General features: G+C 46.7%; 1 protein-coding gene across 1 annotated transcript; it reads left to right on the top strand.

The window, feature by feature from the left end:
• Window positions 1–42,293: 42,293 nt before the first annotated feature.
• On the top strand, window positions 42,294–57,966 carry GPR20 (G protein-coupled receptor 20). Its single transcript, XM_069006057.1, has 3 exons — window positions 42,294–42,448; window positions 47,157–47,253; window positions 56,671–57,966. Exon 3 carries the CDS (start codon window positions 56,691–56,693, stop codon window positions 57,792–57,794), a length of 1,104 nt encoding a protein of 367 aa, XP_068862158.1. The 5' UTR covers window positions 42,294–42,448; window positions 47,157–47,253; window positions 56,671–56,690; the 3' UTR covers window positions 57,795–57,966.
• Window positions 57,967–72,089: the final 14,123 nt, after the last annotated feature.

The following is a 72,089-nucleotide window of genomic DNA, read 5'->3' as shown; positions in this document are numbered from 1 at the left end:
AACTCAGTACATGGTTAATCTTCATCACTGCAAAGACTCTCTGCTGTCAGGTCTGCGTTGCTCCATTTTCTAAAAGCTGATCTTCACAGCAGCAGGGATTTCAACCACTGTGATCCTTGTGCTGTGGGGTTTCCACATACTCCGGCTCAGATAAAATAGCACACAATCTCCTTGCCTTTCTGGTTTTGGCCCCAAATTCAGACCGGGACCTGAGAAACTTTTCTCAGCTGAGGTTTCATTGAAATGGGTATGTTCCCATGGAAAGTTTCGGTTTCAGTTATATCAGCATTTTTTATGGGAAGAAAAAATTAATCGGAAAACATTCCAGTCAGATCTAGACAAATTTGCTAATATTTACTCAAAACAGACTCTCATGGCAGACTTGTGTTTCATGATCAAGATGTTTGGGCTTTCAAGTTATACCCAGAAATCTTTCTGATGTAGAAACAAGGCATGAAAGGCTGCTTTGGATTGATGACTTTAATATGTCTGTCTTTCCTTGATTAGGAGTGTTAGTGTTGGCCTGCCTTTGTTCTGCTGAAAAGCCTTTTCTGGATTCAAAGGCATATTTATTGCAATCTCTAAATTCTTCAACTGAACAGGGAAAGGAGGATGAATCCTTAATAAAGACTTCCTTCCTCCCAGTGTTATTTATCCACTGGATAAAGATTGGCTAAAATAAACGTCAATTACTTGTAGACTTAAAAGCTTCAGTGATTAAAACATCATTCTTCTGTGAACACTCCACATAAATTGCTTGATTTCTAGGACACTATTTCTCAGTTTCTCCCATTCAGCCAAAATTATCTCAGATGGCAGACAAAGCCAATCTTTATCATGAAATGAGGGTTACAGATTTTTGGAAATAAAGCACTGTATGCTTTGTGCCTTCTGAGGTGGAATTCCTTAAATTGGGAAGCAGTTAGGGCAAAATATGGCAAAAAGAGAGAAATGTTTTCTGACTGCTGGAACACAACCAGTATCCAGAGTCAGGCAGGCAAAGAGTTTGATACCAGCAAATGCAAAGGGCTTTCCTTCTACACAATGCTTGTAATTAATTTGTGGGACTCATTGCCAAAGGAGGTCATGAAGGCCAACATTATACATGAAGACACAAAGGATTTATTAAAAATTGTGGAGGATTTCACTGGGATAACACAGGGATCTGGCCACGACTTCTACATCAGGAAATCCATAAAATACCGAAAAACAAAGGCAGGGTCTGCTTTGCTCTGGGCATCTGTGTTTCAGATCTACTGACAGGGCAGCAGACTGAGGTGCACTAGCAGAGTTTACCAGTTATTTATTGACCAGGGTGGCAAGGAAAGATTGGGGATTAAGGATATAATTCTATATTTAATCAGATGTGGAGAACAGGTTTTGAAGCACTGTAAATCAGTTTGTGTTCCCAGTTTTCCATGAGGCTCTGGAGATTTTCCTTTCCCAGGGATCTGGTGCTCTTTGTCTTTTCCTGACTGCCAGGACATCAATTTCCAACATGCCCTCAGGAGCATTGCAAAGGGTCCTGGCAAAGCTCTCAAGACCTGCTGGAGGTTCCCTGCAATCTCTGGATGTTCACAGGACCCTGACTGAAGTCCTGTGCCCACACAGCCCATGCAGGTGTCACATGGAGTTCAGACACTTCAGCACCATCCAAATGCAGGGGAGCAAGCCAAGGAGCCTTTCTCCTGTGCCAAGCTGTGCACCTTCCTCTCTTCTCCCTTGGTCTTGAGGCTTTTTCTCTCCCTTCAGAACTGCCCTCAGCAGGGAGGGGAGGATTTCTTGGGCGAAGTGCCCCAAGAAGAGCTAGTAGCTGGTTTGGGAGGTTTTTGATACAGTATGGACGTCACTTAGCAATGAGCAACATGCACCTCTTGGGATCCACCAGCCACTTGGACTTTGAGTAGCTGAAGAAAGGTACAAATCAAGTCCTCTAAACTAACCACGATAAGAAAAGCCAGTCCTCAGAAATAAAGACAGAAACCCTCTGATGCCAGCAGAAGGATACTGTGCATACTAAGCATAGAGTGGGCACTGGCTTGGCAGCCCCCGCCCCTTCCCACAGGACAACTTTATCTCTTACTATAGGATTTGCCCCCGTCTCAAAACATCTTGAGGTTTCTTTCCCTGTCATTCCCTAAATAAACTTTTCTAATGTCCGTAATGTGAACTGACCCCAGGTTCTCCAAAGACAGATGGCTCTATCACAGATCAGTATCAGATACTGATGTAACACTCCAGAATTTTGCCTTCTTCACTTCCCACCCCTTGTGATACCCTATTTCACTAAAACAATTCCCAGCCAGCAGCCCAGCAGCTGAAAATGATATGTAGAGAGGAGATCTGCCCCTGCTCTGAAGGATTTGTGCCAGCTGACTCAGTTTCTGGAGGCAACTAGGGAGAAAGGTTGCATCCAAACAAGAGCAATTCATCTGGCAAGTTTTGTGGTTCCTGCTGGTTGACGCAGATTCAGCCTGGTATGGTGGCAGCCCATGGAAAACAGGTGATTCCAGACCTTTCTCTGCTGGTTTGAACAGCATAGATCCCCTGCAGAACTGACATCATATGCCAAGCTATTTGGGATGAGAGGCAACATCCACCTCCAAGCCAGTGGCTTTCCCAGTGTGAGTCAGTGGGGTTCAGGCCTCACCCAGGCAGCAGAGCCGTGGCCCAGGGACAGGCTCAGAGGTGCACCGAGGCCTGGTGCATGCCCAGAACTCATCACACTCATTTCTGCCAGCAGTCTGATGTCTAGGAGGCGTCTTGCCTGCCTGGAGGTGATGCTGGGCATCACTCTGGGTGCGTGGGGAAGGCTAAGCCTGAGCTGGCCCGTCCATCCCACAGGGTGATAGCTGCAGAGGGTGCCCTAAAGCACTACGGCTACATGAGGCAAAGCGGGAAACATCAACCTCAGAGGCATGATCCGTACTGCGCTGCATTTCAGCTTTCCTTCTGCCTCCAGACTAGTGAATCCCACCCCGCTGGCCACTTGCACCAGCCTGCAGAGCCCAAATGCTGACAGAAATGCCACAGGCTGCTCCTGTCCCCCATATGCTCCCAACACCCAGCCAAGGTTACTCCATGTGAGTCTAACAGAGACAAACTTCAGAGTTAAACATCCTGCAGTTCAGAAGGGGTTGACAAAGGAAAAAAATAAATTAGTTTAATTCCTTTCTTCACATTTTTCTGGCTGGATACACCACAGGGTCTTTGCTGGTGTTCATTAGTCTTCTCTCCCCTGTCCCCACTGGAGGGATGCATCTCTGATCCAGCACAGGCCAGGAGCACAAGTGGAAACATTGAAAATCCCATGCCAGATACCAGACCAGGAATCACTATCAACTTCCCCAGTGCCAGCTCTGATGTCCAATGCTGTGTGGTTATGGAAGCTCTCACTCCCATTTCGACATCTCAAGACATCATCGCTATGCCCTCTGAGAACACCTCCTTTCCTAGGCATGCTTTGGAGCCCACTCCCATCTCTGAAACAGAAGAGCAGGGCACTGGGTCAAGCCTAGAGAGAGATATCAGGTGTCTCACACTCAGTTTTGTTTTCAGCATCAATTTCCAAGGAATTGCACCAAAAGAAGGTGCAACCTCCTCACCAGGAGGTTGTTGTCTAATGCCACCCAGTTTGTTCTTTGATGTATGTGAAAAAACACTTCACCTCCCTTTGGGCTGGTATCTCTTCTGCCTCCTTCTGCTCCCAGCTCTCGATCCCTTCCTTGTCCTCAGACAGAACTGGAGAAAATAGCAACTTCTCCTGAGCCTTGCACCCAACAAAGGGCTCAGAGTAACCCCAAAAAGCTGGGCCAGTTTAATAATAAGCTTGTTTTATCCATTTAACTAACTCAGCTTTTTCTTCCTGATTTGCTTTTGCTGACCCTGGAGTGCAGTTTGCTGCCCTGCTCTGCAGCCCAGACCATCTTCCCAACCCCAAATCCCTGCAGCAATCCTGCTCATCTTCAGAGGAAAGACCCTTTGTAGCAGATATACAGCAGCAGAGGGTTTTGCTGGCTCTGCCCATGACCCTGGGAGGCTCCAAACCCATTCTTTCACCCTACGGCATCTTATCACCCCGGGGGTCCAGCCACTGTCCCATGGTAGACACTGGCATGGGCATGAGCTCCCTTGAGGAAAAGTAGTCCAAGGTGCCAATGGATATTATAGCTCTGACAGCTGGATTTACACTTTGTTCCTCTGTTTTCACAACTTGTTGCTCTGCTTTCTGTCCAGCCCTGCTTCCAATCCCCACCCCCCTCCTCTCCCTTTATGTATAGATATTTTATTGCAAACACTCTGGCTTTTACGACCGGATTTTTCACGCTCTGGACCACTTCCCCCATCAATTCTTTTGTCACTTTTACTGTCAGCTGCTCCTGGATAAAAATAACAAGAAGAGCCAGGTTTTTTGAGCTGGTCTGTTCTCTGGGGGGAACCTACAGAGAACAAGGGGAAAATTGCACTGAATAACCTGCCAGGAGAAGCAGTTGCTGATAATAATATGGCGAGTGAAGAGCCCAGTGCATTGTAACTCACTATTTAATTGAAATTATGACCCTTTGAGATCTTCATCTGACCAGAGTGTTCATTAGACAGCTTCTCACAGTCCCAGCCTGAGCTGGAAGCACACAGATGCTGCCGTAACTGCTCAGTGAGACCCTGTTCCAATCAGAGCTGAACTCTGTCCTGCTCCCACCCCACCATGGGAGCCACCAGCCGCTCTCCCTGGCAGTCCTTAGTGACCGATTTAAAAGGCATCATGCCATGAAGTTAATTCCAGAGAAAAACTCATCAGTTCCCAGACCCAGCACCTTGCCTCACAGTTCCATACCAGCAGTGTCTCATTAGGAATGGGAGAAGCTCCAGAGCCAAGAAAGGCAGCTGGTTCTCCTTGCTTGCACCCCGTGAGTTTTGCAGCTAAGAAGTCAGTAGAATCCCTAATTGCACACCTGATGTAACCGATGCTGGTTTTCTACCACCTTTGAGTAATTAGAAAGGGACTCTGTTAGAGAGGGATCTTCATCAAACCCACAAGAGCTCAGCCAAGCAGAGTGGATCCTGCGTCTGTTCTTAACCCAAGCCCAACTGTCACTATATCTGTGTCAGCAGGGAATTACTCCTGGGATCACACTGGAATGCCATCTTTTATACTGTTAAACCACTGGCACAGCCAGGGCTCTCCTAAATGATTCCCTAACACAAAAATCAGGAGTTAAAGCCAGGCTTTCCCACCAGGCAACTTCCATACAGCCACCTCGTCTTGGATGTAAGGAGAGTTCAGCAGTACAGATGTGCCCTGGTCATTCCCACTGAGCTCAGGGTAGGAGGAAATTCCCTGACTCAGGCAAATTTACTATTGTAGGCATCAGTGGCCTGTGCAGATGAGTTGGCATCACATCTGCTGCCCTTCCGGTCTGAGCATGGCTCAAACTATAGAGCTTTGTAGGACTATTCCTTATGGGACCAGTTGTCAGTGTGGCAGCCAGGGACTTGGCTCCATGCTTGCTTACAAAACCAGCAACTGGAACTGACCTTTCACAGCAGTTCCCAGCTGCTGTGACCAGCAGACCTGTTCTCTGCTGGCCTCTGTCTCCAGAAAAGTTCCATCTCTCTGCTTGTCCTCCTCCAAAGTTGTTTTCCTGGCTTCCCACCCGCCAACACCCAGCCCTGGTTTTAGAAACTCTGAGACACCTCTCAGCCTGCGCCTTTCTGTACCTCCACCTTCTGCTCCTCATGCTGTTTATACTCCCCAAATTATCTTCCTTTTAATCTTTGCAAAACAGACCTTCCTTGGCTGGTTCCCAGACAGCAAAGAGAGGGCAAGAATCAGGCTTTCTTCTTCTCCACAGCACAAATCTGTGGGCTGCAGTTTTAGCTCTTTCCCTTTCCTTCCCAAGGCAGGGTTGACTGCGCTTCTCATGGCAGCTCACAAGGCTTAGTAGGGATTCACTTGAGCAGTGCTTCCCCAAGTTTCACAGGATCCTTAAATGGTTTGGGTTGGATAGGACCTTAAAAGTCAGCCAGTTTTGAACCCCCTGCCATGGGCAGGGACACCTTCCACTATCCCAGGTTGCTCCAAGCCCTGTCTGACCTGGCCTTGGACACTTCTGGGAATGGCGCAGCCACAGCTTTTCTGGCCAGCGTGTGCCAGGGCCTCAGCACCCTCACAGTAAAGAATGTTTTGCTACTATCTAATCTAAAGCTGCCCTCTTTCAGTTTACCCCTTGTTCTATCACCCCATGCCCTTCTCTTTCAGTAGATTGCCATTTTTTGGTAAAGTAAAAGCCACCTCTAAAAAACAACCACTGCTGCACTAACGAGAGAAAGCAAAATTCATTTCGCTTTACTGCAGGCCTCCAACAGTTAAGCATTAAAGATGAGCCCATCATTCAGATTTTTCCTATTAGTATCTGAACAGACCATCCCATGTGAATTGTAGCTGAGTCTTTTCAGATGTTAATTATTTCTGATAAAAATACTTTCCTATAAAGATGGAAGATTCTCCTTTAAGTGTTTGCATATCTGCCATATAACAAGGGCTACAGTAAATGAGGGCTGGCTTTGGCACAGAATTCAATTCCTTGCAGGGAAAGAAAAACTTGATATAGAGTCTAGTAATTTTCATTTGAAAATGATGCTGAAAAAATAATTTCTCAGGGTTTTTTCAGAAGCACAGAAGGGAATGTGGTACAGCAGCTCATAAACACCTGGAAAATGAAGCAGCTCATCTCCAGAGATATTAATTTCTTTTGTATTACAAACTAAACAAAGAGACTAAAGTTGCACAGGTTTTTTCATTTGCATTCGTGAGACTGAGAGTTTCACAGACAAAATGACACAATTGTGACTGTAATTGGCAGGAGAGTGCAGTTCCCAAGTTGACAGGAAAAAAATTTCCTGTCCAAATTGGATTCAAATCAGTAAATGTCTCATTTTTAGTTTCCTACAAACTGGAAACTTTCCAACCGTGGTGCACACCCACCAGAGTTGGCTCTTTATCAGCTCCACATCAGAAATTGATACCAACTGCACTGCAGTGCCATGGGCAGCGCCCACGCTCCCCTGCTCCTGGGGTTAATCCCGCTGTGAACTCACCCAAGGCTCCAAAACTGACAGGTTCCAGAGCTCCTGGCCCATAATCCTGGCCAGTTTCCACTGAAGCCTAACCTTGGCTCAGTAAAATCACTTTTAACCCAGGGGTTTTTTTCAAACGAAGAATTTAGTGTTTGCTGAATTGGTATTTTCTCATGACTCTTAAGCAAAAAAAAAAAAAAATTAAAAAAAATATATTTCCAATTGCTACTGTAGGACTTTTATGTGCCTGCCCCTGATTCTACATGGACATCTCTGCAATCTGTCCTACCCAACCAAGGGCCAAGCATGCATTATATACCAAATAGCTAATAAAAGTGGTTATTTCAGACAGCCTGGAAACGAGATAAACAACAGATTAAAAATAACCTAAACCCAGATGAAGTCAAGGTTGAAAACTTATCAGAAATTTTCAGGTAAGCAATTTACAGAGTGGAGGTGCCAAAAAAAACCCCAAAACATTGCAAACACTAGGAAATTACTTTAAGTTTAAATTTAAAGAAATCCAACCACTTTAATGAAGAATAGCCAGAAATATTTACTCTAACTGTAGCAAGTCCACATTTCACTGTGATATCTGCTCTAATTCTATTTTTAAGTCATCATATGGATTGAGCTGCCCAGGGTCACATTGAATACTCTCACTTTTCTCTTTTGTGATGCAATTCGGACAAAATTAACAAACAGACGTCAAGAGCCCTAAAAAAGTGGTTTTGCAGAAGGACATGTAGGCAGTGGAATTTTCTTGCAATAACAGTCTTCTTGCTGGAGTTGTTTAAATCTGGATGAGGCACTTGAGAACGAAGCAAAGAGACAATCTCGTCCCACTCCTGCCGGGGCATGTGGACAGGATGACCTAACAAGTCTTTCCCATCTGCCATCCCTGTGGTTCTCTGAGAAATTAAATCCCAGGAGAGCCAGGGCCTGATCCTGAGAGGTGAACCCAGAGGACCAGACTTCACCCTGCTTAGGCTTTGCTATAAATAAGTTTGTGTCGGGGCCAATTACTGGCATTTGCCTCTTTCTCAATCCTTTCAGTCAGAACCTCTTGGCATTTAACGATGTGATTTTTCCAGCAATATGTGAATTGCTTTCACTTCTATGTTTTTCCCAGCTGTCTGACTCAGAAATGCGGGCTGACTTGGTTAAATTGAGGGTGCCAATGCTAGAGAGATGGGCAAAGATGTCAAAAAAAGAAAAAAAATCCCACATCCTCATTTTGCAAATATTTGTGCAAAGGAAGAAGTGAATACGCCTCTCTTATGTCTCCCCTTTGCTGAGTTTATAGTGAGAATGCCAGTGGATGGCTTTTCTGGCAGGAAAACTAGTGTATAAAGCACACATTGAGTGAACATTCAAAAATAATCAGGAGGGTTAATCTTCATGGTGCAGCCTCACCCTAAATGTCATTAATCTCAATAAAGATCAAAAACTTTGCTGTTTAATCTGTGTACCCTGCAAAAAGTTAACCAGACATGAAACTGTCACTAACTGGGAAATGTTTACCACCACAAGATGAAAAATAGTATCCCCTAATATGTACGATCAAGAAAACCTTCATCCCCTAGAGGACAAATTAAAAACAGAAAAGGAGGCTAAATTCCTGGCATGTGTTATTTAACTGAATTCTGTTCTCAGCCTTCATTTCATTTTTTTCATATGTGCCTTCCAATCTGGGGAAAGCATTTGACAACATTTTAGAATTGTTCAATTTTTTTTTTTTTTTGTGACAAACTACTTATTTGCATGAAATCCACCATTTTCTGTCCAACTGGTAATTCACACAAGAAGTTTCCAATTTTTCCACAATAATTTTGGCCTTCAAAAATTCCCTGGGACAGACATCTCAATCCATTTAATGGTTGTTATCAATTTAGTCACAGAATCACAGAATGGTTGAGTTTGGAAGGAACCACTGGTGGTGTCATGTGGTTCAACCTCCCCACTCCAGAGTGAGTTGCTGAGAATCTGAAAATTATTTTCACTCAGCTTTCAAACAAAGAAAAACTGGAGCTTTAAATATGCTAAAAATCATATGAAGTTTACAGAAAATGGCCTTTTTTCCACATGCCCATCTGGGGGCAGAAGGTGACCTTCTAGCACATCCAAAATTCTTCCCCACATGCTGGCACCACTGACAAGATCAGCAGCGATGTTGATGCCAACCTGCTGTGTCCTGTGTCTGGCAGCTCCAAGAATTTGCCATCACCAGGGTTGCCCCTCAATTCTTGATGGAAGATTTCTCCCCCTTCATGTCCCACTGAGCCAGAGGCCCAGGAATCAACTGTGGAAAAATGCTGAGCAAAAAAAGGTGACATCTGACAAAGATGAGATCTTCCAAGTTACGTTAAGCAGCACACATGCATATTATCATTTCTGCAGCAAGAGTGGCTAGAGAGCTTTTCCAGGCCTTTTCTCACCCACAGAGGGTCCTGAATCCTGGACAGGACTTACTACATGTGTTTCTTAACAATCCTTCATGATTCAGTAATGAAACCTTCATCCAGCCCAACATCAGACCAGAAAACCGCTCCTTGACATCCCAGAATGAGACATAAAGGGGTCTTTTGGTGTACAAATGGGTGATTTTCTCCTTCTGACTCATTCCCTGGTTTTCATTTGCCATTTCCTGTCCACTCTTCACGGGATCACTGTCCATGGTGAAGGTGAGGGATGGATCCAGTGCATGTCTGCCTCAAAAGGCCACTGAGCAACAAGATCAGAGGTGAAGATGTCCAAGTTGAATGAAGAAAATGTCTTGGTAGACATTGGTACCTTGACAGATGGTAAGACCTGAGGATGAGCAGGGGGATCTTTGAGGTCCCTTCCAACCAAACTATTCTGTGATTCTGTGACATTCCTGGCTCTCTGTACCTTTTTCAATCCAGGTTGATCTGTGTCAGACAGAACCACAACATACACCTGAAAAAAGGCAACAAGGAGAATGTCCTCCATGCCCTGCTCTGGTTATGTTCATTGTCCTTACCCTTCCACCCAAGGCCTGTGTCTGGAAGGTGCTGAGTCCTTCCTGGTGGAACAACAAGGCATTTTCTTCCTGTATTCACACAGTCTCAGCCCTTGACAGCTGGACCGTGTCCTGAGCTTCCACCCAGCCTGATTGGGCTTTGGAAATTGACAACCCTTCAGCAACACGCTTAATCTGTAATAATCAGATCAGTTATCAGTGATAATGTAAAATGCATTTATGGGAAGGGCTGGGGCCACACTGGGGAATGACTCCACATAAGGAAAGACAACTGCATGCTTGTTCTCTGAGGATTTTCCCTACACTGAGCTGGAAGGCAGGCTGACCAGCAGGTCACTGAGCAGGCAGTGAGCTTGGGGAGGACTGGACCTACTGCCAGTGGTGGACATGATGGTGCTGTACCTCTCCAAAGGATCTGGCTATAGGAAGCTCCCACCAGCACGGATTTCTCAACGCAGTCACAGGAAAGCTCTCCCAGGAAATGCACTGTGCTGCCTGGTCTGCCCAAGCCAAAACACAGACCTTCTGTCCACAGCAGTCAAGTCTTTAGTCCAGTCTATGCAATGCCTTGCCCTTACCAAAGTGGCTAGTTCCAAGGGGCAGAAACTGAGACCTGTTTATCTGAGCCCTGAGAAGAACAGAGGCAGCAAAGGTAGGGGCTGCTCTGTGCCTGGTAGGTTCTTGCTTCTGTACCTCTAACCACGAATAAAAGCTACTCTTCAAAGGAAGATCAAGCTCCTATCTCAGCTGACAGCAAAACACCCAGCCGTTTCAGTGGCAGCAGAAAACAGCCTCGGGGAAAAACGGGCAAAGAAAGGCAGCAAATTCACTGTTGCCATAGATGTACCTGCACTTCAGCTTTCTATCTGCAAAGGCCCTGTGTGAGCCAACCTCCTCCCCTTCACTGTGAGCTGTCAGCCTGTGCGTGGGTGGTCAGGGCAGGTTCATGGCAGGGTGGACATACATCAAGGAGCTGCTGAGCATCAGAACCTTGCTCTGCCCAGAGAGAAGGCCACACAGGTTGAAATGGCCCATGTTAGGTAGTGCTCAGGAGACACGTGGATTTTGCCAATCCATCATGCCAGACCAAGGAGACAGATGAAGGAAATCAGGCATGGGGCTGGGAGCTGCCCAGCATTGCCACACGGCGTTGTCATCCAGTGGTTGCTCATTCCCTGTTGATTTCAGAGGCTGTGCCTGTCCTCATCACCCCATGCTGCTGACACTGTGCGGATGAAGGTGATAGATGAAGGGTCTTTCAGGTGCTGTTTTGAAATACAGATTTCTTCAGGATTTGTTTTTTCCCAGGAAAAGGAACAGAGTCCAGGCTCCGAGGCAGATTGCCAGGCAATGATCCCAGAATCTCCAGCTCTGGGCATTTCACCTGTGAAGCATCCTGAAGGGCCACAGAAAGGCCAGGCTGCCCAGGAACCCCTACATTAAGCAGCAGATAACCATGGAAGGAACCAGGCAGATGTGCACTACCGGTCATTTTCCTTGGAGCTTTATCAACCCAACTGGATTTGCTGGCACATCAGTGCCATGCAGTGCTCCAAGATATGGGAGGGCCTGGACTATACTCCCACCATAATGGTAATTATTCTTTATTTGTCTAGTTCATCAGTTGGGCAGTTTTTCTGGTGGGACAGAAATAGCTTCTCATTTCATCATTCACAACACCTCCTTTCTGAAAATCCTGCAGAGAAAATTAGAAAATGATAGACTTGGAGATGTAACTATTCTCTTGGAGATATGCCATTTTTTTTTTCTTTTCTCTTCCTTTTTTTTTAAGGGAGAAAAGTGTTGACAACCTTTATGGAGGAAGGAGGAATAAATATTTTATAAGATGAAAGAGGGAGGCAGGTGTGACATGATCGCTCATCTTACAGAGCTGTGGCCGTAAGGAGAAGGATTAGGGCATGGGTTTTTCAGGCATTCATCTCCAGCTCTTGTATAAACAAAACTCTTATCCATAAAGTGAAGGCTTTATGTCCCAGGGAACATAACATTTTTTTCCTGAGAACTCTTCAAAGGAAAATGTAGTTCCAGAGCTGCACAACTTTCTGTAAGCCATCGTCACAGTTGATGTCACCATAAATAAACACAAGCATGCTGGGGCCAACCATGACAAAAATGTCAAATTCTTCCTTGAACAGTTACCTTGCCTGCTCTGAGAGCAAAGCAAGCTCTTGTTCTGCTGGACAGAGGGGTCTTTGGAAAATGGAACAGAGCCTGGAAAGGCCACAGAGACCTAATTGATGACCCATATTGTCACAAATACCACCATTTTCGTCAATGGACAGAAAAGCCCCAAGAAAATTGTACTCCAGGCCAGTCCTTCGTCGTCATCCCTCACTGTGCAAAATGCAGTATACAAAAGAAACCTGTGTGATGTGGCCAAGGGTTTACACGTAGAGGATGGGGATATTATCCTGAGTAACAAACAAATGTTTGTTCTCTTCTCCTAGTTTGCCTGAGAGGAATGAAAACAGGATGAAATGGTTTGCATGAATGGCACCTAGGAGGCAGTGCAGGTTGAGACTCCCTCCAGATGAGGACACCCATGTTTAGGTGCTCCCATGTAAATTTGGTGCCTGAATTTCCACTACAGGCACTGAAGTTACAGTCAACAGCCCTAGGACTCAATCCAGCCCAATGTCCAGTAGATACCCAGCTTGGGGTGGATTTACTTGCCTGAAAGGAGACACCTAGGAAGGTGTCCAAGGGTATCTAAGTCATCCACATGAGGCTGGTTAGGTAAGACACAGGATCCACTTCAAATGAGGAGTGTTTCAGCAATTGAATCTCATCCACAGATACCCCACAGGGGTCATTGACATTGATGAATCAGGTACAGATCTGTCCTCGGGAAAGGTAAATGCTGTGTTTACTTTGGGTTTGCCTAAATGATTCCACAAAGTTTAGAAATAGTGTTAGGCAACCGTGCCGTTTTTTCTGTGACATCTGAGAAAAACTAAGCCTTCAGCTCTCAAGGGTGCCAGAGCAGCATTTCCCTGAAAGCTCTGAGGAGACACCTCAGAAGAATCACTATTCTCCAGCTTGATGTCATGCAGTATCAATGAAACCTCTTGATTTTCAGAAACATTCATTATATTTTGGGTTTCCTACTATTTACGCACCATTTCCCACCTAGATTTGCAGTGGCTTCACCAGTGATGGTGGAACGTCCATGCAAATTATGATCATCATCATGTCTGAGTTTTTTCATCCTAAAAGGCTACATTTGAATGTCAGTCATGTCAGCCTATTTCCCCTAGCTCAAAAATAAGAATTCAGAAGAAAACCCTGAGTCACCAGGCTGTGTCTGTACCAAGGTCTGTATCCTCAGGGCTATTTCAATGTCTCCATTCAGTGTAGATGTCTCCACACTGACAGTTCCTTCAGCATGGAGGCTGAGACAACAACAGAACCAAACTGTATCCATTTTCCCACTGAAATAAGGATTTCTTTGACTCTATCCAAGATGTTTTAATTCCCTGGTTCCAATGCACCAAGCTGTACATACATCACCTCTCCTGGACCCTTCAGACATCCCGTGGGACCAGCAGGAGTACAAGTTGTGTGAGTCAGCATCCTGCCTCCAACAGTGGACGCCCAAGAAAGAACATAGGCTTAGAACAAATATAAAACAATATTTCCTTGAAACACTTCCCAGCATTCAGCAGCTTGTGGGTTGGGAATTTCCCAGGTAAGGAAAGGGATCTTTACATTTGATAGTCTTCAGTGAATTTTTCTTCCAGACTTTTCCAGTCTCTTTTGGGGTGTACACAAACTTTGAGTATCCACAACCTCCTGCAGCAAGGCACTCCACAGATTTTATAACACAATGTGTGAACAACCACCTCTTTTTTCTTGAACGTGGCTCTCATTAATTTCTTTTGGTGTCCTCTAGTTCTTGAATTGGCAGGGGCTGTGGAGAGTCATCCCGAGTCCCCAGTTTTGTGCTGCTGGAGTAATATTGCCCTATGTCCTTTCAGTCCTCACTTTTCCTGAAGTCCCAAAATTTGGCTGCACTTCTTCTCCCTGTTGCAGGTCAGCAGAGGGAGCTGATGGTCTGAGCCCTTCCAGCAGCTGCTGTCGCTTTCCGTGTTCCAGCTTTTAACACTCACCCTAGATATAAAACAATACCCGTTGTTTCTCCCGGCTGCACGGCTGAAAGTTTCAGAGGAATGAAATCAAATAGCCAAGAAAGGCAATGCACTCAAAAGGAAGAATACTGGTACATAAGATAATGTTTTATTCTGAACTAAGACAAATTTCAGGGCTTGTCCTCAGACAGCAGCCAAGAGAAAAAGACAAGTAAGAAAAAGCAATCTCGATTCAGACTCCTCAACAAGGTTGACAACTCAACTTTAGTTTGTTTTTAACCAGTTGCTCTCATGTGTGTTATCAGAATATGAAAGATCTTGCCTTGAATGTCACGTACAGTGGGATCTATAGGGGGAAAGGTTGACTTTTGTAGGAAACCCCCTTTAAGTCTCAGAGATGTCATCTGAGATGTCTGTGCCTCAGTTTCTCCACTCCTCTATGCTTTATCCATTTTATTATAGTTGCATTGGGACAAGGAGCATGTCCTAGAATTACAGAGTACAGAATTATTTGGGTTGGAAAGCAACCTAAAGACCAACCAGTTCCAACCCCCTGCCATGGGCAGGGACACCTTCCACTAGACCAGGTTGCTCAGAGCCCCATCCAGCTTGGTCTTGAAAACTTGCAGGGATGGGGTAGCCACAGATCCACTGGGAAACCTGGGCCAGGGCCTCACCATCCCCATCACCCTTATCACATGCTCAGCTTGGAGGAACTGATTATCTACAACTGTCTGAAAAGGCCCAGTTTCCAGAGTCTTTCCCCAAATACTTGAGCATGTTTCCCTTGAGCACTTTCTGCACTGTAAAAGGACTTTGCCTCAGCATGGGGGAAATCAGGAGCTGCAGGGATGTTGCCCAAGAGGAGGAGAGGTCTACCATGAGATTCAGGGCTTGGGAAGCTCTGTCTGCAAAACCTGATCTCCCCACATGTCCCTAACCTGAGTCCTGGACCCACCAGCTGAAATGTGCTCCCTGGGAAGCCAGCTGCATCAGGACAACCAGGAGCCTAACTTCTTCCAGCCTTCCAGAAGCTTCAGGGGGAAACAAACCTGGGTTTGGTCCGATTTGGACCCAAACCAGCTCATAAAAAAAAAATTATAACCCAACATTTGATGAGATTTCCTGCCAAGAGGAAAGCCAGCGAGCTCTCACTCCCCTCCATCACCCCTGGTTTTGGCATCCTCCAGGGGCCATATGCTTTAGCCAAGTTTTGTTTGATCCACAGCGCAAAGGAGCCCTGTGTCTCTGCTTCTGGCAGCTGGATTGCACCACCGGGTAATTCTGTGGCTAAACTGTTTAAATAATGTTAATGGCTTTACAAATTCACTTTCAAAACAGCCTGAAGTGTAAAGCCAGCAGCATGCTGGGGCTTAGGCATGTTTAGATAAGAGTGGGTGCAGAGTAAGCTTTCCACATGAGCTGCAGAAACCAGAGATAGCTGCCTCTTAACCACCCCTCCTGCACTGCAAAGGGGTAGATCCTTGCAGGGCCAGGATGGAAAGCCAGCACAGCTAGCGGCTTTGGGATCATCATTTTTGTTCTTCTTGGCAGCCAACTCCCTCTGTGGCAGGTGCTGTTGGAGAAAACCACAGCAGAGCCATGGGTAGTCTCAGGTTTTCAAAACAGCAATAAATAAAATAAGAAATAAAAAATAAAGGGGTTAGCTGACAGTGCTGAATGTACGATGAAAAGTCAAGATTTAACACAGGGCAAGTCTGGCTCATACCCCACCTACTTGAGGCAAAACTACAATTCTCTGTCACGTGTCCTGCTCTTAGCTTTTATTCAAGATGCTTCCTGGCTCCTCAGCTGGTAAAGAGGAGTTGAGGAGTGCAACACAGCTTGCTGGAGGGCATGAGTGAGCTACATGAAGCTGGGGAGAGTGCAAGCCACAGGGATACTAGTCCAAAAGCAGAGGCACAAACATGGCAGTGTGGACAGTGACTCTATTTCCCCATCCAGACCTTTTCTGGGCTCAGCACAAAAAGCTGAGAATACCAGAGCTCCCTGTGCTTGTGTATATCTGCACACTGACCCTCCCCAGTACCTGCACTGGCTTTGTGCCTACCATGGGTCATGCTGTGATTGTGATAGTCATAACAGCATCAGGCAGGATTATCTGTGCCTCTCAGCAACCCAGATTTCACACAGGTCACCCACTGCATTCACGTAATCGCAGTTGTACTCAATAATCTCTCTTGGCCCAATAAAAATAGGCTGGGGCTATGTTTGTGCTTTGATTTACATCAGGATAAATCAGCTGTTCCACCCCAGTGATCAGCTGTCTACAGGCAAAGGAAGAGTGAGGTAAGGTCAGCACAGACCTCTGGAGTGTCTGCAGGAGAGATTTAATGTCTGACAGCATGGCTCAAACTCGTGTTTAGGAAACCAAACAAGTTCAAAAGAAAAATTAAGCACATGCTTAAACAATATGGATAATAAAACATTAAAGTCAGTAACGGGAAGGGGTGGATTTGCCAGTTCTTGATCCTTCAGATCAAAACCAAAGACTTTTCCAGTGAAACATAACTTACAGCAAGTGAGATGCTCTCTGAAACACCCTTTGTCACAAACCACGGAAGATTTGGAGGTTTTACCAAGAAGGAAAGATGGGTTTGCAGCCAGTGAGTGAAGAACCATCCTCACACTGATCCTGACACCAGCTAAGAGGAACATGACCAGGTAAAATCCAGAGCCCAAACACAGCCCACACTCCCAAAGCAGAATTCATCCTGTCCCTCATAGCTGTGTCCCAACATGAATCAGCAGCTGCTACTTCCATCTGGATCCAACTTTTTGGTTGTGCAGTGCCCCTGCCAAGAGCATCCACACTGTTCCCCAGTGCAAACACAAGAGAAGAGGAGGGTCGAGGGGAACCTTATCACTCTGTACAATCCCTGAAAAGAGATTGGATCCAGTCTCTTCTCCCAGGTGACAAGTGACAGAATGTAAGGAAATGGCCTCAAGTTGTGCCAGGGGAGGTTTAGATTGGGTATAGGAAAGCTTTCTTCACTGAAAGGGTGGTCAGGCACTGGAAGAGGCTGCCCAGAGAAGTGGTAGAATCACCATCCCTGGAAGTGTTAAAAGAACCCCCCCATGGATGTGGCATTTAGAGATGTGGTTTAGTGGTGGACTTGGCAGAGCTGGGTTAATGTAGGACTTAATGATCTTAGAGGTCTTTCCCCACCTTAATGATTCTATGATTTATGAAGCCACTGGCTCCAAACATGCTCTGAACAGAGCTGTTGGTGACATGGACCTTGCTCAGTCTCAGGGCTGGGTCTGGTGGCACAGTCTCATGCTCAGAGCTGGGTTTAGGCACTATGTGGGGCATTGACCACCCTACCATGCCATTCCCATGTCACACAGTGCTGGCACTCCTTCCATTGCTCTGGATGGGGACTGCCAAGATTTCCTGCTCTCTCATGAGCTTCTGCCCTCTAAGTGGTGAGAGTGAGTCAGCTGCACCCTGGAATAGAAAAAAATGCTAATATACATCATTCCATCAAGCTGCCCCATGTCTCCTCCCTTCCAACAGCAATCCCACAGGTTCTGCAAAAAAGGAGCTATGTCCAGAAAGACGGGAACAAATCATTCAAAATGGGAAGTTTGGGGGAAATTACTTCACTTTGTCAGGCCAATAGATGCTCCTCAAACATATTTTTCAATCTGTGCTCATCTGGAGTGAATACAGATTAAGTGAATAAGAGCATCCAGAGACTCACATGTGATGGCTGGCCACTGGTCATCTACAGGATCCTTTTTCTTAATACTTCCTCCCAGAATTGTTCTGGGCAAATTACCCAGCAATGATGCAAAATCCGGAGGCTGCTGAAGTCGGGAGAAGATCTGCCAGTGATTCTGAAGATTTGCAGTCTGGTTTTAGTCCTGCTAGGAAGAGAGAGATCAAACCATGGAATTATGGAACCATTGAATATCCTGAGTTGGAAGGGACCCACAAGGGTCATCAAGTCCAACCCCTGGTCCTGCAAAGGACAACTACAAGAATCCCACCAAGTCCCTAGGAGTGTTGTCCAAACACTTCTTGAATTCTCTCAGGCTTGGAGCTGTGACCACTTTCCTGGGGATCCTGTTCCAAATGTCCTTGTAACCTGTTCATCCCTCATCTTGGCTGGGCTGGGTCAGGTCCCCCCAGGCTGGGTCTGACCACCCCCAGGTGTGTCAGAGTAACCCTGCTCAAAGCACCCACAAAGGAGGCAGCACAGGGAGGAGGCACAAGTCCATATCTGCTGAAGCTCGACACAGCCCAGCAGCCTTCCTTCATCTCTCCCCAGGACAAGAACCAGGTCCTACCCAGGGGGGCTTGAGGGACTTTGCTCTTCCCACACCCTCAGTGCCCATTTGCCCTGTGGCCTCTCCCAAGTTGCAGGAGGCCAAAGGCACCTCATGCTGCTCCAGGCTGTGGCTCCTCCCAGTTCAACCTCTCCAGCATGGGTGCCCTGCAGTCCTTCCCCAGCTCGTGCCCTGCCATGATTCATGGCTCTCCTTCTGCTCTTCCTTATACGGGGACTTGGAACTTCACATTTCCTGCACTAGGAAAGCCAATGCCAAAAAGTGCCTTTTTCCATGCTCTGCCACCAGCCCCGTTTGTTCCTCTGGTCCCCTGCCCATGCTGGGCACAGATCCAGACTGCCCCACAGAGCTCCCCACACAACAGTTCCTTGGGGTGCCCCAGTCCCACGCCATCCCCTACCCCACAGATGCCATCCACATCCAGAGGCATGGGTCCCATCCCCATATGGCAACCCCTAGTCATTCCCTTGTCCCCAAATTATGGTGTGCATGCTGCAGGGATGACTGACCAGGGAACACATCTCTGCTGAGCAAGGCATGGGAATTACTATGGTGCAGCAACCTCCCTCTGTTTAATCTTGACTAAGGTGTTCATTTTCATCTAATTGCAGCCAAATCAGAATTTTTGCTTTTATGGTTTGAAGTGAGATTTTTTTCTGTATGAAGAAAAAAAAAAAAAAAGGCTGAGGATTTATTTAGGGAGCAAAAATGTAATAAAATCAAGTTAGTAATAAAATAAAGTAATAAAATAAATATAATAAAATAAAGTGCAATAAAATAAAAACACGGAAATGCAGTAATTAACTCTCAGAGCCATTAAACTACATGTTTTTAACTGCCAAAGTCCTTAATGAGAATATTTTGGCCTGTAATGACAATCTGCCTTCTCAGCAGCCCTTTCTTGTCCAGCAATTTCTGGACAGGGGTTTGTCAATCCTGACTATGGCAACCAGCTTGAAAATTCTCTATTTGCAGCCAGGGAATACAGCAAATATGGCAAAAAGGGATTGGCAGATTCTGGGAGGCAATTCCCAGAAAAGGAATCTGGCTGGTGAGAAGAGGATGGAAAGGAAAACTCTCCTGGGACAGAAAAGCCTGTGGAGCTGAGATGAGATGATGCAGCACTTCAGACATTCCAGCTCTCTCTCCAAACACCTGATTCTCCAGAATATAAAAACAAAACAAGAGAACATGAAGGGACAATAGTGTGGAGTAGGAATGAGTTGGTCAGAAATTCTGGAAAAGGAAAAACTGTTTTTTCCAAACATGTTGGACAGGAGAAGAACATCCAGCAAGTGGGTACTGCAGCCCAGCAGGATGGAGGATCATTGAACAGTTGCTTTTCATCCATTCCCTCCCACCTGGTGACAGGCACAACACCCACAGTGACAACTCCTCCAGGACCATTGCAAAGAGAAGTCTGAGCAAGAGGAAAAAGTGGATCCTGCTGGGTCTGATCCAAAGGGTAGAATGAGTTTTTTCTAATTTCCTCCTCCAATGTTTTCCGCTGCTGTGTCTCAGGGGAGCATTGATCTGTGCTCATTACAGCTGCTTTCCAGTAGGACAAGCCTTCCTCCCTTTCCAGGCAAAGCCAGCTTGTCCAGTTCTCCAAAGGACTGCAGAGCGATGGAAGGCACTGCAGAAGTCCCCAGGGCCCTGGCTGCACAGTCGTGTTCCTGGAAGGAGCGGGGATGTGCAGCCAGGGTGATTCCTGTTTGCTGCTCACACGTGCTCAGCTGGAGTTTGCAGACACAGAGATTTGGCTCCAAAGCCCTGGGTGTGATTTCAAATCCCACAGTCCGTGCTGCCTCCCTGCATTGCTGCTGCTTTTCCATGTCCCTGGCAGGTGAACAAGGAGAAGGTGACACATACTCTCATGGGCCTTGGGTGACTATTGCTTTTGCTGCTCACATTTAACAGCCACATGTTCCCACTGACATTTATCTCAGCTGCCTTCTGTCTCTCCATGAAATGATCACAGCTCTCTATATGGAAAATTTGGCTGCTCTGAGGATCAAGCTGTGCTGCTAGTTCCATGTGGGAAGGATCGGAAGTGGATTAAGCGGGGTTTCAAAACACAGATTGAAATGATGGGTTGGAACGAGATCTTGGTTTGGAAGCACCATGAAAACATCATCTCAGATTTCGGCACGCTGACAGTTAGGAGTGAATTGCATGCCAGGATTTTTCAGACTGAGGAAAAAAAAAGATGAGCAATAGGAGGGATGGCAGAGATTTATAAAATCACGAAAGGAACAGAAAGGGTAGTGATTTTTTCACTGTCTCTTTTAATGCAAACTCTAGGGAAATCTAATGAAACCAAAACAAGGAATCATCAAGGCAAAATGCAAGTCAGTTCTTCATGTGACACGTGGTCAAACTGTGCAAGTCCTCATCACAAGATTCTGTGGTGCTAGAAGAGGTGAGGCTGACAGGTCAGTCATTCACAGGGTCCTCCTGGTCCTTCTTTTTATTCTTATTAAGAATAGGTTCAATGGTTTCCTTTTTTCAGTCCCTGGGGACTTCACCAACTGCCATGACTTTTAAAATATCTTAGAGAGTGGCTTGGCAACTGCATCAGCCAATTCCCCCAGGACTCTGAGATGCCTCTTGTCAGGTCTCTCAGACTTATATATGTTCAGAACCCTCAGGTGGTCACAAACCTGATCTCCTAAAGTGGGAGGGACTTTGCTCAGCCAGTCACTGCCTTGCAGTCCATCCAATTCCACTGTACAGATCATATTCATGCTCCTGGGATGCTCCTGAGTAATTTACTGCTGCAGGCAGAGTCTGTGCATCCCCTCAGCTCCAGCCATGGTGGGACACATGAAGACAACACAGCACAAAGGCTGAGCTGCAGACACTTTGAGGTGTTGGACAAGGTGAGTTCAGCTGTGACTTAAATCCCCAGTGTTCTTCATGGCTTACAGCTGTCAGGATACGTGTGGAGTAGAAAACATTGTCCACCTGATCCAAAACTGGTGCTGATGTTCCCAAGCATCAACAATCACTCAGCACTGATTAAACAGTCAGTCTCCCCCTCCGAGCTTGTCTCTCTCCTGCTCTCTGCTCTCAAGTTCAGTCTTCCCTCGGGGGAATTGCTGCACAACTTGGCTTTAACCAAAATAAACTGTTCTGGCACGAGTTCCTGTTTTTCAAGATATAGCTTTAAAATAACAAGGAACAGATTTTCCCCTTCCTTGCTCTTACAGGCTCCATTGTGAAAGCTCCAAAGATTGTCACCTACAACACCATGGTGACCTCCGAGCACCCATCTATTTATTCTCTTATGAGAGGCATTTCTGTAGCTGATGGAGATTTATAGGTTGAAAGCAGACAAGATTTTCCATTACTTGTAAACTTGTGGAAAAATCAGAGGGACAAAGACAGCTTGGGGCTTCCAAGCTGTAAAACAACACTCAGCCCATCTGATTTTAAGTGTTTTAGACTTTATATCAATATTGTTCTTCCATCATGGGGTTAGAAAGAGGACTTCAGTAGGAAGAAGGACTCATCTACCCCAATGGCAGGAGAAATCTTTTGGAAACAACAACAAAACCACAGGCCTGGGTAATCCCTGTTAACAAAACAAAGCTGCAGTTCGGATTGTATGTACAAGTGGGAATCAGGCAGATTTATTCCCGTGGTGCTCTGAGACCAAAGAGATATCAAAGTGGTCACAGAAGTATTTTGGAAACTCACCAAGTGCATCCTTTTGTCATCTTCTCTTTTCTCCTTCAGTTTGAAGGAATCGAGCCCCAAGTACTCTAATCCAGCTTGGATCTCCCACTCTGTTCCTCCTGTTATTTTAACTTTAGGCACAGCAGTCCTTTGAAAAAGTGCCCCGTTCCCACTGCCTGGGAGCTATGGGAAAAAGCTATCTTGGTCCTATCAGGAATGTGCCTCGCCTCTGCCCTGCGGTTGTGTTGCCTTCAGAGAAACTGGTGTCACAAAGCACTGCAGAAGGACAGGCCACAGTGTTCCCTTGGAAAAGCTGGGGAAAGAGGGGGACAAGTGGGTCAGGCTGTGCTGTTCCTTTGCTTCTGAGAAGCTGGAGGAAAGTTGGAGATACCTGGGTTGTTTTTCCCTGCTCCTTGGGGATGTTTTAGAGAGGTGGAAAGTTTAGGACAACAAGCAGCTGGGATTTGAAAAACACAATCCCTGTGAGCAGCTAGAGGCTGAGTTGGATTTGGTGATCTTAAAGGTCTTTTCCAACCTTAATGATTCTGTCATTCCAGGATTCTAAGGGAGGTGCTGGAAAGCATCTCACACAGTGCTAGGAACCCACACATTTGCAAGTGAATCAGGAGTTTTCTGGCTGGTCTCTCTCCACAAGGTGTGATGGGAGTTCAGGCACCTAGTCCACACGGATACATGGACATGGAGACTCCCACACATCTGGGTCTCCATCCAGAGCTGAATCCCACCCTGGAGCCAGTGAGATGAATTCCCACCCACCTGGCCAAAGGGTTTTATGAGTGTGGGTACCATGAGAATGACACAGCAAGGGTTGAGTGGGGAAGAGCAGGTTTTGTAGCTTGGGTTTGCTGCATGTCCTACCTGACACAGTTCCTGGAAATTCATCTTTCGACCCAAAGGTTCAGCTCCTTTGAAGGTGGAAGAGCTTAAGTGAGAAAGAAGGAGTCCAATGAGCAGGTACAGACCCTCTGTGGGAGCAGCTGTACTTGTCTTCCAGCCAGGAGGGGTGTTAAGCTGGAATATATCCCATGCTGAAGAGCTACATCTGGTATTTCCCAAATAGAACCATTATCCATGTAAAGTTAGAGTATCCTGCCCCAAATACCCTAACAGAGCTACAAGGAATGACCAGGAGAGACATGCTGAGAATTTGGGACACCCAGCCTCAGAAGGATGAGAGCCACTGCCCTCCATCCCACAGCCTGTGCAAGCTCCAGGCTCCAAAAGTGTCTCATGTCAGTGTCTGGGAAGTCTACCTGGGGATGGAAGATTTGTCGCCTAAGGAACTACAGGAGATCCGTGACCTTCTGAATCAACTGCTCACCCAATATTTCCAGGGGTATCTCAAATACCACTACATGCCCTTGTTTAGATAACTGGAATCTGACCATTCCTGACCATCTGACTCAAACAGTTTGAGTTCAAGGAGCGTTTGGACAACACTCCCAGGCACAGGGTGTGATCTTTGGGGTGACCTGTGCCGGGCCAGGAGTTGGACTCAATGATCCTGGTGGGTCCATTCCAACTCAGCATATTTTATGATCTTCTCATACACCCAAACCCAGCATTTCCCCCTGATTTGGAGGTTTAGCTTGTGATACTCAGAGTCCAGAAATGGGCAGGTCTTCCTTCCTTTCATGTCCATAGCAAAATTCTCACCGAACTCAGAGAGAAGAATCAGAAGTCACAGCCCTCAGTGGTGGGAAATGCACAGGCAAGTGGTGAGGAGGGAAATCACAGAAGACAGCTTGGCTAAAGCTCCCCCAGACCACTGTCATTGCCTCCTTCACCTCACCCTACTCCTCAAGCACAGGGACCCATCTGTGTCCCCAGCTGCCAGGGACATTGCACTTGGCACCTGCTGTGCCTCCTCCAAATACCCTCAGCTGTGCAGAGCGTGGTGGGGTCCAGCCTGGAAACACAAGCCACTCTGAGAAGAGTTCTTCCCCTACTTGCTGCGATGGAACAGAACTGGTTAATCCTTTTGCAAGGGTGCTAGGCCAGCTGCCAAGCCTGCCTGTGGGGAATCCATCCAAACTTGACTCATCCTCAAGTGATTCAGATTGTTCCCTTTAGTACTTTGAAAAAGGTTATCAGTCTTCTTGCTTCAGGCCAGAGCAGGATTGATGGATGGGGGAGAAGGCAACATGCACCACACTTGGCCTCTTTCAGAGTGATTTGGGAGTGGCTATTCACTTGCGCTTCACAGAAATCCACCTTCCACATGTGAAATGAAGGGGTTTGCACTTCTCTGCAGTATCTGAGTACCTCAGGAGATGACCTTGGGCTAGCCAAGCATCCTGGCTCTACTGGACTGGGAGCCCATAAAAAGCAAAGCAAGGGCTGAGTCAAGCCCTTGGTATGCTGCCCTTGCAGCAGCACTCTGCAGTAAATGCACTGGCCAGAGCACAAAGCCCAGTCACAGAAACAGCATGTCCAGTGCAAGCACTTCCAAGAACTGGGAACATCACACTCTCCACAGACACCACTCTCCAAGATCACACTGTTTTCCAGGCTCTGGAGAAACCTGGGTGAGAATGGCTCACCTTTGCTGACCCACCAAAGCCAGGAGAGGAGATGATCGGCATCATGCCACAGGTAGTCACTGCTTCTTTCCTCCTCCCTTGGTGCGAGCAAGTTCTCCCTCCTCATGCTCACAGATGGGTAGGATCTCCCTCACTGGACATGTCAGAGTGTTTTCTGGTAAATAACTATTATGAACCTGTAGGAGGGGATAGGAAGAGCAGGTAGGAGATGGGAAGATCAGCAGGGATACCTGGAAAGGACTAGAGTGAGCTGGTTCTTCAGCAACACACTCAGCACCACCAGGCTCCACACCTGGTCACCCATCTAGACTGTCTCCTCATCTGCTGAGCCCACATCTGCCCTTGCAGGTACCCCGGGAAACTTTTAAGACCAAGGATAACTTAGGAAGAGATTTTGGAGTCCTTTTAACTGAATAATACTGAAACTGAAAGAACAGAACTGAAACTAAGAACAAAGGAGATCAGAATGTCACAGACTTTTTCCAAATAATGGGGTGTCAGAATAGCCCTAATTAGATCAAAGACATAAAACACAGGTCATAACAAATACATTCTAGATAAGAGGTCATGTTTATGTCATTGTGTCCCATCCAAAGTGGTCAGAAGTGACCTTGGAAGACCTCAGAACCAGAGGCCAATTCTGGTAACAGCACAGAACAGCCACACAACCCCCATTTGTTCCTCAGTGCTTGATATGGGTTTGCCTCAGAGCTGTACTGGCAAACAAAGGTAAGTAGCATCAGTTTCCCATTAATCTATGGCCACAGGGTCATTGGGTGCATGGAATCAAAACAATATTCTGAGGTCTACTTCTTTCCCCCATTTTTATACCCATGATCTTTTTCCAAAAGCTCCCAAAGTCATCAATAAAAACAAATCAATAACAGGACTGCAATAATTTCCAGGAATGAATGGAGTACCTGTTTCTAGTAACCTCCTAAAGGAAAGAGCTTGGATTCCTTGCTCAAGCACACAGAAGGGCTTTATATAATGCAAATGAAAAAATTATAAAAAATACCAATGGACTAGCTATTCCTTAAATATTTTACTGCTGCCTTTTGTGTCAATGTGTCTTCTTGACAGGCTGGAGGCTGAAGGGCAGTTGATGGATACCACCAGTTGTGTAAGTAGTTGGAGGGAGCTCGACGCTTCAGTGCACATCGGCCAAGTTTGCACAGCACATCCCCTCCAACAGGCTGGTACAGCAGCACAGGGAGTGATGTCAGAGGCCAAGTGCTCATCAGAAAAGAAGCATTTTCTGAGCTCAGAAGGGTAATTACCCATGGCACTGTGTCCTTACCAACATCCGCCCGAGTGTAGCCCTGCAGCCATCTCCAAACTGCTGCAGCGAAGGCCAGTCTGGCTTCACCCACCATGACCTTCCGAGCACACATGAGCTCCCACGCTCCTTTTCTGCAGAAAGGCTCGTGGAGGAAATGGTCCAGCATGGGATTAAGCAATGTTTCATTTTTCCAAGACCCTTTCACTTCCGATTCTCTTGAGTCAGTTCCTAGGAACGGACTCCAGCATTTGCCCAGTGCAAATGGGGCAGGAGAAACGTGTGTCTGGGTGGGAGGGGAGGGTGCAAAGACTGCAGGGCTCTGACCAAAGCAAAGGAAACAAACAGCAACTCAGGCTGTCAACCTGCAGGCACAGAGGCAACTTCAGAATGTGGCCTACAGCCCTAGAGAACAGCCCCTTGAGAGCAGCAACTTTGTCACTACTACCAGACCCATTTAACCTCCTCTGTTCCGACCTTTATTTGCTCCATGCCAGAGCAGATGTGAAAAAAACCTACACTACATTTTAGGGCTCCTTTGCATCATCAGAGGAAATTTTGCATGTTTCAGACTCAGGCTCAGAAGTGGATTTGTCTATGGAACATATCCCTGCACATACCACAGAGCATGTTGATGGTTTGCCATATCCATACAAGAGCTTGACAACTTTAAATTGTAGTTCAGGGACAGCCCAGAGAACTTCTTTTCCAAGGCAGTTTGCTGTCACCCCCTGCCCTGGGTGTAGACAAGGCTACTCAGTAGATACACGTAGGAAGAGGAGCACTCAGCCATGAGCAACCTGGAGTTTATAGAGAAGAAGAATTAAAATAATTTCAGCTCCAGCTCAGGTTTAGATTGATTTTTTTTTTCACAAATTGCTTTGGGAAACTCTTTTATCCAGAATGACTGTTCTGGAGAAGACAAGGAACAGCTAATACATCTCAAGTAAAGACACATAAAGTCTTGTGACAGCTCTTATATTTATGTCACAGTGCATGACACATGGCCTACCATAAATCATGTGGCAGATCCTGCCTAGAAGCCAAAGGACAGAAAGGAAAACTCCCACTGATTTCATAGAGTCATAGAATCATGGAATGGTCTGAGTTGGAAGGCACCATAAAGATCATCTTGTTCCAATCCTGCTGCCACAGACAGGGACACCTCCCACTAGCCCAGGTTGCTCAGAGCCCCCTCCAGCCTGGCCTTGAACACTTGCAGGGATGGGACATCCACAGCTTCTCTGGGCAACCTGTGCCAGGGCCTCACCACCCTCACAGAAAATAATTTCTTCCTAATATCCAATCTAAACCTGCCCTCTTTCAGTTTAAAGCCATTCCCTCTTTTTCTATCACTACATGCCTTGTCAAATATCCTTCTCCAGCTTTTTCAATGGGAGACTTAACTGCAAAAGATTAACCCATTTGATTGCACCAGTAATGTTCAGATTCTTGACACTGTTACCCATCAACATGGTGAGATTGCAAAGGAGTCCACCTAACACCAGCCAGCTGACTTTGGCCCAATAAAGTCCTGGCAGTTCCTCCACTGGCTATGCTCATCTACATAAAATAAATGTGTTATTTTCTTTCCAAATGTCTCAGCTCATCCCAACCACAGATCTTTGAGATCACTACACACTTGGAGCAAACTGGCTGAGAGAGAGCAAGGACACACTTCACAAGAGCAGGGCGGGAAGAACTTGAGTCTGTGAAGCTGGAAATTAAAGGGAATGGATTTTTCCCTCCCTTTTTCTGCTCTGGGATAGATAAATCACTCTAATGTCCAAACTCATGTATTATCAGAGATGGTTACTGATTTCATACCCACATATGAAACTAAACCGCAGAATCACAGAATCACTGAAATAGGAAAAGACCCCCAAAATCGTCAAGTGCAACCTTTGACCAAACACCACCATGTCAAGTAAACCACAGCAATAAATGCCACCTCCAGTTGTTTCTTGAAATTCCAGAGACAGTGACTCCACAGCTTCCCGGGGCAGCCCATTCCAACACTTAACATTCCTTTCAGTGAAGAATTGCATGTTACCTGTCAAAGTCACTTTAAGTAGCTAAGGTGCAAGAGCAAAAAGGGGCATCTTTGCATTGAACTGGCATTCTCCCTGTACCCAGCTTGTGGTAACTCTTGTCAAGGTTGGGAACCAGCCCAGCTGGTGTTGCCATTGCTGCTATGCTGCAGGGCACCCATGCCATTGCACAGCAGGGATGGGAGCAGGTGGTTCCACCCAACCTCCTCCATCCAAAGTTAAACTGTGGAAAACTCCCAAGTGCCAGATGATCTGCCATTAACCAATCAGTCATGTGTGCTCTTCTCTGACCAGTTGAACTAAGACCCATATGAGTTGTACTGTTGATTAATGGAAAGCTAAGCCTTAGGGGCTCTGAAGGTTGGGCCAGTGACCCTCAAAATCACTGTGCTTTGCCAGTTTGTCTGAGACATTTCAGGCTGTACAGAACATTTCTGTTGGGTTTTTATTTTTATTTTTAATTTTAATTTTAGCCAGAATGGCAGAGCAAGAGGATGGAAGAAATGTAGTAAGTGTATTTGAAATGGACATGGAATTTTACACAGGGCAGAGCTCCCAAAAATAGATACAAAACAGACTGCTTTAAAAAATTTGAAATGACAGATTTTATTGGTGTTAGAAGAATGATTTCTCAGGGCTCTATTTACTGTTGCAAGCCTAGAAGGAGGGGAATGTGTTCCTGCACAACAGAAAGGAGGAAATGTGCCATCACACAGCTCGTGAGACCAGGCTGCTCCACCATGTATGATTATCACAGTGGCACTGCAGTACTGTATGTTCAAATGCTTTTGTAGATATTGACTGAAGACTCTTGAAGATTTGCTCACGTCACAGGAGGGGAAGAGGAAAAGTAAAGACACAGGTTGGTTGCAATGTGCTTCTTCACTTGGTCACTGTGGGAAAAAATATCCACGTGTTCATGTGATTCGGAAACTCCTCAGATACAGTTTCATGTTTCCCTGGGTCTGGTCTCATACCTAAGTTTCTGTAATATGGGAAAGGTATAAAAGCAAAAATTCTTAGCAAAATGAGCTCAGCCAAGCTCCCAGTATGCTCAGACTGAAGCTCCTTTCACAGAGCAGCAAAGCAAGGAAACTGCAAGCTCTGAATACAGCCTCCAGCTCAGGCAAAAGCTCACTGAGAGAAACAATAACCCCTGGCAGGGCTCCAAATAAATCATTAGGACTTTATGAGCCATTGTTTCCCATTGATGGATCTGCTCTCATTCACAAAAAAGCTGCTTTTGCAAGGCAAGAGGAAAAAACACATTTGGAAACCCAGAAGTGAGTCCCTGAGTGGTCAGGGTAGCATGGGAGCACAGTGAGAATCCAGCTGTTATTAACCCCAGACAGCTGTGTGGACAGTGTTGAAATGTCTTCATGGACAAATCCTCTTGCTGTCTGCTTCTGTCCCTTATGCCTGTGAACTCTGCAGTGGAGTTTTCCCTTTGGAATTAAAGTTTTGCTACAGCACCTCAGGCAGTTCCTGTTGCTTTCCACCGACACAAACCCCATTGATCACACAGTTCATGCACTGCTCAAGAGTTTAAATGAAGACAAAAGAGGCTGAAATCTGCTCTGTTTCATCCCTCCATTGATCAGTCAGCCAAGTGACAAGACCACTGCCCACCCAGCTTGGCAGAGGGGGCTGGGGCTCAATTTCATTGTGTACCTGGTGGCACCTTGAGCTATTGGAGTTGTCCCTTGCCACCCAGTTACGGCATGTGGAAGCCCATGCAATTAAAGAAGAGCAAACAGAGGTGAAGTTAACACCTCTAAAATGGCATCTACATGTAGGCAACAGACTGGGGACTCTCCTGGCTTGTGCCTGAGTCTCTGTTTTGACTATCCAGCTGTGCGGACTGGATGTCCAGTGACTGGGGCAGGAATCTGGACACCCAGAGGACCGGAAAACACCAACACTAAGGAGTCTTCACACCAGACTGAATCCAGCTGTTTGTGCTCTGATGTCTCGTGATGCCTGAGATGTTTTACTAAAACCTACACTCCTCATGGGGCTGAGAGACAAGGCACAAGTCCTGCTGAAGACCTGTGAGCTCAGCGGCTTTTCATCATCTCAAGTGGGACCAGGTACCTTCATACAGACAGTCCTGCCCCAAGCTTGTCTTCTCTGCTTCCTTCTCTAAGCCAAGCCATGCTGGCCCATGCCATCAAATGCACTTACATGCAGAGCTCAGGATGCCAGGCTGGGCTGGCTGCTGACATGCAGCCCTGGGGACCAGCCATGGGGACATGGCCACATGGTCCTGTGTGCCACAGCCAGCTCTGATGTCTCTCACAGTCCAGCCCAGTTCTGCAGAAGGACAGAGCAGGATGGCTGGGAAAGGGATGCTTTTTGCCAATGCTACTGAAGCAAAGAGCTCCCACTGTGCTCACAAGGATTCCAAGAGTGGTGTGTCCTCCTGTGCTGGGTGAGAGGCATTTTTTTGGCAGCATGAAGGGTTGAACTCGTGTTGGACTCCACCTCCACTCCTGTTCCCTTTTGGAGAGGCCTCTGCTCTTTCTGGAATGATGCAGATTTGCCTGCCTGCAGAAGTGGTTTGGAAGCAGCTGTTGGAGCATAGAGATCCCATTCTGCTCTCTCTCCCCAGGACACCTTGGATGTTCATGTCTTCAAAGCACAGAGCCAAACTCCTGCAGGCTCCAAAGGCCACCTTTGCTCCCAGCATTAGGAACTGGGGGAAATACTTTCTTCCATCCTCAAAAACTCCTCAGATATGTGCCAGGCTAAATCTACACTGTCCCAGCTGCTCTGTGCTCCTCTACATAGTGTGGGATTGGAAAGCTCATCAGCTCATCTAAGTACCTAAAACACTTGGAAGTTTGAAGTCTTATGCGTCTGACACTGCCTGGGGCCCCTCTCCTGAGGAGAAGGGAAGCTAGGGAAAAGAGGATCATGCTTGGAGCCATGAACAGCTGAATATGCACCAGAACATCCTAAAGGAAAGGGGCAGCCAAGTCCTCCCTGCAGGGCCTGGAGAGCTGCTGTTTAGCTTTGAAGAAGAAAACATCCCACAGGCTGCAGCCACCAGCAGAGGACCTGTGGGACCCCATCCTCCTGGAAGGTTTGGGAGCCTACAGCCTCTCTAGCTCCCACCTCAGGCTCATATGTCTAAAACTGCAGTCCTAAACCTCTCCTTCACCAACTGCTCTGAAACCTGAATTCTCCAGTGTACCTAAGGGAGGCTTGCCAATATTTTTCACTAAAGGCTGTGAAAAATGTAAAGGGTGTGAAGGGGAGACTGAAGACACCTGCTCAAGCCTACAGATACCTGTGTTTTCATATCTGGTCTGCTCACCAGGCCCACCTCACCATTGAGCCTTGCTGAGATCAGGGGCAGTTCAGCCCAGGAGGTACCTCAGCACAACCAGCCCTGCAGAAGAGCACCAAGAGACAAAGAACTTGCTTATTCATTTTTTTTTATGCAATAGCTTGGAAACTCCCTCAGAATAGGGAGAGAACTATTTTTCTCACTGCAAAGTCCCTCCTGTACACAGTGGGATTCAAATCCACATGGCCTGACCCTCAGTTACCACGATAAAATATCCAGGGATGAGAGACTTATATTCACTGCTGTAGAAATTTCCTGGTTTCCACTAGGACTCCCTGCATAGACAGGGCACATTATTGTGCAGCTACGTAGCCAGGGTCATGGAAGAGATGACACAGCAGTCTCCACTCTAATGAGCATTAAGATATTTCAAAAAGAAGCAGACCCTGAATATATTCCTCCAGAGTTAACAGAGCAAGGACTGCAGGTCTCCAGCAAGGCTTTCTTATCTTTGAGGCGTGACAAAGAGCCCCCAGATCTCTGCCATCCTTGAATGTTATCACCATCTACCCATCAGGGACTATGTAATGAGAAGTATACACTTTTCATTCAAGTTGAGAGCTCTGAATCACAGATTTCAAGTCCCTGCAGCCAGGTGCAATCTCTGTAGTGGCAGTAGTTCTCATTTCCTGGACATTTCTGAGAGCCCTACCCAGGATATGGCACTTTGCTTTGAATCCAACACCTTCATGACCATAAGACCTCCCTGAACAATCCTTCACACTCACTGTGAAAGACTGTAAACATCCCTGTCAGGTAAATGAAGAGTTAATATTCCTGGGAGGTTATCGCTAGAATGGGACTCCTGCCCAGGAATGATGGCTTTATGGGCACAGCTCCACCGTGATGCTTTCTTCAGACCTAGCTGATCTGCCTTCCTCTGTTCAGGAGGTCCATTTGTAGTAAAAATCTATAAATAGTCTGATAGGTTGGTAGAAGAGACAAAAAGGAGCCAGTGCTGGGTCATTTAATGTATAGACAAAGACATGTTCACTTCATCTGTCATGTAAACCTCAACTGCTCAAGTTTATCATTCACTGCCAAAAATGCTATTACAGCAGCTTGAGATTTCAAAGTTTTATTCCTGTTTCTGACTGACCTTTGGATGGATTTTTCAACTCAGAAAAAGAAAAAAAACACTTTATGTGCTCTGAACTGGAGCTTAGAAAGTCTAACACATTTCTAAGTATAGATGTGGTGATTTACAAGGAACCCTTTTTCTGGTTTTTATAAGACTCTGCCTTTCTTCAGCCATGAACAGTGTATTGGTTCTGACAAGGACACCGGGAACCTTTGAGACTAGAATTATTTATGAGAGGGAGTGTGTGATCCAATGGATAAGAAACTGGACTTATTACTTGGCTCTGCCATGGATGAGCTGAACGAGCTTTCCCTTTCTGTGTCTCTTCTTCTCTGCAGTGATGGTACATCAGAGTAAAAATGTATTTTCTCACTACTGTTTTCCAAATAAACCAGTACTGCCCAATCATCCTGGCAGCACCAGATGATGCCTCCTTGTCAATAATCCCTGCTCCCTGTAGGGTTTTATTGGCACAGCCAAGTGCCCTCCAAAACAAATACATCAATATCATCAGGTAGTTGGTGCTATTTATGAGTCTGGTACCTGGATTCACACAGACTAATCTCAGTGCCTGCTCCTGAGAGTTCATATTAATTTATTTGTATCAAAGTACAGATGGTCTAATAATGGATGACAGACCAGCTGTGTTAAGAGTTGGACAAATGTATCATGGAAAAGTGATCAACGATCCAAAGAGAGCACAGGTTTAATTGTTTAATTACAGTTGGTCAGCCGCACTGGGGCAAATTCTCTATTTGCCTTACCTGAGGCTCTGAGATCCAAGTGCTCAAGGGTTTGCATCACACTACTCAACAAAAACCTAATAAAAAACTACCAGCATTTAGGGCATGAAAGCCCTAGTCTGGAATTCCTGGAAGTTATGTGGTCACACAAAGGCATCTGGCTTTGCTCGTGGCCAAAAGAAACCCTAAACATAGGTGTGATTGATCTGCCGTGAATAATTCACTATTAATGATCGCACTTGCAGGTTTCACTTCCTGATGGTGTTCTCCAAATCCCTCACAAGTATCAACCCTTTCCATGCCCTCCAAAAATGTCTACACACACTTTGGCTGCACAGTGTGTGCACAGGGCTGGGGGAGGGAAATTCTTTATGTTGAAGATAGTGAGGTACTGGACCAGGTTGCCCAGAGAAACTGTGGAAGCCCCATCCCTGGAAGTGTTCAAGGCCAGGTTGGATAGGAGCAACCTGGTCTTGTGGAAGGTGTCCCTGCCCATGGTAGGGGATTAAAATTAGATGGTCTTTAAGGTTCCTTCCAACTCAAGCCACTCTAAGTTTTCTACAAGTTCTGTGTGCAGGCCAGGTCTTCAGTGTACTCATGTTCAGATGACGAGATACACCCAGGATTACCTGGTTTCCATAAGCACCTCTTCTTTCAGCATGAGCACCTAAAACTTCTCACCACTGCCTGCTCACATCACAAAAGTTCATCTCCAGCTCATCCTCATTCCTCTCCCTTCCCGACCCCTCCCCTCTCCCCTGAAGACATCCTTTTTACCAAAACGAGCCGTGGAGGCTCGAAAATACACTGACGTCAACGTAAAAGTAAACCAAAGAGGTCTGGTTCCTGTATCATCCCCGCGCCGCGCTGAGCGCTGGGGAGCGAGCCCACGGCCACTCGCTCGAGGAATCTGGAGCGGGCTCAGGGCTCAGCAGCTGAGCTTTCTCACTCCGGCTGTGTGAGTACTGACTGCAGCGTGTGTCGGGCTGGGAGCGAGGGGGGAGAGGGAGGGAGATTCGCCGGCTGCTGCTTGGGAAGGCAGCGTGCGCTGATCCCGGCTGGGCTGAGAGTTTGGAGGCATCTGGATGGGGATAGGAGTCCTTGCAAGCCGGGCCGGGAGCGAAGCACGTGGGTTTGGATGAGGTTTGGCTCCAAGTGGGTGGGAACAGCACTGGAGAGGAAGGAGAGTGTTGGACACCAGATGCTGGAGGGATAGAGGAGGGCTGGGGAGTCTAGAGCTGTTGCAAAGGAAAAGAGCATCTCATCTAGGGAAATGTTGGGTTTTCTATAAACTGAACGGATCTATTTGGATAGTGAAGAGCCATGGAAGGGATTCTGCATGAAAACTTGAGTATTTCTGGTAAGCCTCCACATTCGGATTACCTCTGTCAAATCCAGCTACACGCACACCTGTGCATCCCACAAGTGTCCCTGTATAGAGGTGCAGAGCTAGACAGGATTTTTAGACTCAGGCCATGAAAAAGTGATCTGAGAGGGCTCAAAATGAACTTTATAGTTTAAGGTTAGGAAGCAGAAAACTTTCCCCAGGGAAATGATATGGAAATGTCCTTATTCTGATTGCTGTGTGGGTGGGAGAAGTGGCTGGGCCAGAGCTGGGATGGCTCAAAGGGATGAATGGCCTCACTAGGTCCATTGGCAGGTCTCTGCCAACTGGGACATAGTACAGCATAGAGGGAGCATCTCCCTGTATTTACACAGCCTGCACCCAGTGGCAGGGTGAGGAATTGGCAACGTGGCTCTTCAGACTCATTTCAGCTGTGTTTTGATGACAGGAGGCACCTTTTTTTCTAACATTTCTCACATGCCAGGGCCAATTGTTCTTCTTCAGCAAAAAGCCAGCCCTTTTCCTGAAATGACAGCTCCTTCTGCAAAGCTAAAACTCCCCCATTCAGAAATAACACAGTGGGCATACAAATTTAATCCCTATTACTTGCGCGTGACAGTACCAATTGAAAACCACCAGGGCAAATGCCTCTGTCACCCATGATTAGATGCAATGCTGCACCTCAGCTTGCCCTGTAAATCCCTCCCTGAGCAGGGGAAAGCTGGGCAGCATGAAAAAGGAGGCAGAAATACCCACCACCTTCCTGTTGTAGCATCTGCCAGCACAAGTGAGGGCAGAAGCCTCCCTTTGGCCGAAACCTCTTTACTGAGAAATTTTCCATCTCCTTTGTGCACAGATACCTCTGCCAACCCACAGTTATAAAGAAAATCCCCATCTTCCCCCCATCTTTTCTTACAAGGACACATGGCAACTTAGCAATGCAATTGAGCAGCTACTTTAGTAATCTGTTTCATAGCATTTTCCCTCACTCTGCTCAAGTCTTCTTCCCCATTTCCCCAGTGCATTGAGATAAAAACACAGAGCCATTTCTTCCCTCCCCACAGAGCCTAAAGGTGCCGAAAGCACCCTAAAAGTCTTTCTTCCCCCATTTTGAAGCAGGAGGTAAAGGCCAAGGAAGGAACTGCACATGAAACATCTCTCACAGCACGTTCTCCCCAGGGCAGAGCAAGCAGAACGGAGGAGGCTCCTGAACAAAGCAATAAATCCCACCAGGCGCACGTACAACACCACCACAGCTCTGCTCCCCCTTAAGTGCATCATGCCCTTGGGATGACGTGGTTCCCACAGGGATGCAGGCTGTCCTGGCCCTGCATCCCCTTTCAGAGGGTCAAGAACAAACCCTGGACTCCAGCTTGTCAGGAGGGCTACAGGATTTTGGCTGTCCACATTTTAACAGGCTGGAGACAAGTAAAGAGGGATGTTTAGCAGGCAAGTGCTCAGCACATTCAGAGAAACCTCACCCATTAAGATGTGAGTCTTGATGCGAAAATCAGAGACATCCAAACCTCTGGACCCTTTTTAAAATGGGAGACAAATATTCCCCACAGGAGTAATGCTAACAAACACTCAAAGTGCACATTTTTGTTCTTCAAGTCCAGGTTGGATGGAGCTTTGAACAGCCTGGTCTAGTGGAAGATGTCCCTGCCATAACAAGGAGGGTGGAACTAGATGATCTTTAAGATTCTTGCAACCCAAACCATTCTGTGATTCTATGATTCTGTGATTTTTCTTTCCACCCTGGGCTATTACAGCAGGTTTCTATAAATGTCCAGTCACCAGGTTTAGGAGATGAGACTACTTATTACCTAAATATACATGTTAGTGAACATCCCATGACATCTATGGTAAAATCTACAGCCCCTTCTGAGGAATGTCTGCTGCTTTTTAGCCAGCTCATCTGTAAATGCTGAAAGGACTCTTCCTGCTCTCTCTTTTAGCTCTCATCCATTTTTCATTTGTAGCTTGCATTTTAATTTGTACGTTTTAGCTGTACATTTTTTGTGGATCACAAATAGCTGAGCAAATCCTACTGATGGCTTAGCAGGGAAACACTTCCCATCCAGTAAATCCCAGAGGCACAGAGGAGTCCAGCCGAGCATGACAAAGTCCAGAGACACAAGTAGTTGTGCTGAGGTGAAGCATGAATCAGGGGAATAGAAAAGTGAAGCCCAGAGCCAGAGCAAAGGATCAGTAAAGCTGTGGGGGTCAGATGGGATTAGGCTGAGCTGGCTGTGACAACCAAAGAAATGATGTCACCCATCTGGACGACACTAACCAGGGATGCTGCTGTTCAGTCTCAGCATGATATTTACTGGGATCGATACACCATTAGTGTATAGACATAGAAGGACAGAATTCTTTATTACCTCTTACACATAATCCATAAAAGATGTGCATCTCATCTGTCACAGCCTGAAAAGCACCACTACAGCCATTATCACACAACAGAAAGGATGGCTTCTTCCACATTGGTGCAAAAAGGATTTACTGTCAAATATCCCTTCCTCTTCATGGCTCCAGCCACCTTCTCTACAAATACCTGCCAAAAAGATGGGGCTCTGGGAAATGCCCCTAAGGCTAAGAATGTAGGCTATGGCTTCCAGTGTGGTGCACCAGCAGAGAGCTTCCCATCTTTGAATGCACTGAATTTGTCAGCCTGTCTATGGGACATCAGGACAGATAGATTTGGGCCACTTTGGGGAGCTGCCCCATAGTGAGGCTATCACAAGTAGTTTTTGTCCTCATGGATGAGGGCAGGGATGCCTGCGGAGGTTTGCCAAAATTTTGTTTCATTCAGACCTACAAACAGCTGCAAAGACCTACATCAGAATAGGTTGTTTGCTGCAGGTAGGCATTAGCAAGGTGAAATGGCACTGAGCTCTGAGCACACTGACCCACACAGAGACCAGCACAGGCATTTGTAACCCACCAGGGTCCTCTCAGTGGTCAACTCAGAAGGTTGCAGTAAAGTGGGTACCTGGGCACAGCAGGACAGGGCACTGAGATGGCCTCAGTAGGACAACCTGCTTCTTGCATGACATGAAGGTTTCTAGCAGTCAAGTGCAGAGGACAGGAGATTGCTGGAGGTCACACACCTCCACCACACAGAGCCACTATTGTGCAACCAGCCTCTCCTCTTACAGGGATGTATGATCACCCTCTTGCTGGCCTGGCCACACTCCAGCAGCTGATCCATGAGCAGTGCAGAATGAAGAGGCAGAGCACACCTTTTCCTGCACCCATCACAGTCTAACTGGTCATTACCCATCTCAACAGAGAGGCCAATGCCTTATCAGGCTCATTAAAATCATAGAATTACAGAATAGTCTGGGTTGGAAGGGACATTAAAGATCACGTAGTTCCAACCCCTCTGCCATGGTCAGGAACATCTACTGGACCAAGTTGCTCCAAGCCCTGTCCAACCTAGCCTTGAACATTTCCAGGGATGGGGCAGCTACAGCTTCTCTGGGCAACCTGGTCCAGACTCTCCTCACCTTCACAGTAAAGAATTTCTTCCTCATATCTAATCTAAATCTCTCCTAGTTTAAAACCATTCCCCCTTGTCCTATCAGTATCCCCTTGTTCAAAAAGTATAGAATTATAGAACAGCTCAGGTTGGAAGGGACCTTAAGCAAGATATTCAGACAGGTGCAACTTCACCTTTATCCTCAAAGTCTTTTTCTGGCAGGATGGAGAGAGAAAGCTGAGTTGTCATGCTGGGTTTCACCTGCTTGGCACTCACAGAGCTGCAGTTCCCCGGCAGCCAGGCTGGCTCCTTTTGCCTTGGTTGAATATGCCAAGCAATACATCTCTGAGAAAAATCCAGGCTGCCAAGCTGTGTTATGCTGTCTCCAGCTACCAATTATGTGGATAAATTGATTGTCATTAGAGTGATAAAGTAGCACAACAAATAAACTTTCAGGAACCATGCAGCCCATTTTTCACACACCAGCTCCGAGGCTTCCCGCTGCTTTGATCAAACACACAGAAAATTGTCTGCAGGCTGCGGTGGTGTTAGAGACACAGACTTGTGGAGGCTGAAGCAAACCAGCAAGAGGTTTAAAATACACCAATGACTCCACATTTGTGCACTATTGTGCAAGGCAGGTTGATCAGATGCTTTTTGAAGGGGTCACCATAAAGCTCACTCCGACCAGCAGCCGCCTCAGAGGATACCCAGGACTAAAATAGCAAGGGGCAGACGTCAGGAATCAGAGTCACTGGCAGGAGAGGGAAAAGAAGAGGAGTCGTGCTGCCTCTGTCCCCTGCCTAGATTAGATCTGTCTCATACCAGGGCTGTTCATCTCCCACTCACAACAGTATCAAGTTCACCCAGAGAATGAGAGCTGCTAAGATGCTGGCATTAATAATTCCCAACTGTATTATTCTTTGTAAGCAGCTTACCTAAGGAAGTGTGAGATTATTTTAAACACACTGATTTATTAATACACCCAGGATGGCTCAAGCTGCTGGTTCTTGCCCAAGGGAGTTCAGCAGTGGAGCTCAGCATCTTGACTCACAGTATTGGGTCTGATATATGACTAACTATGATCAGATGGCATATCTAAAAATACAGAGCCTGCAGCTTATTTTTCTTGGAAAATGGAAAGACACCCAAAGAAGCAGAGCCCAGTTTAGCAACCACAGCAGGCTGGATTTTTGCTTTAAAGAAGCCAACAGTATTTGCCCAAAAGAAGGTGCCATCTTAGGTTGTGTTACAGCCATGGGATTAACCTGTGGCTCCAACACTGTGGGAGGAACCTCTGGCTGCTGCTGTGGCTCTAACTCTGAATTACAGAGGACAGGGATGCTGATTGCACATCCCTGCCCTAGGAGACACAAGCAATAGGATTCCTCTTACCCAAAGGAAGCCTCTACACTGAGACCACCACAAACTGGGCTGGTCAACTGGTCCAGACTGGTGTTAATGAACTAAACCCTGCGAGATGAACCCGCCTTCCACCATTCCCAGGGAAGCTGCCACAGACATCTCCACAGCTGTTATCAGGTTTGCCTTCTGTTATCTCTTCTGTAGATTAAACAAGCCCAGTTCTGCTGGTCTGACCTGATGGTTCATGATTAGCTTACCCTCAGGTAATTCCTACTGTTTTGGTTTGGACCTTTTCCAAGGCAGAAACACATCCCCTTTTCATTAGTCAATTTAACACTATTTATTTCATGTAATAGTGCTTTTGTAGAAAATAATCCCTCCATGTGACATGAAAGGCACATCAAAAAGCACCTTGCAGTACTCCCAACATAACAAAGACCGAAGCTATCAGTACCAAGATGAAGTTATGGAAAGGAATGATTCAGCAGTGACAGGTTGAGCTTTTGCTCCTGATACAAAATTTGCTTTGAGGCCGAACACAAACTGGAGTAGGGCTTTGGTCTTCCCTCCATTATGCCATCTGTTGCCCACTCCTCAGTGAGTTCAAGAGCTCACCAGCAGTGACAATCTGGTGCTGTCTATGATCACATCCCAGACAGAGAAAATATCACACTGGATTTCTGAACCATCATGTTTCCACCTGACTCAGGTCTCAGCAGATTTTCTCTGCTCTAGGTGGGAGACAAAAGGGTCCATGACCTAATAGCAAAACACAGCACCACCACAAACACTGCCAGCTGGATCCTGCTGCCCAGCACCCTGTTCCATTTGTTTTCAGGAGAAAATTGATTATTTTGGCATTGCAGTTTCCAGTAAATCATACATGTGATGCTCTCCTTCTCTTCCTGAAAATTTCCCAGAGCACTTCTGCACATAGTGCTTAGAGGAATGGTTTCAGCCATAAGGAAAATGAGGCACCTCCCCAAAAAACGGGGGTTTTGTCCCCAGTGAGGCCCCTCACACAGAACTTGCTGCAAGGACAGGATCTGTAGTTGTAAACAGCTGAGAACAAAACAGAACACACCCCCTCCAAAATAAAAGGAAAAAAAAACCCAACAGCAAGTGTACCAGCTTCTTCCAGAGGCAGCAATTTTAGGAATCACTTGTAAGCAGGCAGCAGGGTGGTTGCTGGGGTTTTTTTTCTTCCCAGATGGGGCCCTTTCTTTTTTTCCTGTTCCTATAGGGCTTTTCATCACTGTGGCATTTCCTACGATAATCCATCAGATTTATGCTGCCCTGTTCCAGATCAGAGCATTGCTGAGGTCTGTGCACGTCTAACAAAAGACAGCCCTGCCCTGAGCCCTTCCAAATCTCTCCAAACCAGGCAGACAAAGGGAATGGGAGAGGAGGATTAACATGTTTGCAGAGAGAGAGCAGGGAGAGGATGTCTTTCCCTAAAGCCTTTTTTAGGTTTGTGGGTTCAAATACCAGATTTTCCAAGTTGCAGGTGTCCTTCCTCCCGGGCTAAGTTACTCATATGGCAAAAAAACCCAAAAGTTGAACAGATGACCCTGGGAGCATTCCACTGCCACTTTCCAAGTTTGTGGTCACTGCTAAATCAGAGCAGGTAGAGATAACAGACTGGCTCCCTAAGGTCCCCACCACTTCCTTGCCATGGGTTTTCAAATGTTCCTTTGTCCTTTTCATCCTCGCAGGGCACAGCACATCTCGAGCTCAAGGTTTTCTGGCTCAGTCCTGCCATACTGTGCTTCCCACTGCCACAAGCACAGGAGCAGAGTGCTGAGAGCTCCCTGGGGGCTCTTCAACCACCCAGCACCAACCATCCTGCCAATTCCTGCTTTGCAACCTTCAAACCAGAGTGGGGCAAGAGCCACTCCACCCAGCCCTGACCTCCCAGGGCATGGTGCCCAAGCAATGCCAAAGCCCAAAGCTTGTGTAGCTTTCCCCTTCAAGCACCAGTGTCCCTGTGTGCTCAGTGACAAACAAAACCAACAGGAAATACTTTGCTGAGAATAGGGAGAGTTCTGCAGTGAGGTTGTGACACTGGACATTGAGTTCTTGGCAATTAGCTTCTGAATCTTTGAAAAAAATAGCAAAAAGAAAAAGTACAAAAGGTGGCTGCTGGCCAGACCCGGGTTGGGGGACCAGAAAGATTGGAGCGGGACCCTGCAAAGGATCCCAGTGAGGTTTGGATCAGTAGGGGCAGCTGAGACATGACATGCTTTGTTGGGTGGCCAAAGAGTCCTGGTGGCTCACTTTGCTGGTGCCTTGACTGAGGAACCTTGTCAGAGTCCTCACAGTTGTGAGACCTGTGGTAAACTGGGCAGAGTGGAATGGAGAGAGGGATCCTGGTTCAGCCCCACAGGGTACATTTATAACAGGTTAGGGACTTCATACCCCTTGTCATGCAAGAACTGGAGATAGGCAAGACCAATGTTCTCCAAACCAGTCACTCAGGAAAGACCTCAAGGTTGCCCAGAAGAGCAACTTGCTCTTTGTGTCCTGCAGATATCCTCATTTTTCTTTCAGCTCAACAGGTCCATCAGCAAAAATGCCACAGCCTGGGGAGAAAAATAGAGGGGGAGGCAATGGTCAGCAAAGTCAATTCCCAAATATGCAGCTGGCAGGCAGAAAACTGGCTCCTACACACTTCCTCCCCCATCCCTGACTCAGGCAACAGGAACCATGGCCATCATTCTAGGGCATCACTTGTCTCTCCCTGTCCTTCATCAAGCAGATGTATCACAGCTGGATCCTATCAGCAGAGGCCCCATATGGTGACTCTCTGATCTCCCTTCTTGCACAAACTCACAGATGGGGAGTCTGTTCAGAGGCAGGGATACAAAATTATGGTGGCCTCCAGCCCTTGAAGTCCTCTGAGGAGAGTGAGTGATAGTACAGCAAGTGCTGGGAAGTGCCTGTGATCCTGAGCAGTTGGCTCAGATTGTTCCCTGCAGAGCTGATGATGTCAGGTAGGTACAGCTGCCTCTAGACCCTGCTGAGATGCCATCACAGAGCCAGGTGGACCATCTTTTGTGGCTCTTCACAGCCTCTGTTATCCATGCTGACAGTCGGGTAAAAAGCCATAGGGGTATCGAACATCACGGGGGGAACAGTCCAAACCCTCCTTGTCCAGGGCCAAGTAGTTCACGTTTCTTTGTCTATTTGGTGTTTCTATGTCATCATTGCAGGAAAGGTACAAAAGCTATCTCTTACCTGTCGTTTCAATCAAATTTTCAGTCATATATCACCCTCCCAGAGGGAGTGAGAAAGGCAGAAAAAAAAAATAAAGCTTTAGTAAGTGGAAAATTTTAAAGCTTGTTCATTGAATATACAACAGTGTTAAATACTGGGGTGAGATTGTAGGTGGAAGAAGGTATTGTCTCAGTCAAAATCAGCACGCAGGAGGCAGAGACAGATTCTGTCTAAGAATCAGTACAGAGAGCTCTGATCTTTTCCTCCAAACATTCCAGCTATCATCTTAGGCATAACCAGCATGAATGTCTCAGGGTTCAGATCCCAAAGCGGTCCCAGGATCTCCCAGATGTCCCAGCATGGCACACCTGGATCACCAAGAGAACAGCAAAGAATGACCTCTCAATAGCCCAGCAGGTGAAGCCACATGTTGCTCTCTTTGGCTCCACATGAGTAAGTGCCACAAGCCAGGCTGGATACAGATGCCAGCCCTGATCTTCAACTGGACCTCCCATGGATTCTTCCTGGATCTGCTTTAAGGATCCATCCATTTGCCATGCTATCCCTTCCAAAAAGCACCAGCTCAGGAGCCACCAAAGAGGAGCGTGTTCCCACACTGCTCTCCAAGGGAACATGCACATCACTTCTTTATGATAAGGAAGTGTGGTGGGGTTGAAGAACACCTCACCTAGATGGAAAGTTCCTACACATTTGAGCAGAGCCTCAGTGCCCACATATTTTCCAACAAATCAAAGGTGACTCCTGGAGGATGGTCCAGTGCAGCAATTTCTCCACCCTTGATCCACCTGTGAGAACCTACACAGTTCTTTGGGTCAGTTCTGATTTACAGCATCCCACAATAGCCTTGGAGACTGAGGACAATCACGATTTTAGGGCTCACAGGCAGTGTGTATCATAGAGACATACATGAATGTTTTCCAGCACATTTAAGGCCTGAGGATTTTCTAGAGTAGGTTTACCAGAAGGAAGAGGAGTTGAGGTGGGTAAAATGGATGTTGTAGACTCTCCTCAATGCCATTATCTTCCTTGACAGAGGGCTACTCACCTGGCAGAGACCATATTGTTGCCTCTCCATCAAGCCTGCAGCTAAAAAGAGGTTTTCCAGACAGTGCAGTGAAGATCCCATCCTTCAGAGTCCTCCATGCAGTGAGGATCCCGCTCTTTGGTGACCTCAACACAGTCATGACCATGGGTAAAGGCTCCTCAGTTTTCTGAACTCTGTTACGTCTGTGTCCAAGACCTTCTTGGGTGGGAATTCTCCTTTGCTGCTGAAGAAAATAATTCATTTGTGAGCATCTGTTCAGTATAACAGAGCCTAAATTAAGCTTCCTAAACAAACACAGGCATGTTCAGACACTGGATTTGGGTCCTTGCAGAGCTGGTCGACAGACACACCTTGAAAGCTGATCTGCCCATGTGCCTTGAGCCCGCCTCAGCTCTGTTAAAGTTCATTATGTAGTGCCCAATCTCAATCTCTTCTCCTGCAGCAGGGGATCAAAGGATGCTCAATTCCCCTTTTTGAATAGGATTTGAAGAGTATACCCTTCTCCTGACAAAAACAGGACACATCTCCCCAGAGGGATGTGTGGTATCAGCTTACTCTGCACCTCCCTCAAGAGTTGTCTGGCCTCCTGCTTTGCTGCACTGTGCCACAGAAGACTTTTAACCAGAGCCCTATTTCACATGGCAAGGTTAAGGGATTGCTAGGAATTACCATGGGCTAGTAGCATCCTTCCCTGATGTAACTATTAGTCCTCCTGTGTGCTGATTTTGACTGAGACAATACCTTCTTCCATCTACAATCTCACTCCAATGAGAACAAAACAAAACACACCTCCTCCAAAATAAAAGGAAAAAAAAAAACAACAACAAAGTTGAATATACACTATTGTATATTCAATGAACAAGCTTGAAAATTTTCCACTTACTAAAGCTTTACTTTTTTTTTCTGCCTTTCTCACTCCCTCTGGGAGGGTAATAAATGACTGAAAATCTAGAGATGATAGAAGCTCTTCATTTATCAGCTACAGTTGCAACTCCTCCTGAAGTCGAGTGTGGGAACCGGGTCTGGGACAAAGTGTGGCCCTGAGCCCGGATGTGCCTTCTCCACCTTAGCATCTGCTTCCCAATATGGCATGTTCTGCACTATCTCAGGCACAACTTGAAACTTTGCAGCTGTTGCCACTCAGAGCCTAGCTCTAAATCCAGCAAGGAGGGAGAGGCTGGGATAGTGGGGGAGTGCAGGGCACTGATTATCCCGTGCACAGAGATGGGAATGCAGCTCTCGTGTCATCTGGAAGCATAAAACCAAACCAGTCCTCACACAGGAAGGACCAGGCAGTCCCAGAGAAGGTGGACAGAGTGCAGCTACCAACAGCTCATCCTGGAGAAAAGTCTTCTCTTTCTTAGAGTCTCACATTTGTAACTCCAGAGAGACATTCCCTAAATATAAAAATTTTGTTGACAGTCTGGGGGAATCTTAAGCATTTGCCACAATAGGCATTGAGAATGATAGAATCATAGAATTCCAGAATGGTCTGGGTTGGAAGAGACATTAAAGACCATCTAGTTCCAAGCCCCTGCCATGGCAGAGACACTTTCCACTAGACCAGGTTGCTCCCTGTCCCATCCACCCTGGCCTTGAACACTTCCAGGGATGGGACAGCCACAGCTTCTCTGGGCCTATCCTGGCACCTTGATAGGGTCCAAGTTCACCCACCCTGCCCAGCATTAGACCATGAGTTGGTTTCTTCTCTTTGTTCTTACCCCTGTTGAACTTCTAGGATGGAGGGAACTGAAGGCAGAATGATCACCCAGACAGGGCTCATGGAGACTTTCCAATCACACTTTCTTCCCAAGCATAAGGAAGTGAGAAACAAATGAAAGTTCAGGCATATGCCTGAGCTAGAGGTCAGCTGTGGAAGGCTGGATACCCAGATCAGAGGGCTCATAAAGCCAAGGAGGATGTTCCTGAAACTGGCGGAACAATCTGCCCCTCAATGTGAGGAAACTCAAAATAGAAAATCAATAAAATAACCAGACAAAAAGAATCAGCTCAGTCTTCCTGGGAAAGATCCAAGGGTGAAAAAGTAATTCCAGAAAATGAGGTCAACCTTCTCTAATAACCATAGCTACTGTTTGTGCGCCAGTGAGACGCGCATGTGTGGAGTTTACCTCTCCTCTATTTATGGATTTGGCCTCTTGACCTGGAATTCAGTGCCTCTCAGTTGATCCTGTCGTGTTGTGACAGGCCATATCCTGCGTGTTTATTGCATTGGCACCAGTGTTGTCTTTATCTAAAGTGTGATGCAGGCCAGGACTGATACTAAAATGCAGCATCCATCCTCTCTGTATTTCTAAAGAACTGAATTTGATGTAAGTTCTCACTTTTTTTCTGCATTTTCTCCCAGGAGGACTTTCTAAAGCTACTGAAAAGCTCCTGGGGAGAACATCTGTGCAAACCCCAAAAAAGATGGGGTTTTGGTACCCAGTTTAGAGCAAGAAGTGGGACTTGAGATGGGACTTGAAGGATTTTGAGTCCTTAGAGCATCAATCAGCAGAGGTGTCTTGAAAGCTGCTCTGGCCATGTGATTTGAACCCATCTCAATAATGGGATAATTCATTATGCTTTGTCCAATGTCAGTCTCTTCTCAAGTAGCCAAGGGTGTAGAGATACTTAAATCCCTACTCTGAGAAAGACCTGACACCCACAATGGCTCTACCATCAGCAAGGAAGAGCTGTGTGAGGATGGAGGAGCATGTTGGGGGGCTCCTTGGTGGAGCCTCAGACTCTCTATTGCCACCCACGCTCAACCATTTCAGCCCTGGATAGATCTCATTATCTCCTCTCCCAAATGACTGCAGGCAGCACCACCAAAGTGTGCAGGGTCACCCTGTGGTTCCCTGTGCCAGGGGTTTTCTCAGGGTCTGAACATCTAGGTTGGTTCAAAGGACATCACAGGTTGTGTGGCATTTGGTTCAGCACCTTCCTGCAGCTGCCAGGGATGCTTTTCTCTAATCCTAGTTCACATCAGGAAGAAAACAAGAGGGGTATTTTCCTCATCTCACACATGGTAGTGCCATTGCAGGGAGCTTGAGCAGGCAAGTTCCCAGCAAGGAGATTTTGTTTCCACAGAGACACAGGAAAATTGACCTGGGGGCAGCAACATCAGTTTTAGTTTACTAGAGATGTTCAGGCATTAGCACCGTAAGGCTGGAGCCCTCTTTAGCATTTACAGCACTTCATAAATTTCAGAGAGATTTCGGGCAAGGAGCCAGATGTTTGGGGAGAAATTCTGAACACTACAGACAAGTGGAAATATTTTTTTTTTTTGGTAGTGTGTATTTTTTCCCATTAGTTGCAAGGCTATATTTAGAAGAGGGGGGGGAGAGAGGGAGAGAATGCAAGAGAGAGATTAGGCATTTCTTCATATTCTGTAGTCACTCCAGTTGTTCTGCTTGTAGGAACAGATGTCTCTTTCCTGGGGTGATAGCAGACAGGTCCATGAGGAAATTTTCTTACCGGCAGCTCCTCTAACATAGAAGGGGGATCAAGCCAGAGGTAAGTCAGTCCGTCGTGCAGGAACACACTGCAGGGATCATTGCAGGGAATGCTTTGGGATATTGGTCTGAGAGAAAGAGGGGGGCATGGGATTGGAGACAACGTGGGGCCAGGAAGGATTTGCTGGATATTGGACTCCAAGTCCTGGCTATTGCAGCAGGGAGCCCTGGCAGGGGTGGCAGCAGAAGGGGTCCACTGAACATGTGGATGAGCAGCTTGGGAAGTCTCTGGCTCTGCCCATCCAGCAGGTGTGGAAATCCATTGGGAAGTGCCTGACCTGAAAAGCCACGCTGTGCCAGCAGCTGGAAGGGGCTGCAAGGAGCTTCTCCCTTGTGACCTTCTCTGCTTTTGGGATTTGGGGCAGTGTAATGATATTCAGTTGTTCTTCAAAGAGATGGGGAGCGATGGGAAGTGTGCAAAGTTGCTGCCTTTCCCTTCTTGAGAAGTACTGTGCCAGTTCTTGTGAAGAGGGGGGGGTGATGTCGTTTGCACATTTCTACTCCCAGGCATAATTAAATTTTTGTGAAATGCATTCAGGAAGGTTTTGGAAGCCAGGAGAAGAGATGATGTACTGCCCGGAATGGGGTCAGCTGCGAGTGGGGATGTTTTACCTGTTTGTCTATGCAGCAGGGTGCAAGCACAGATCTAGGAAAGGTGCTGTCTTCCCTCTCTGAACCCACTGCTGGGTCAGTAGAAGGAAAAAGAAGATCCTTTCCAAGGTCCTTAGCAGACCACTTCGGAAATGCTCCCTGATTTCATAGCAACATACTCACCACCAACGAGTTTTTCCAGGTTAACCCGGTGAATCCAAAATTTGCAAAACCCTGAAGGCACTGTGGGGTCTGCACAGCAGTGTCATATGTGCCTCTCTAAGGAAACCCCAGAATCCAGTCTCCCAAAGGGTTAAGACCTGGTTGACCATCTTGGGATGCCTCAAAAACTGTCTGCTCCCTAACTGGGTCTCCCACCTCAATGCATTCCCTGAGCCAAGCCTACCCATGGCTTCATGCCTCAGTTTCTCCCTGCAGCCAAGAGAGCAGCACAGCTTGGAGTGAGTGCTGGAAGGCAGAGCTGGTACACCTGACTCCTCTGCATTGCCCCTTCATCCCTACCTCCACTGCTGTCACCTCCATTCCCTGTGCTCCCTGGGGTGTAAGCATTGTTTCACCACTCCTGCACTCCCTGGCTGCACAGGAGCCCACGTATTCCCCAACAACAGAACTCTGCTGTTGTTCTTCTTTTACTGCCCTTCTCAGCTTCTTGCCAAAGGACAGAACAAGCAGGCAGCTGAAGGCAGAAAGAGGACAAAGTGCTCAAAGATTGCTAAATTTGTAATTAAAAATTTCTCAAAAGCAACCAGCAATACACTGGCCAGATATTGGTTTTCCACTTGTCTGGGAAGTTCCTGCATGTGCCTATATGGTAATTTTCACTGCAAGGTGCTCCTTGCACACAGCCACAATAGCTGTTATTCCAAACTGACATTTCTAGCACTTTGTCTCCGGCACCCTGGAAACACTTGATGGATTACTGTGATCCCTATAAAATCAAACGCATTTCTCTTGTTCTTTTACAACCTCCCAAGAAGATCGTCTCAAATCCATCTTTCCTGGCTGGGCCCTTAAGAATCCAAATCCATGTGTTTTGTTTAAGATGTAACTTTTTTTTAAAAATGTTAATCATCTTGGAAAAAAATTCCCCCAAAAATATGTGTTTTCCCCTCACGTATAATGGTCCACAAGGGACAGAGAGGAAAACACTCAGGAAGTCATGCTCTGATTTCTCTGAAAGTAAGAGAGCTGGAAACACACAGCACCTACTGCAGAGATGTCACTCCGTGCTCCCTTGTGACAGATGGAACTTGCTACGAGCCCTGACAGGCTATGAGATATTGGCCTTTTAAATGCTAGCAGCCTGATTGATAGAGCATTCACCAAGACACTTAGCATTTCTGTCACTCCAAAGCCAAGATCTGGTAACACAGAAAAGAGGGACATGAAAAATACATTGGTATTGATAAGGCATCATAGACTTCCAAATGTTTCAGGAGGGACTTTTCTACACAGTGTGGTAAAAACAAGCAAAAATACACAAACTCCTTTTATTATATGTATTATATATTTTATTATATTTTACTAACTTTTATTACCTGTATTATAGATGACCAGTACTAGCAAGCCTCATCAGAGATGTGCTGGGGGATCTCTAGGTGCCCACCACTGCTGGGTGGATATCTGTAGGTCTGGAGAGGCAAAGTATGTACAATCCCAGTTCTCTTTTTTCTTGCACATGCACATCTGGCCTCTTTCTTTCAAAGGCTGAGGCATTGCTGCTACAAATGGCCATAGAGAGGTATAAATTCATAAGAAATCTGACAGTATGTGAATTTCCTCCTCTGTGTATCTTTGGGAGTTTCATTTCAGTTTTTTCATGCATGCTCAGGACAGGGCTAAGGGAGAGCCATCCAGACCTTTCCAAGTTCTAAATAGATTGTCTCTGGGGTGTCCAGAACTATGATCTGTCACCTGGTTTTAAGAAGCAGGTTCAAGCCTGGATGCAGAGAGTTGGCATTTGGTCTAAGCCAAGTGGCATCGGTCCCATCTGGGTCACTTTGCTCCGTGGAGAAGAGGAATGCACTTTGGAGAGTTGTGCTCTCTCCCTCTTCTAACTGGCAGTGATCCCTCATGGCCTAGGGTGACCTGCTGGACTAAATCATTGCTTGGGCACCCACAGACTATTTCTTGTCCCAAAATGAGCCAGGGATGTGGGTCCTCACTCTCAAAGGATGTGATTTTGGCCTTGGGCCCATAGAGAGCACAGGATCCATCCATGTGTACACACAGCGTTGAACATGACGTGGTGGGTGAAGCTCAGATCACAACACAGAGCAATATCCATTGCCCATCCACAGCAGGGCCTTGGAGATGAAGAAGCACATAGAGGCAAACTGGGTATCTCAGGCAGGAGGCAAACAGCTCAAACAGCACATCAGCAACACCAGCCCAACAATCAGCATCATGCCTGAGACTGGACATTGAAGTTTTCCCTCCAGCCAGATGGGAAATCTGAGTCTCATGGCCAATATTAGAGATTCAAAAGTCAGTGGGGGTGTTAATCTCTCTTGGCCTTGAGAGGAAGCTGTATGAGGAGCAGGTGAGGTCACTTGGTCTGTTTAGCCTGGAGGGGACCGAGGGGAGACCTCATCGCAGTTACAACGTCTTTGTGAGAGGAGGGGCAGGCACTGATCTCTTCTCTCTGGTAACCAGTGACAGGACCCGAGGGAATGGCCTGAAGTTGTCTCCAGGGAGGTTTAGGTTGGATATTAGGAAAAGGTTCTGCACCCAGAGGGTGCTTGCACACTGGAACAGGCTCCCCAGGACAGTGGTCACAGCACCAAGCATGGCAGAGTTCAAGAAGTATTTGGACAACTGTCTTGGGCACATGGCATGATCCTTGGGGATGGTCCTGTGCAGGCCCACGAGCTGGACTCAATGATCATTCTGGGTCCCTTCCAGTTCAGGATATTCTGTGATTCTGTGATTCCAGACAAAAGCTGTAACTCAGCACATGACCATTCAAACTACCAGACATTGGCTATCACACTCTTCGTGACACATGGGCAAGAAGGCCATGGCTGAATAGTGCCAACACCCAGAAATTAGCTATGAGCTGTCCCAGTCAGGCTGGTTCTCCCATGGTTTGGCATAAATCTGAAATTATTTCTCTTCAGGAAAACAACGAGAAGCAAGCAATACTCTTTTCTTCACAGAAACCATCCAGCCCTGTTTGCTGTGTTTCAAAGCCATAGCGATTGTAAATTTGCAGGGAATGAAAGGATGTGTGGTGGAGAGTGTTAAAAAATTCCTTGCAGGTTCGCATTGGAGGAAACAAGGATCACTCTCAGTGCCTGTTTGTGTGGTTGTCAGCTCCAATTTCCTCCGTCCCCCTAATGTTTTTCAATCTGCTGGCTAATTTCAACCAGAATTTGGCAGAAGGCAAAGATCACCTCAATTTTCAGGAAATTAGGCAGCAAAGAAAGGAGAAAGTCAAACAAGTGTTGGAGCCAAGGGAAGAGCTGGAATGTGAGTGCTCATTAAGGCAGCCAAGTGTCCACATGGGAAAAAGTTATAATAAGCATCTCAAGCAGGGCAAAGCATTCCCTCAGCCCTGCGAGCCACTGCGAGACATGAGACTGCAAGAAAGCAGGTGTCATTTAATCTAACACTCATAAAACTATGTGTTTTGTGTCTCCAAAGTCCCTTCTATGTCCATGGCATTGGAGGGGAACTCTTGACTGGATTTGGCTATTTACAACTGCAGTTCCCCAGAAGGTGGGTGTTTCACACACTTGGTCCAGCCACCCTCAGACCTGGAGATTTATAGGAGACCTCAATGCCTAGGAATCAAGTGAGAGTAGAGATCTGATGCCCACACAAATGGGATCTTACCTGCCCTGAGAACAGCCTCATTTCTGCTTTGGGATAGAACCTGTCTCGCTCAGAATTAGCTCTCTTCTCACAGCCCAAGGGGCAGACAGGCACCAGCTTTTTCGTTTCAGCAGCTGAACTAATTCCCTTTCTCTCCCTTTCTCTCTCTGTTTCCCCTGTCAGCAAACCCACCCTCCCCAGGCTAAACACAAGACACACAGAACAAGCTCTACCATGTATAGGGCAAGGTCGACATGCACAAAAACACCATATTTGGCCAGTTTGAGCCAGAGTTGAGTGAGAGCTTGCCAGAAGGAGAATCACACAATTTAAATTGAAAGAGAGTGAGTTTAACCCTTCATTTATAAATACGATGATAAATCACCAGGGGAACTTTAAACACGGGAAGGCTGCAAAGCTAAACACACACTGCTGCCACCCCAGGCAGCAGAATAACACCAGCAGGCAGGACAGGGTGAGGGGGACAGGGGGGGTTGATAGAGGAGCCAGGTTGCCGGATCAGATGTTCCAGTTCAGGACAGGGAGATGAGAAAAGCTGAAGCTGTTTATACTATATTACACTCGTGCTTGTTAACGTCCTTTTCAACTTTCCAATCCCAGTGTGTGGCTCTGGTGTTTTCTCTGGGTCTGCACACAGAGATCCTTTCTGCACACCAATAAATAACCCTTTTGGCATGCAGTTAGGACAAAGCTCAGTTGTCTGACCTGCCTTTTCTTTTGTATCCCATTACTTCAGTTGCTGAGCCGGATCCAAAAGTCCCCTGGGCTAAGGAAGTGAACCCTACTAACTTCAGCAAGTGCAGGGTGAGGCTTAAGGCTGACACCAAGCACAAGGTTGGGTGAAGTGGAATACGGGATGGTCAAGGATCTCTTCCTGGGGCAGAAACAGCACTGAGATGCCCATGCTAAATTAACAAGGGTGATGCCAAGCAGTGAGTGAGTGAGGGAAGAGGCTGCAGGACCTATGTTCAGCACAGCGACCATCTGTTTCCTATTTGGCCCAAGAATGATGGAATTGGTTGTGTCACACAACGATGAGAAAGTATTTCAGAGCAAGTCCCCCTCTCCCACTGCTGAGCAGGGACCTTTATCAGAATGAGGGAAAGCAGGTCAACCTCCAGTCTCTGTCCCTCCCTTTATCCCATTTCTACCCAGATTCCTGCTGTACTTTTAAGGAAATGCTACCAAGAGTCTCCCAGCCAGACAGACAAAATCCCGCCTCAGAGGTATAATATAACAGCATAGGCCAACTGGCACGGTCAGACAGCACTCAGAAGGATGTGTGTTTACCCATCTTGGGCTTTGCAGACTGCCAGCTCTCAGAAACAGGGATTGCATGGAAATCTGGGGGGCTGAGAGCTCAGTTAGGTATGAAGTAGGCTGAGCTCCAAGCTCTTTGTAGATTATAGCAAGGGGGTTAACCCAAAGTCTATTTGCTCTGTAAGTAAAGGTGGTTCTTGCAGCTCTTCATGAGCTCATGCCATAGCCATGAGTAATAAATAGTGCAAAACACAGCAAAATAAAGGTTTGCAGAGGCTGCAAAGCTTCTCACTAATTTAGCCATGCCCCTCACTGACTTCCATATGCCACTACTTCATGGTGATGGGTAGCTGAACTGACTCACTTAAACACCTGCATGAGTATTTCTGATTGCAGAGAAAGAGACCTGGTTGAGATAATATTTGGACTCAGAAAGGGGAAGAATTGAAAATCTTTGGAAATTTTTAGCTTTGCTCAGACACAAGGTCAGGCTGCCTTTCTGTGCTGCAAAATGGGCAATGTACCTTTCTCATGGGTTTGGAGTCCCACAGTGGAAAAATCCTTAGAAGCTGTAAACCAGGGGTTTGGTCCAGCTCCATCTCATTAAAAGTACTCAGAGGAATTTTGTTGCTTTGCTAGTCCAGTTCTCCATCCTTTCTGCTTGTGAGCCATGAGATGAGGGCAGTCCCACAAAGAAAGAAAGAGGCCATTCACCCAAACATCCATCAGTAACAATTTGATTAGAGGAAGATTTTTCCCACCACAGTCCAAGAGGCAGCTTTTTCACAGACTGTCAGGGAGGAAATCTTCAGGATTAATTAAATTTGCCAGGACTTCTTTCATGTAGTTGTTTGGATTTTGAGTTCAGCTAGGGCAGCAATGGAACTGGGAAAAGACACAAACTCTAATGCAGCACTTCTTTGCATATTCAATTTGGCAAACACAGTGTTACCTGTTGTTTTTTAGCAGTTTTTAACATCTCGAGTTTTTTTCCTTGCACGTGGGGCTCAGTGGAAAAGGTGACTATGTAAGCCAGGACATTGTATATGCTGATTATTTTAATTTTCTATTTGTAACATGTCCTACATCCCTCAAAGGCATTGTGAGGATGAGGAACATTTGAATGTATTTGAAGGCGCTGATTTCACTGAGGCAAGAAATGCAAAGTAAGATAAAAATCAGGTGTTTGTGATGAGGAATCTCAAACTGAAGAAAAATCTCCCAGAGGAGGCAAGTTATTAACAAGATGTAGTATCAGAGCAAACAGCCAGTGCCATGGAATTACAATGAGAAAACAAATGCATGTGCAATTCAATACAGCCTAGTGCATGCTCAGGGATGGGATGGGTGATTTTGTCTTCTCCCTTGCTCAAGGATGTGTCTGAACACAGATATACAGACTCACACTGCACTCCAGGGGCATCAAAGTCTTTCTTTATTCCTTGGCTTCCACAGTGCTCCTCTTGATAGCATCTGCAAAGAGAAAGCTGGGAGCAGATCCAGGCATCTGCTCATTTCAGTTTGTTTTTGTAATTAAAGAGTGAAACAAACAGAGAAGATGGTGAGAATTTTAGGAAATCAGTAGCAAACAGACCAGGGTTCTGCATCCTACCCATGCATCTTTCTCAGGTGTCAGACTTTGCAACTCTACTACCTTCAGCCTATCTTGAGGCCGGTTTTTCCTGTTTTTCTCTGACAGTGTGCTTGGCACCAAATGTAAAGAGACAAGACTCTCCCTCAGGAGTCTGCAGGCTCAGTCAGACCCAGAAAAAAATGCTGTGAACATGTGTGCTACTTTGGCTGCCACCAGAGCTCAGTATAGGGTGAGGTAATCTGGTCATTCCCAAACCAGATGATGTTCCAACATCTGTTTTCTGCTGGAGATGACCTAGAGGTAAAAAGGGACAGAAACTAGCATTGTTCCTCTTTGCCCAGTAGTTCTTTGGGACATTAAAGGTGACCTGACCCCAGGCTTCAGGATTTCAGTCCTGCAGTGTGCTCTGGCACCGCATTGGATCTCAGGAGGGCTTTATGTCTGAGCACCAGCCATTCCAATGACAAACTCCTTGGGCTTGAGTGGTTACCTAAATAAAACAAATCGCCATTTGATTGGAAATATCCTTCTGAGCTCAAGGATATTAAAAACCAGCTTTTTCCTTCACACCATTTCCACAGACTGAGAGTCAAGAAGAAACTATAGCAATCCCCAGCCTCCAGACCAACAAACCCAAGTTCCATCATGATGGCAAAGTCACTTCTCCAAGAATTTTCACACTTGGTCTTCTAAATTCTCAGTCCTAATCTCTGCTTTTTCTCAATAAATGTTCTGTTTCATGCTCACCTGGCTTGAATGAACCATGCAGAGTAATCACAACTAGGCTGTAGCATCCCGTGAGGATTCTTGATCTTGAATGTTGGCTATTGACCAAACACTGGTGAAACATACCAGGAGTGCTGTATGCAGGAAATGCAGAGACAGTTGGTGGCCAGGCAGGAGAAGGCTTTGGCACTCATCAGGCAGGCTCAGAGCTGCTGTGATGTTCTCTGGACCCATTAGTACTGTACCTGCAAAACGTTTTCTTTTGGAGTTCAGCAGGAACTCTTCTGAGGATCCACTTTTCACTTTCATCCTAAGTAGCTTCCTCCTCCACTTTGTACACAGCCACCAACAGCTTGAAGCATCTCACAGGCGACAGAGCACCTTTGGTCCATCATCCTGATCCCCATAAGCAGCAAAAAGGATTAGTGCAGGAAAAAAGTCAGCTGCCAGAGGACGGAGAGTGCTTGGCAAAGCTGGACATCCAGATTCCCTCAGCAATTCCAGCCTTCCACACTGAAACACCCAGCCCAGGCACACTGCAGTTCTGTGAGCGCTGGGAGACGTGTTTGCAGATCCTTGTCTCCCAGTCCTTCCGCATTTGGCTCACTGGTAGCACGGATTTCAAACCCCCATAAATCAAGTCTTTCAGCATCATTCTCTGCTGATCCAAGCTGATTTTTTTAATGTCAAAGCCCTGCCCAGCCACTTTGAGATATTCCAGACATTTTTCAACCATTTATTTTTATTGAAACCAGCCAAGTCTCTGTATATATTGGGCCCTTTTTTTATCTTTTTAATATACAAATGAGTTTAAAATAGTGTATAAGTCAGGAATGATTTGCAAATTAAACTGTCAAACCCTGGCAGGACTAGTGGCTGACACCCTTAGCTTGAAATCTCCCAGCTGCTGTTGCGGTGAGTGCAGATCTCTAGAAGATGCCACACAACCTGCTTCTGCTTTCTTAGAAAATTCAGCCATTCCTTGATTTCAGGGAAATCTTACAGCTCCTGAAAACACTACCACATATAACGCTCTAATGGGATCACCTGCCCAAGGCAAGGGATGTGATATTTTAGGAGTCCAGTGCTGGGGTTATGGTTATGCAAAGTCTTCTGGTCTTAAAACCATTTATGTACAAGGAAGAGGAAAAGGAACTTGAAGTGTGGAGTGTGTGTCTTCCCTAAAACATGCATCTGGAACCACTGGAAGACACTAATTATAAACACAGGTATTTTCCTTGCAATTATTGGTAATCCCATATTGGCAGATGGGGATCTACTACTAAGGATGTGCAAATATGTAGGTTAAAATGTTCTTAGGTGACAAGATTTTGAGCCCTGAGGAATGCTGACACACTTATCATTATACCTCTGTTTCTTTTCTTCCAGACTGCTGGAAGTCAGTGACCATGCCGACCTCCTCCACCCAACTGCCAGCCCTTGACTCTACCAACTCCACTGAACAACCAAAGTCCAACATCAACTTGTTCTCCAAGTTTATCCACTCAGATGAACAACTGGCCACAGATTTTTATAGCCTGTGGATTGGCCTGATGGTAGTCAATGCCATCATTTTCCTGGTGGGTGTTGTGCTGAACAGCTTGGCATTGTATGTCTTCTGCTTCCGTACCAAGACAAAAACCACCTCTGTTATTTACACCATCAACTTGATTGTAACTGATCTCCTGGTGGGCTTTTCCTTGCCTGTCCGGATCATCATGTTCTACAGTGCAGGGGGTTGCAAGAATTGTCCCTTGGTTCACATCTTTGGCTACTTTGTCAACATGTACTGCAGCATCCTCTTCTTGACGTGCATCTGTGTTGATCGCTACCTGGCAATTGTCCAGGTGGAAGCCTCACGTAAATGGAGGAACCCCACCTGTGCCAAGGGGATCTGCATCTTCATTTGGATCTTTGCCTCTGTGGTGACTTTCTCCATCCTGATCATGGCAATAAAGTTTGCCGAGTGCTGCCTCTCCAAGATTCTGGTCCTGATGGTCTGCGAGTACTTCTTCCCCCTCATTATAATCATCTTCTTCACCACCAGGATTATGTGTGCCCTGTCCAAGCCCAGCCTCATGCACCAGAGTCGGGAGAGGAGAATGAGGGCTGTGCAGCTCCTTATCACTGTCCTCATCATCTTCATGATCTGCTTCACTCCTTTCCACGTGCTACAGGTCGCAATCTCCATCAACCCAGACATTCCTCACAACATCAGCCTCCTTGTCTACCACGTGACAGTGACTCTAAGTAGCCTCAATAGTTGCATGGACCCCATTGTCTATTGCTTTGTCACCAATAACTTCCAGTCAACCATGAAAAACATCTTCAGGAAAACCGAGCCACAGCAAACTAATGCAGACATCCTGGGTACGAACAAGAACTCCAAGGGCTCCAATGCAATCATCGCCTTCTCAAACACAATAGGAAGCCCTCTGAGCTTGCCATCGCCAAGCAGTGCCCAGATACAACCCACATCTGATGGGACACACTGCAGTAAGCCAGTGCCATGATGCTGGAATATTGCTAGGATGCACAATACTATTGTTTTTGAACTCTTTGTGTTTTAGGCTGAGGTTCAGACTAACAGTGGTGGAATTTATTCTTCAAGAACATTGTGGTCTGTTTGGAAATGGAACCTACAATGCTGTTAGTACCATACAAAAGAGAGTCTATTAATTACTGTTCCCAGCAGGGAAGTTTTCTTTGTATTTTAATACAGACATTTTGCTAGCAACAAACTCTTTACTGTGGTTTTCTTTTCATGTCATAACACAACACTTTTAGGATGACTTAGAAAGCAGGATAGCTCTGGTTTGTAATGAAAGACTTTTGTGCCTTGGGCATGTGCTTAAAAATAAAGGACAAGAGGGATGCTTCCAGAGCTATCCACTACAAAGATTTTAGATGCCAATGGAATGGGAAAGAAAGTATTCTAACCCACATATCACTAGTGACTACTCATTTGTTCCTGAAAAAGTCTGAACCTTCTCAGGGAAGAGATGAAGTCAAGCATCTCTTGGCTATGAGACAGCTATAAGAAAACATACATATATTTTCATAAACACTGTCTGTGTTGGGGAGAGGTTAAGGATATGTTCCACCTGTATTTGGATCACTAAATCCCCTGAATTGCAGATGAGTATACAAAAATCTGTGAAAGTGAACATGCAGCCCAGCGAACTCTGCTGTTCTGCTCTGTTTCCCTGAGGAACAGCCAAGATGAAAACCAGAACCAGACTATGATGCTATACTATTCTGGTTTGGTTTTTCTTCCTGTCATGTTGTAACATCAGGGCTTGCTGTTCTAATTCCCCCATCAGCCCATCCACTCAGTCACTCAAACGTTGATACTTCCAAGCACAGAAAAAGAATCTGTTGCAGGCATCTAGGTTGAAATTCACCCCAGTATAAACTCACTAGGATGTTTCCAAGAGCCATGTTTAAAGGCTCTTAAAGGTTTAAATAGGCTAAGGATGCTGCAAAATTCTAGCCATAATGGTGGGGGAATGTTTTAGACGACATTATATCAATGAAACAATGCAAAAAAAAAAAAAAAATTATCCTAGGAAAAGTGCAAAACCTGTGGCATGAACAGCAGTAACTGTTGTTGTTGCTCCATACCTCACTCACATGTCCATGGCCACTCCAACTGGAAGGCTACCATGAATTCATCAAGTCTAGTGATCAGCTTTTCCTGGCACTCAGTGGTGTAACCAGTCAGAAGAGCAAGCATTGGTCCAAGCTAGAGCATCCTGGAGTACTCTGCTTCCCTGGGACCTGTGGTACAGCCATCTCCATGCCACAGGAACACAACATAAACAATGCCTCACACTGCCTCTTGCAATGGGGTTTGCAAGAGTTTGCCTCTTGCAACGCATATGTGTTTCACCTGACCTTTATCCCTGACCAATCCAATGGGAATAAAATTTGAACAGTCAGTATCACTGCAATACAGGGAACGGGGTGCTCCAGTACCTATTCCAGACAGTGGAGTCTGTAATTGCCAGTAATTGCCATGGCCAAGCATGCGACCTCTTTCCTGAGCAATACAGCTGACTCAGTGCCCTTCTGCTGGGACCCCTATTCCTTTGCAGAGGATTTTCCTCCCAGGAGGTGGTGATGAGGGCCACCAATACTGTGGCACTATCCCATGGGAGGTAAGACTGTTGTCCTCATCATCATTTCCCTTCCCAGGGCCCAGTTGTACTGTGGTTTCCTTCTGCCTCATATATTTCCTTATTCATCTGCAAATCACTGATACGGGCACCTCACAGCCAACATCTGTCAAATGATGCACACATGGATCAAGCTCTGACTTCTCAGCCAGGCTGGCCACTTCAAATTTCTGCCACCATTTTCCACCAACCCCTCCTTTGGAGAAAGTAATTTTGTGCCTCAGAGGTCTGCACTTCCCTGCAAACTCCCGAAAACTCAAGCCCACCAACCCACCACAAACGCTCAGATATTTTCATGCCTCCCAAGCTATTTGTAATGAAAATGTGTGTCACATATACAGAGCTGTTAACAGCACTCTTTTGCCAAGGCTACTCAGAGAAAGAGGAGGAAATGTACAGGCCCTGTGCACAGCTTATTTTAGCTTCTTTGTTCCAACAACCCACAGATTCACACCTCCCATTCTATTGCTATCAACAGTATTTTTGCCATATACAGAAATGTCTTAACATCTTTCTCAGTGCAGTTGTTCATTTGAGGTCAGTATAAAATCTCTAAGATTATTTGCCTAGATTTTTTTAAGTTCCTAAACAGCATCTCAGTCAAAGCTCTGTCTGTCTGCTGTAAACTTCTCTTGTGGTAGTCTGAATTCCCCCTACCGTCAGTGTATTATTCACTCCCTATAAAAGCCTCCTGAGACTGGATAATTCTCTTTATTTTTAATGTCTATTGCCTTATCCAGAGCTTTCAGTGGTCCTTCTTCATTTCATACCAGCTCCAAAACAGGGTCTGGTCCCTTATCAAGGACACAGTCTCCAAAAATAGGAAAGAGGTCTAATTTTTCACAAACTAACCTACTATTTTGTGACTTTTTGAGCTCACTATTTAATCCATACTGTTTACACATCTTGCTTTTCCTCAGGGTGCAGTACTTGCTAAACTTCTGTCCTATTTTAAATCACCCATTTGTGCTCAGGGCACAAAGTTGAAAACCAGAACCAAAAACTCAGCTATCATCAGAAGTATTTCCCCAAACAGCACGGTTTTGGGGGGCACCTTCCACCAGCCAGTTCCCATTGCTGCTGAAGCATACCTCAGTTCTCTGTGTTTCTGGAGACTGGGGCAAGGTCTCTCACCCCTCGATCTCCACCATCCCTCTCCTCAGGGTAGCTCCTTGGGTTGCCTCTTAGTGATCACCAAGAGGAATTGGAATTGTCCCGTTCCTACCCCAACCTGCCCTTTCTCTAATGACAACAGCTACACATGACAAAATATAGCAGCTTCCAAGGGCAATGTGAGTGATTCCATGCATCATTAAAAACATGCTGAGACTGCAAAGGTAAAGCACACACAAGTCAGCTTTTGCAGGGCAGTCTTTCATGCAGAGTATTTAAAGATTTAGATGCGAAATTCCCGATGATTTCAAATTAAATCCAGTACTTAGCAGTCTTTGAGGATCTGCATCATTCCCCAGAGGCTGAAATAGTAATCGAGATGGATGGGCATTGCATGCCATACTACCACCACCGAGTCTGTGGTAGACAGAATGCATTCCCTAAAGAGCTTAACAGCCATAAAGAGCTCTGTAAAAAGCCCCGACCTTTCAGGGAATTACAGCATTCATTCCTCTTTGATGTGTTGTGCTTCTCTTGCGCATCTAAAATCCTATCAAGCGAATTAGAAATATCCTCTTCTACCAGCTGCCCAGAGGCCAGCAGAGAAAGACCGTGTAAAATCTCTCATGTATTTCTTGGGATCTTGGTCATGCCTGGGATACAAAATCTCTGCTAACCCTGAGCCTGAGTCACAACACACAGATATTTGCAGTCTGTTGACATGCCAGGGGATGAATATCCAGAAACAGTTGAATTTCTTTCTCTTCCTCCTGTGTGTCTCACCTGCATTGCATACAGGACAGCCCATGATTCAAAGCGCTTCTGTCTTTGCAAGGTTTTCCTGTTACAGCCCAGAAAACAGTAGCAAGGCAAAGCTGCAGAATATGCAGCCCTTAGTCACACTGCAAATATATCAGGGCCCAGCAAAGCTGAAGATCTCCAATTCTGCACCAGAAAATGAGTCCCTGACTGCAATGTGGGGGAGCCTATTAGGCCTATTAGGCTTAGGGAGCTATGCCAGCCTAGCTTCCTCCTGGGCTCCGAGCAAGCTCTGCCCTCCCTCCACAAGCACCTGCCAAGAGGAAACAGCACAGCCATGTGCAAGGGCAGTTTCTTCCTTCCTTGTCCCTCTGGGGTTTGGTCTCTCTAAGATGTGTGCACAAGAGTCACATTAGTCAGGCTAATCAGAATTAATAAGCACTGCTAGCAGATGTGGGCTCTGTGAGCAGAAAGGCTGCGGGAAGTGGAATTGCCACGTTAGGGATATGAGCACAGGTCACTCTGCCTCTTCTGCACCTGTATTCCAGGTGTAAGGGCAGGAGTGGCTCTGGGCAGGAATTTGGGAGAGGACAGGTCTGATCTCCCCAGCTACTCTGGGTCAGAGGAAGATGAGGAAGACATTGCAGAGGAACCTAAGCCACAAAGTAATAAAGGAGGACTGGAAGGACAGAGACTCAACAGGTTAAACAACAAACTTAGTTCCATGAAGGGCAGGGCTAGTAAGAACAAGGATAAGGAAGGTAGGACAGGGGAAAACAGACAGGCAGTGCAGGGACATGATACCCAGCAAATGATGACAGGAAAACAAGGGAAGGCTGGCTTGCTTTTCCTCTTCTGGACACAATTAGTCCCAAAACAGGAGCTCTGGGGAGGATGCCAGTGCTTGGATCAGAGCTGGAAGACTCCCATTTTAGGAAGAAAAAGCTTTAAAGCAGAGCACTTTAGCACCTTCCCATGGTGAGGCCCAGGAAAGGGATGAGGGTGATCTCCCCACATTCATCAGAGCTTTTTTTTTTTGGTCTTACAGTAGAAAACAGGAAGGCCTCCTGTGTGCTGGGAAAGAGGAAGAGTGTCTTTATCCCTACACCCTTGGGAAGAGGGTGCTGGGGATGCAGGAGGGGATCTGGTGTGGTGTGGGTGCTCATGGACTCGTATAAGCACCCATTGTAAATGCCAGCTACATGACGAGCAGGATTGTCATGGGAAGTGCTGGGTGATGCTTATGACAGATGGTGCCACCTGAAATGTCACATCACAGCACATGTCCCATGCTCTGCAGGGCATCCCAGGCAAGGCAGACTGGGATTGCAGCCATGTCTCCAAGCACAAGAAATGATCGATCACTTCACTGCAGTATTTCAGTGCTTTGTGGTGGGCCCTGTTCGGCTATCGGGACCTAATAGGGATGCAAGGGAGAATATCCACTGCAACCATAGAATCATAGGATCATTTGGCTGGAAAGGACCTACAAGATCATCAAGTTCAACCCTTCTCCCAGCAATGTCAAGGCCACCACTATGTCCCTAAGTGTCACATCTACACATCTTTTAAATACATCATGGGATGATGACCTACACTTCTCATCCTTCTGATTCCTTCTTATTCAAATCAGTCAAAAAGCACCCAGACTTCCCTGGCAGAGATATGACTTTCTCTAAGAGTTCTTATAAGCAACCAGTGCTGGCAGGATATCAAGGTCTTAGTTCATGAAACTGTCCTTCTTCATGATTCTTTGCTATAGTGTCAGAGATCAGATTAATTTAGGTATGGAGGTATGGGTCTGAGTTCTAGCACAAGTGATTTTGCTTTTCCTTCACACCTGTATGCAGAGCTAAGAGCCCAACTCAGGACTGAGGTTCTTCTTTCCAGCTGCTCTGCAACAAGGAAGAGCCTATCAGATGAAATAAAGCCGAGTTTACACGGAGGAGAATGTTAACCTCACATCGATCCCAGGGAAAGCTCACAGAGAGGAACTTCTGCCATCACAATGGCAGAAGGTAGCAAAATAATGGAATCATAAAATATCCTGAGTTGGAAGTGACCCACAAGGATCATCATGTCCAACTCCTGGCCCTGCACAGGACCATCCCCAAGAGCCACACACCATGTGCCAAGAACTCTGATCCAAACATATCTCCTCCAAGCATATCACCTGTGCTCTCCTCAGTAGGAAAAGCCAAAGAGCAAGGACTAGTCTGAGCTCCAGTCCCAAAAGAAACTTTCTTGAAGGCCTTGCAGGAGACCCCTTGGCTTCTCTTTTATCCTTCAGTAGACCTTAATACGACTTTCCTGACATGTCCTTAAAGCAACCAAACAAATTTCCCTCTATATGGTTCAAGTACCCAGGAGCAAAATAGCAGCAAAGGTTTTTGTTTAGAGCAGTTTTATTTCCATCTCCTCCAAAAGATGACTCTAAAACAGGCCTAGAAGTGCTTGTTTGTCTCTACAGATGGAGAAAAGTAGAAATTGCTGCATATTAGTTAAACAGATTCCCCCAAGGGACTTGCCCAGGGGAAGTGCATATTGGAGTAGGGCATGGCATTAAAGCCTTGGGCCAGAGCCCAGCTGTTGGCTCATCCATCCTTTGATCCCACAGTCAGCATCTCTCCAGAGAAGGATTCTTATAAATTCATTCCTGAAGTTCATTAGAACAGCAGCCTAGACTAAAGCCCAGTACCAACCCCTTGATGTTTTGGATAGCTTGGAGACTGCCCAAATCCTGTCTTCCCAGGGAAGGCCTCTCTTGATTGATTGTATTTAGAGCTGGAAATGCCGCCCTGCCCGCATCACTTGGAAAACACGATGAGCTCAAGACGTCGGTTCAGATGGACTTCTCTGCACAGCTGCCCATTTGCAGAGCATGTGGTGGGAATCTGTTGATAGGTTCTTGACAGAAGTTATGGCTTGTTTATCTGGTAGCTTTACTTTGTGCCTCCGATCCAACCCGGAAACCCTTCCTCTTCTAACCTCTTGGCCTGCTATTATACACAGAATCGTCTACATGATAATTTTGGTAACCATGATTCATCTTACAACAAACACTGCATAAAGTAAACAGATTTGTATTGTCATAATTAAAGCAAAGGATTGGATGGTTTATCCATACAATCCTAACAGTTCTGCCACTGCTAGCACTGTACCTGACCTGCAGAGCTTTCAGTAAGTCACTGTAGGGTGTATTAACCCATGGAGTATCAAAACAGGCACAACCCTGCTGTTTCTCAAGGCTGGAAGGAACTGGAAGCCAGCAGGACTTCTTTCTAAGGTTACTGCTTGCCTAACGGAGGTGAGAAAACATCTCCCAGTCATCCCAGCATCAGCCCATTTAAACTGGAGCCTGTTTTTCAGAAAGCCTGCAGTTCTGCTCTAATTTCTCTGAGGTTTAGAGAAGATACAGCTCCTTCTTTGTCTTTGCAGTGCTACGTTCCAAAGCCACAGATATTTGTTCTTTGTCTAACAGATAACTACACCCTGAAATGCCAGACCTTTTTTTTCCCAGCAAAGATATTTGTAAACAACCCTCTATTCCTGCATTCCAAAAAAAAATTAAATTACTCTATCTCTTCCTATGAAGCGTGTTTCCAGGGTCAGGCTTTCTGGTGGTTATTTGCTGAGCTTCTTCAGATGTTTCAGCTGCCTTTTCCACATCAAGGCATCAGAAGAAAGATGGGGATGGGGAACAGAGGGGAGTTAGTCTATCAGTCGATTTAAAGTAGGTTAAATCCCTTCTTTACACTGGGGCAGAAGCAGGGTGAAACAAATGGACTGAAGGACACAGTTCATGTTCCAGGACACAGGACCATGGTGCTTCCATACCCACCACCCGAGATCCAGATCTGCCAGCACCAATGAGCATCCTTAACATTTTTGGCTTCCTTTCAGCCATCATGCTATGTCTAGATCTCCCAGCAAAGCCCACATACTCTGCATATGGGAGCTGTGTGTGAAGCTCTCCCAAGCCCACAAGGATTGGAGAAGTGGGTGGAAGGGTGTTCCCTGTATGTTGTCTCTACAGCTGCCATGTCTAATACCAACAGCAGCAGCTACCAGTACAAGGGATGTGGATGCATCATTTGTAACTTAACTTTCCCGAACAACAGCACAGCTGTTTGTCCTGCACTATGCTGGGAGGCAAGAAAAATCAGTTGGTTCTGCCATGAGTATCCTGGAGGGTTATTTGTCAGCAATGCTGAGCGAGGGAGCAGCAGAATTCCAAGGGAGGGATGCACAGAGGAGGGCAGGACACCTGCACAGAACATAGCTGTGCAGGTAAGGGTGGCAAATGTGGAGTGTTTGCAGTAGTAACTGTGTGATGGAAAAACAGGGCAAGGTTCTGGCAGAGGCAGCAGCAGGGAAGAGGTGGGGAAGTCTCTTCCTGTGTGGCAGGCAGCAGAGGCCTGTGGGTTGTTTAATATACCCTCAAATTCCTGCTATGTGATGCAAATAAGACATCACCCAGATCCCAATCCAGCACCCAGAAGCAGCCAGGGAAGATGTCAGAGGAGTGTCTGCTGTCTGTTCTGGGCTGTTCCTGGAAGTCTGTCTCACTTGCCATTCCAGTGGCATGGTGCAGTTGGGGACCTTGCAAGATCTCCTGCCTGTGGACTCCAGCACGTGGCTGAACACCTGAGGACACAAGCACCTAAAAAGCAGGAAAACAAATTTGCCATAAATCCAAAAGGGACAAGTTCGTGCAACAATGTGTTTGTGTGTGCATGTGGCGAGAGAAAGAAATTATTCAATGTGAATGGGGAGAGGACTCACAAACCCTCACCATGAAGGCACAACCCCTGAAGACACCGGGGAGATGAGAGGCAGGACACAGGTACAGTGAGGAGGTGTGGGGTGAAAGCAAGAAGGAAATTAAGGCACAGTCTCTGCATTCAGGTTCCAGTGAAAGATGTCAGGGGTTTATCTACACCACATCCAAGGGTGTCCTTAAGGGGTCTGGGGAGTTTCCCCCTTGCCAGGTGGGAGAGCAAGACAGCAGCATGGGCACCAGCAGGCGACGTGAGCAGATGAAAACCACAAGATAACTTTTGTGGGGGAGGGAGCTTTTTAATGCAACTTCAGAAGAGAAGGAGAGCCCTTCATTGTCTTTCCAGTTCCCCTCAAGGACAAAATTTCTTTCCTGTACATGGCAAGGTTCAATTTTTTTCCCTGCCATCAGCAAAAATCTTTCACAGATTAAATATGTTCTAACAGCTCTCCAGGGGAGCCTCTTTGTCCAGCTTGCAATGCATAAAATCACAGGAAACAGCCTGCCTGAGGGCCTTTCTCAGCAACTGGAGAAAAGATAAAGCTGCTGGGACACAGGCATAAATATCCCATTGGTTTTAGACTCAGGCTTCATCCTGTGAAGTCTCATCCCTTTTGCCTGCAGCAGGACCAGAGGATGCTCAGCACCAGGCAGAATGGCTGTTACACCTGTCTTGGGCACTGCACCAGAGCAGATGTCGCATTTCCAGGTCCTTTCACCTTTCCATGCTTTCACAGCTCTTCCCAGCTGGAACCTATAGAACATACTGATTTTGATTAACATGTACAGTTAATCTTTCCTGAGCAGGATTTTGACCCAGGTGTCACTTTTAAAACCCCCATACACCTGTGTGGGGAAGGGCACAGGACTATGGCAGGCACACAGTGGAATAAAGGGCTCCAGTGGGCAGGCAAATCATGGCCAAGTGCCGGATTTTATTTTTGAACTTCACTTCCAGTCCTCCCAGTGTTCAATTCCTCACAAGCTTTGCTCTGAACTTATACCTGTGTTACAGCCATCCCACCCTCTCTTCTCACCCATCCTTACTCAAACCAGTGCATGCAGTGAACTGGAACCCAGCTTTTCCTGCACAGAGGTGGGATCCTGAAACTGGGAAACCCCAAGGCTGCTCTGCACCAGTAAGTTTGATGTCGTGTCAGCTGCCACCAGCCCTGTACTCAGCAACTTGGCAGGAATCCCTAGCTTTGACTTCCTCCCACAGCAGCATCTGCCATGCCAGCATCCACAGGGAGACCATCACAGGAGTTGTTCCCCAGCATCCCCTTCCCAGGCTTTCTGGAGCAGCTCAGAGCAGCTCCACATCAATTTTTCTGTGTTTAAGTAACTTTCCCAGGACCACTTAGGACATATTGCTCGGTCCAGGTGGCTGGTATCCCTGTGCTGAAGGAATCTTTCCTTTTTCCTGCATCTCCTCCCTTCCCATGGGAACAGGATGCTCCAATGACAAGACACTGCATTGTATCCTTTGCTCATATGAACAGTACTGGTTACAATTACTGTTTAAGGAAATTCTATAAACACACACAGCAGGTTTAAGCTTTCTTTTTATTTATTTTAATTAAATAGTCGTGGATAAAAAATGGCCAAACTTCTCAAAAAACCAGCAGTAAATCTGAAGATTTAAACAAGGTCAAGGAATCATAATCCTTTTCCTTGAAAACTCTCTTTTAGATATATAAACTCATATGGGATGGGAAGAGGGAAGTTTGCTGAATTTCCCCAAGAGACTTCAGTGACCCACCATTACCTCTGCATTACACGGATGCAAAGCAGAGAGGATCTGCTTGCACCATCCTTTTCTGCAGCTTTTTGTGGATATTCTGCAGCAGAATTATTTCAGAAAATGGCCAAATCCATGGTCTGATGCTGCTAGCCAAGCAGTGACCAAACCAACCACTGCCCTCTGCTGAACACAGCCTGGAATCCCCACGAAGCTTCCAGTGGTCCAGAAAATTATGGTTGAAAACCTGTTTTGCTGGGAGGATGGGAAAAAAAATCAAATTACTCCCTTAGATCATGAACGTTCCCTTCAGGTCAGCTGCCAAAATCCTATATTTCATGGCTTCCATGTTGTATTCCTGCTGCCCTGTTGCATCTTTACAGCATATTTAAGTATCTCCTTCAACCTCAGAATATTAATCACTCTGTTAACTTACACAGTTCAGGTTCAGTTTCCCTCACTACAAGAGCTCAAGGAGCCCTGGGTGTTTCCTCATGCACACCTTGGTGTGCTGGACCCTGCAGAAATCCCTGTTGGGGTCTCCTGTCCCTGAGCTCCAGCTCCCTGTTGGCAACAGACAGCACTGTTTGTTCATGGCCCTTGGCAGTAAGCACTGAGGAGGCTGTACCCCAAATTCTGTGCTCAGTTTTGGGCCCCATGACATGAAAGACATTGAGGTGCTGGAGCAAGTCCAAAGAAGGGCAACAGAGCTGAGGAAGGGACTGGAGCACAAGTCTTGTAAGGAGTGGCTGAGGGAGCTGGGGGGGCTCAGCCTGGAGAAAAGGAGGTTCAGAGGGGACCTTATCACTCTCTACAACTCCCTGATAGAAGGTTGTAGCCAGGCAGGGGTCAATATCTTCTCCCAAGTAACAAGAGAGTGAACAAGAAGAAATGGGCTCAAGTTGTGCCCAGCGTAGGTTTAGGTTGGATATTAGGAAAAATGTCTTATGAAAAGGATGGTCAAGCATTGGAACAGACTACCTAGGAAGGTGATGGAGTCACAATCCTTGGAGGCATTTAAAAGACACATAGATGTGACATTTAGGGACATGGTTTAGTGGTGGACTTGACAGTGCTGGGTTAACAGCTGGACTTAATGATCTTAAGTGTCATTTTCCATCTAAAGGATTCTATGATTCCATGGTTTTTAGTCCCCCTCAGAGCTTGTTGTACTGTCCCTGTACTGTACCTGTCCCCAAATCCCCGAGGTTCAGTCACCCCTACCCCAGGGCAGTCCTTGCTTCAGGACCTCTGGCATTGCTGGAAATGGTCCCCAGAGCTACATTTAGCTGAAGGCAAAGGGTGGGGAGGCCCTGGCACAGACTGCCCAGAGAAGCTGTGGCTGCCCCACCTGTGGAAGTGTTCCAGGCCAGGCTGGACAGAGCTTGGAGCAACGTGGTGCTGGACAACGCAATTTTTGGGCACAGCAGTAGGAGGGGATTGATGCTCAGCCTTGTCAGGGAGGGGGCCAGCTGCAGGTCATGTCCCCCTTGGGGCTCCTCAGCACTCTGACAGGGTCCCGCACACGAGCTGGGCCGTCCCCGCTCCTCGGCGCACCCGGGGCCTCGCCGGGCCGAGGGGAGCGGAGCGGGACGGGCACCGCGGCCGCCGCGAGATGGCGCTGAGGGAGAGGCCGAGGCGGGAGCGCCGCGGGCCCTCAGGGACGGGACCGCGGCCCCTCGAGGGCGGGCTCAGACCTCGTTCCCCAGAGACAGGATCTCCTCTATCCTGGGGCTCGGACCTCGTCCCCTCGGTAACAGGACACCCAGTCCCTTGATGCGGGGCTCAGCATCCCCTTAGTGACCGCAACCCCAGTCCCTCGCTGGTGGGGCTCAGACCTCGTCCCCTCTGATCAGACACCAGTCCCCTTAGTGCCAGGAATCCCCCTCTCTGCAGTGGGGGCTCAGACTACATCCTCTGAGGCAGAACCCTCACTCTGGCCCTTGGCTGGGGGGGCTCAGATCGTGTTCCCTCAGAGGCAGGGTCCCCCTGCTCTTCAATGGGGCTCAGAGACACATGAGGCAGGACCTCTGTGGTGGGGCTCAGACCTTGACCCCTCAAACCCAGAACCTGCAGACCCTCGGTAGAGTGTCCCCTAAGAGGCAGGAGCTCCCTGCCCTATGGTGGAGCTCAGACCACGTCCCCTCAGGGGCAGGACCCCTACTCCATCCCTTGGTGGAGTGCTCAGACCTCTTCCCCCCCGGAGGCAGGACCCCCACTCTGCCCTCTTGATGACCAGACCCAGGGTGCTGGAGCTCTCCGAACACTCCTCCAGCTGTCTGTAGTCAGGAGCAGGACCCAGGCCAGGTATTGACGGCTGTGGCCAAGGCAAAAACCACTGGGACCACGGCCATAGTAAGAAGCCCACGCTCAGCAACAGAGGGAGCCCAAAGATGCTCTGGGCAACCCTGCTTTCCTCAGCCTGTGACACAGGAAAAGGGACACACTCCTCTCTTTGCCCATCCCCACACATAACATAACTGAGTTGTGGCTCCATCGCTCAGCTGCTCTGAGCCTTGAACAGTCTAAGTGCTCCCAAAACCAGCACCAGCCAGGCATGGGACATGGTCAGGGCTGAGAATTGGTTTTGGGCACGGTCACAGCTGGGAGTTGGCTTTGGGTGATGCTGTGCAGGAGTAGCTCCTCTAGCCAGGCACTGGGTGTCAGCCTGCTACAGGCTCTTCTCCTGTATGGTTCCCCTGTTCTTGTTGTGGCAAACGTTTGTTTAAATGCCCACGGGATAGCCCTGGGATAACCTTTCCCACTACAACTCCTTCCTCTGTACTTGCTGAAGACCCGGTTTGGTCCAAATGACCCCTTTCATCCTGTAGCCACATGAGGAGGTCACTATCCATGTCTTGACTTGTTTACTGAGCCATGTTCAGTGTCCTGGAAACACCTGGCTAGAGCTGCTGTCATGGTCTGGAATGCATACACTCCAGGGACAACTGGTCCAAGCCCAGGCCTCCAAGAGAACTGTGGTTATGGGTGCACTGCTGGACCCATGCCTGGGAAATGTTCTGGGTCAGTCACATCACTGGAGCACGTATGGGAATGTTTTCAGCTCCAATACAAACCTGCATAGTTACACACTGCACTAGACTCTGACAGTTTCCTGTCTGAAACTGTTTCATTTGTCATCTTCTTGAGTTGCTAGCAAATCAGAGGGGGAAAAAATGCTATGACTTATCCCTTCCATTCTCAAACACAAAGTGCTCCTGGTTAGGCAATGCCCGCATCAGGAATTTCCTTTGGGTTACCAAGTCACTACGGAAGGAAACAGTTCTGATGGAAATAAGTCACCTCACACCAGTCCTGGGAACCACTTACCTTGGAGCACAAAGCTCCAAAAGAGATCACCATGGTCACCTTATGCACTGTCCCCAGGCAGTAGCTGCATGTCTGGAAAAGCCCCCAAAAAGCTCTGTTCGGGGTCTTGCTCAACTACAGCCCTTCATGGGCATCCCCAGCAGTTCACAGTCAAGAAAAGACTTGAAATATAAAGGACTTAAAAGTCTCCAAGTACAATGTGCCGTAGCAAAAAGGCAAGAGACAGCAAGTATGTTGCCAAGGTCATGGATCCATGTCAAATGACGTCACCCACCCTCTACATTACAGAGAAGGAAGGACCCAGCCCAGTTCCTCTCTGATGTTAAGTCTGACTCTGGGACAATTTTTGGGTGTGAGAATGAGCTGGGCACTTGAAACATTTCTTTCTTCTTCTAAAAGCAGAAGTGGAGTGCTCAACTTTGCCTCAAGCTAACTTTGACTTGGGTCAGTCTAACACTAACTGAGAAAGGAGAGAAAAAAATCCCAGGAACAAACTGAACCCAAAGCTAAGTTCGGCATTCCTCTTGGCAGAAACCCTGAAACATGGGAATAATTAAACACAGTCAAAATGGCAAGTAACAAACTGAGAACAGCAATGATCATCTTCCAACGCCTTCCTATTGACAAATTCCATACCCTCACTCTGGCAGTCCCTGTGCAGTTCTTTCCTCAACTTTACCTCTTGCACACTGAAAGAGGCTTGATGCCTTTCTTTGGGAAGGTTTCCTAAAATGTCTCAGAAGTTTAGAAACACTATGCTCCTTCCCAAGCTGAAGATGTCAATGTCCAATTTATTCCCACTTGATCCTCCACTGGTACTACCTTTGAATATAAATACGTTTTTTACCACAATATATTTAATATAAATACTTCTTTTTCATCCAGACTTCTTTTGCTTTGCTTACAA

This window comes from Aphelocoma coerulescens, chromosome 2, assembly GCF_041296385.1.
Source record: "Aphelocoma coerulescens isolate FSJ_1873_10779 chromosome 2, UR_Acoe_1.0, whole genome shotgun sequence".
Taxonomy (NCBI): Eukaryota; Metazoa; Chordata; class Aves; order Passeriformes; family Corvidae; genus Aphelocoma; species Aphelocoma coerulescens.
The sequence above is the reverse complement of the archived record's forward strand: the minus strand, read 5'-3'. Positions and strand labels throughout refer to the sequence as shown.

What these genes read in the sequence shown, in the direction of transcription:
- GPR20 (XM_069006057.1), top strand. Translation starts at nt 56,691, where the DNA reads ATGCCGACCTCCTCCACCCAACTGCCAGCCCTTGACTCTACCAACTCC.